The sequence below is a fragment of the Helianthus annuus genome, chromosome 14 (assembly GCF_002127325.2).
Source record: "Helianthus annuus cultivar XRQ/B chromosome 14, HanXRQr2.0-SUNRISE, whole genome shotgun sequence".
Classification (NCBI taxonomy): Eukaryota; Viridiplantae; Streptophyta; class Magnoliopsida; order Asterales; family Asteraceae; genus Helianthus; species Helianthus annuus.
The window spans coordinates 125063549-125130958 of NC_035446.2; the positions used below are offsets into that span (position 1 = coordinate 125063549).

At 36.4% G+C, this 67410-nt stretch overlaps 1 protein-coding gene, 2 long non-coding RNA genes and 5 other non-coding genes across 10 annotated transcripts; 7 read left to right on the forward strand and 1 right to left on the reverse strand.

Annotated features, from left to right (window-relative positions):
• The first annotated feature begins 37703 nt into the window (after positions 1-37703).
• On the forward strand, positions 37704-39359 carry LOC110909299. Of its 3 annotated transcripts, none has more exons than XR_004879324.1 (2): positions 37704-37876; positions 38970-39359. It is a non-coding gene; the product is annotated as an uncharacterized LOC110909299 (long non-coding RNA). The 3 variants fall into 3 exon arrangements; XR_004879323.1 differs by having other exon boundaries at positions 38993-39359; XR_004879325.1 differs by having other exon boundaries at positions 37704-37856.
• On the forward strand, positions 37934-38023 carry LOC118487081. The gene has a single exon (XR_004880247.1). It is a non-coding gene; the product is annotated as a small nucleolar RNA U31b (small nucleolar RNA).
• On the forward strand, positions 38106-38190 carry LOC118487055. The gene has a single exon (XR_004880222.1). It is a non-coding gene; the product is annotated as a small nucleolar RNA Z195/SNORD33/SNORD32 family (small nucleolar RNA).
• LOC118487056 lies at positions 38258-38344 on the forward strand. The gene has a single exon (XR_004880223.1). It is a non-coding gene; the product is annotated as a small nucleolar RNA Z196/R39/R59 family (small nucleolar RNA).
• LOC118487073 lies at positions 38366-38510 on the forward strand. The gene has a single exon (XR_004880239.1). It is a non-coding gene; the product is annotated as a small nucleolar RNA F1/F2/snoR5a (small nucleolar RNA).
• Positions 38542-38636, forward strand: LOC118487062. The gene has a single exon (XR_004880228.1). It is a non-coding gene; the product is annotated as a small nucleolar RNA Z221/R21b (small nucleolar RNA).
• Positions 39360-59788: 20429 nt separating the features above from the next.
• On the reverse strand, positions 59789-60372 carry LOC118486550. The gene is made up of 2 exons (XM_035983070.1): positions 60112-60372; positions 59789-60001 (listed from the first exon to the last, which is right to left on the reverse strand). Exons 1-2 carry the CDS (start codon positions 60307-60309, stop codon positions 59789-59791), a joined length of 411 nt encoding a protein of 136 aa, XP_035838963.1. The 5' UTR covers positions 60310-60372.
• A 4516-nt stretch (positions 60373-64888) lies between these two features.
• On the forward strand, positions 64889-67410 carry LOC110866357. The gene is made up of 5 exons (XR_004879326.1): positions 64889-65043; positions 65570-65637; positions 66588-66661; positions 66914-67005; positions 67363-67410. It is a non-coding gene; the product is annotated as an uncharacterized LOC110866357 (long non-coding RNA).

A 67410-nucleotide genomic window follows, 5' to 3' on the forward strand; every position in this document is an offset into this window, starting at 1 on the left:
CTGTAACAGAGACGTGTATTCATGATCTGCTAAAGGTAAAAGAAAAATCTTTTTTTTTTGCAGATATAAAAAAAAGTAAATTACGTTTTTGGCCCCTGTGGTTATATCACTTTTACTATATTAGCCTAAAATAAGAATTTTTAACATACCTGCCCCCATGGTCCCTATAACTAACCATTTTGTCCCCTAAGTCTAACCAAACCACCAACTCTGGTTAATTAATTCACATGTAACTTGCACCTAACGTCTAAAATTGTCATCCCCCCCCCCCCCTTTTATGGCTCCCTAGATTATTTTTTTTTGTCACTTCATCTTCTTCCTGATTTCATCTTCTTCGTAATTTCTTTCAAAATCCTAAGCCATCATGTAGGAAACAAACTGGCTTTTTCAAAGGAATTTTAGGAAATTCTTTTGGTACCCAAACAATGGAAGCTCACAAAAATATATAGGAGATGAAGTTTTAACCGATTATTAGTTTTGTGTTGCCATAAAGATGCAATGAAGTCACTTCTTTGAAGAAGAACAAGAGATGGGATTCCATTTTCTTGAAGACAAGCTACCACTGGAGAGAGAGAGAGAGAAAGAGAGAGAGATTTCTTTTTATTGTTTATTATGTGTTTTAGATTTAGATACATAAAATTTAAAGTTTCTCTATTTTATTGATAATGCGTTTTTAAAACATAAGTGTTTTATTTCTTGCTTAGGTTTTTTTATGTTTATATAATCTTAATGCTTATTTATAAACTCTTTATGATAGACATGTTATAAACTCAAAAGTTATCTGATACTAAACATAATGCTAAAAAAACCCTACTCTTTTAAACTATTCTATAACATACAAAAGTATAATCAAGAAAACAAAATGTCTAAATGCTTGCCTTATCCCACTATGCTAATTCTCTTCATATAAACTATTTACATTGTACAAAATGTCTAAACACTTAAAACGCTTATCTTATCTCATTATACTTAAATCATGTTCAAAATGTTAACAAATAATTAAAAATGTATGTCTTAAAACTTAATGTTCATTTACAAGAAAAAAAATAGAATGTTTGATTTAACAACACCCTTAATAACTTTTTTTTGAACGGTGACTTTCTTTTTGAGTGATCTAACTAGCTTAAGACCTCGTGTATTACACGGGTTGCTAAAATAAAATATCTTCATTATCACCATTGACATAAATATTATGATTTCATACATGTTAAAACACAAATGAATATATTAGAGTACAACGACAAATTAAAATACATGAATATGCAACGATCACAATTCGTTGAAAATCTCTTTATACTCATAATAGTTCTAGGAGTAATGCTAGTATGTGATTAGTATTCATTCTAACAAATCAGTTCAACACACATAAGCGATTAGTATTCAATCTAACAAACGTATCAAATCCTTTTTCAATTTGTTACATTCAAAAGATTGAAATTTTGTGCAAAAATTTGATTACCTGGTGTCTCAAAAGTTAATTGATGACGATCCTTTTTCAAATTGTTACAGTAAAAAAGGATTCATAAACATAACATAAGCGACTGAAAAAGAAAATTAATTGATGATGATACCAGCAGGTTTAGTGTTGATGATACATGATATAGCTGGCAATCCCTCCATCAATTTCCATATACAACAAACCATGCTTCTTCTTCTTTAACTAATCCACAAAGTCACGACTCTGTCTCCTGTACCCTAAACCAAAATGTAAGAGTAGAAAATCTAAACAACAAATTAAGAAATAGAGTATACTTAATTTTGGTGAGGAGTTTGAATCACATGTTCATTACTAAAAAAGCACAAACTGTGACTTACACCCTAATTTTTCTCCCACTTTGGTGTGTATTAAAAGATGTCCAGTTTCTAGCCAATGCATAAAACCAAACAAAGAGACCACCTATTGTGCCTCAGTTCTCCAATCTCCATGATATATGTTACCAGAGCATATATTATCGACAAAAAGAAGCAAAAGTAAGTCAGTCACAATAGAAAGTAATAACTTAAACACCAGTCACAAGTAGTATTTTTGGGGCGTTGATGTGTGTAAAATGCAACATATAAATTACATCAAATAAGGCATAAAACTAACCCTTTTTAAGTAATAATGTTGGAAAAAGAGTGTTTTTGTCTTCCTTTTGTATTTTCAGGATGAAATCAGCTCAAATTCACAAAAGAAGCAAAAAGACAGCTAATTCTAACATAAATACAAGGAAAGGGATAAAAGTAGACTGCCCGAACCCTCAACGGCATCCTCCCAAGTAAAGAAGAGAAAACACAAGCCTGAACACGCCCCGTGCTCAGCCAGCACGAGGTCGTGCCCAAGAAGCAGCAGAAAAGACAAACCTGTAGAAGCTTCTAGTACCCACCACGGGGCCGTGTCCAGTGAGCACGGGGGCATGGCGAAAGTACAGCAGACGCATTAATTGTAATTGCGAATTACAATTAATGAAGAAAGAGAGTGTCAGACGGGCACGGGGGCGTGTCCAGCGGACACGAGGCCGTGCCCAGCCTTCTGTTCAGCCTATAAATAGGAGTGCTTGGTTTCATTCCAACTCATCCCTTGGCACACCACCTCTCTCACACTTCATCCACCACCCACCACCACCATAACACCATCATCCACCACCATCATCCATTGTCTATCGTAGAGTGTGTGAGTCGTCTCGGGATCCAAGATTGATAGTAAGAGTTCTTGACAATCAAGGCCATGTTTGCCTAAGTCTCTTACATCACTTGGTGAAGACAAGTGTTTAGTATAATACTTTTTATTTTTAATCTTTTGCACTTTTTATTTGGTTTTGTATTAATGACTTTAATAACTAGTTGCTTATGTTGAAGGTGATCTTTCCTTATCGTTTGTCCGTGGTGTCTTGGCATTATTTTACTGTCTATATAAAATAAAAGATTTTCACCATTCATATCTCCACGGTCTATATGGAGGTATGTTGGCTACCTGGTCGGGGGTTAAGGGAACGGTTTGGTAAGGGTCTTGCCCTTGTTCAGCGTTTAGAGGTCCTGCAAGGCACCTGGGTCAAATTTAGTAGGATCTCCTTCAATGCCCATAGGTATTGGATGGCGGGGATTCAAACTCTTTGACCCCCTCATAAGTTAACTACTATTAATACTATAACCCGGCTATTTAGGACTGTATCCCTGCTGACTCAGACTACTTAGCCGAGGGTAACGTCACCGCCAAAAGCGGGGCCTACCATAATTTGCATTAATAACTTAATTCATTATCTTCCAATAATCCAACCCTTTAGGATTGTATCCTTGCTGACTCAAACTACTGGGTTGAGGGTAACGTCGCCTTCAAAAGAGGGGCCTACTACAATAACTAAGATAATCTCTTAAACAAGTGCAAAAGTGCGAAAATAATCAAAGGTTATACTAATACACGAGTCGGATCCAAGTGATTCATCTGGTCTATCTGTTTTTATTTTATTTTTATTTTTCAGCATTTAGTTAGTTTTTATTTTATTAGTTTAAAAACATTTTTCTAACTTTTTGATTTGATTAGACGTTGAGGATAAACCGGTATTAAAAGCTCTTGTGTCCTTGGACGACCTCGGTATCTTACCAACACTATACTACATCCATGATGGGTGCACTTGCCCATATGTGTGTTTAGTGTTAGTGAATATCGTGTTTTATAAATTTAAAACTTGGTTAAAGGTGTAAAAAGGGCTTAATTATATATCTAAATTATATACACACCAACACACATCAAGTTTTTGGCGCCGCTGCCAGGGACACAAGGATTTTAAGAAAGTTAGGAATCAACGGCCTAATCATACTTTTATTTTTCTTTTTAATTTTTTAGGATTTTCTTAGTTTTTCAGCTTCTGCAGAGCTCAGCACGGGCCGTGCCCGCTGAACACGCCCCCGTGCTCAATCATTGGAACTGGCAATCCTGTTTTAAGTCAGACAGTAAGTTGAACACGGGGCCGTGTCCAGCCCACTGTTTGCAGTTTCTTTAAAAATTTCTTTGTTTCGTACTAACTTTTGGTGTATTCTTTCAGATGTCAAAGTTCACAAGGTTCGATGCAAGCGAACTAGATGCTAGGGCGAGATATGAGATACTCCAAACAAGACCGGAGGAGTACCCTAGGCGAGCATGTACGGACTTGTTAACCATGGTGAACCAACTAGGCCGATTCAACAACATCGTGACAGGGCCACTAGCAGTTGCAGTGAACACTCGGCTTCGGTCGGTGCATCAATGCACAATGGAGTTTTACAGTACTTTCGCTTTCAATTCGAGGTGTGACCCGTTTGACAATGAAGGGGTCGCATTTCGGTGTGGCGGGACACAGTACTCAATCTCCATGGCACAGTTTGGATCTATAATAGGACTATACGGTGAAGAGGAATCGGGAAATGAGGAAAACACTGGGGGATTACGAGACTTGGATGAGACCGAACGTCAAGCCGCATGGGCTCAAATCAGTGAAGGAATCTACAACCCTAGCAGCACTAAGAGCACCAAACTGAGGGACCCGCTATACCGCTACATTCACAGGCTCCTCACCTACTCGCTGAACCAGCGTCACGACAGTAGTGGCGTTGTGGGGTTGAAAGATTTGGTTGTCCTTCACTGCATCCACAACCGAAAGCCTCTCGATGTTCCATATCTCCTGTTGCGAAACACATCTCAATCGCCTTGCTCGAGCTCCAACACCTATCTTCTTTGGGGGATGGGTGTACCGTCTTTTCAAGCACTTCACGAACATTCCAAGGTCCTTTGAAAGAAGTCCGTGGTCGGGACGGGTTGACTACCACATTTGCCGAGCCATGAACTTACTTTATGAGGCGGAAGACGGGACCGTGAGCTTTCAAAGAACACAAGGCTATGCATGGAACCCACAGGAGGCCCTAGTTCTTCATGCACCACCTCCCCAATACCAGTACCAACCCCATGGCGATCCGGGTCAATCCTCCTCACAAGAAGGCGGTTTTCCTAACTTTCAAAGTTTACATGATCTTTTGCAGGAAAACCTCATGTGTACCAGGAACACCTACAATCTCGCCAACAACACATACCACCAGGTCGGAGCTATTGAGCGCAACATCAACGATATACAAGATGATATCGGTAGCATCCGGGAGTATATGGCGGGGCATGGGGGTGGAGGTGAGGATAGCGATGAAGACATGGAGTAAGAGGTTTGAAGGAACAAGGAGCAGGTTGGTGGTGAGCCCACAGGTTTAAGTACCCTTTTCTACCGAACAATTTATGGCCTGCGTGCCACTTGTTGAACAATTTACTTTCCTTGACTACTTTTTATTTCCGTTTTATTTTTCTTTTACTTTATGCTTGGAGACAATTAACTATGGTAATGTAGGATGTTTTATGTTTGCTTGGTGTGGTATTGAGTGATGAAACAGGTACAAATCAAAGGTTACAGTGCTAAACCTTAGCACTTACAGGCCCAAAATGGAGAAACCGGGAGACGAAACCTGTTTTTCAGGCTCACAGATTGTCCACACGGGGACGTGTCCAGCCGACACGCCCCCGTGTTCATCTCCCAGACCTGTTGTTTGGTTACTGTCCTGCAATTATTTGCCAGACACGGGGCCGTGTCTAACCAACACGCCCCCGTGTTCACCTTCTGTAAGTTTTCGATACTGGCAGTTCACCACGGGGTCGTGTTCAGCGAACACGGGGCCGTGTCCAAACTGCCAGTAACATAAATCTTTGCTTTTTAACACCACGTTACACATCCAATCAACCTAAAAATTTATTTTTGGGACACATTGAGGACAATGTGTAATTTAAGTGTGGGGGGGAGTTAACACTTTGAAATTTTGCAAGTCCTAACAACAAGCCTTACACAAAACTCTATTGGAACCGCTAAACACCCCAAATTTTTTTCAAAATTTTTTTCATTTTTTTTACTTGTCTAAAGTTTAAGTTAGGAATCCCAAGATTAATAAGGTTATATTTTTATAAAATTTATAACCGAGAGCATCGTGATAACAAGAACCAACATAAGAAAATTATGAAACGGCATAACAAGTCTAGTTAAAATTTGATTATATATACTTGATCACATTAAAACCCATTCCCACAAAAGTGAGTTTTGAGCCTTTATTGAGCATACAAAATTACATCTTTAGACTAAATGCTCATTTTTCGTTTCTTGTGTGAATAGCCGCTTGGTTCTTACAACTCTAGAACTTGTCACGACGATTCATTCCCGGTCCTTACCAACTTATGGTTCTTACAACTCTAGAACTTGCCACGACGATTCATTCCCGGTCCTTACCAACTTAAACCCAAGTAAGTAAATGATGGAGGCATTAGGACTAACCATTTTTCTTTCTACACCATTATTTTTCAATTTTTTTTACCACCTACCCAAAATCCCCCTAGTTAACCCCTTTGAGCCTAAACCTTTCGTTTCTTTACCCTAAACCCTTTTTACCCACCAAAAACCCTTTTTATTTTTCACCCTTTATTTTAGTAACAAGCTCGGTTTTTCGCAAGCTCGTTCTTTTATGTGACTGAAAAAAAAAATGAGGATGAAGTTAAAAACAAACAAAGCTAAGCAAACAAAAGCTTGTTTGGAGAAATACTTCAAAATAAAAAGTCACTAAAAACAAAATATGTTACGAAAACCGACGCTTTTTACGCTTTTCGCCCTTTTTACTAACCACTAACCCAACCACCCACCTTTAGCCCAAGCCTAACCCTTCACCCAAAAAGTCCTCTTGATATTTACAAAGGTATAAAGTTAAAAAGGAGGAGGTTTGATTGCTTGGCAAGCCTATGGAAGGCGTAAGTTCCATGCCGCTCTCGAGTGATTCACTAAAAAAATACACATTCGGCCGAGTGTTGAGTGATTTCTCCCGTGAGGTATGTGAACTTGTATATAAATGGAATTTCAAAAAGGTATGTTATGCCCAAATAAGTAATTTATCCTATGAAACGTTCAAAATAAATCATAACGAATAAGATTGTAAATAAATAAAAATAAAACCCAAAAAGATCTTGGATTCCCGACACTCTATGACAAACCAAAAACCTTCTCTTCTACCCATTCCATTTGGGAGTGTAAGCCACATTTAAAGAGTTTTGCTTGAGGACAAGCAAAAGTTCAAGTGTGGGAGTATTTGATGTGTGTAAAATGCAACATATAAATTACATCAAATAAGGCATAAAACTAACCCTTTTTAAGTAATAATGTTGGAAAAAGAGTGTTTTTGTCTTCCTTTTGTATTTTCAGGATGAAATGAGCTCAAATTCACAAAAGAAGCAAAAAGACAGCTAATTCTAACAGAAATACAAGGAAAGGGATAAAAGTAGACTGCCCGAACCCTCAACGGCATCCTCCCAAGTAAAGAAAAGAAAACAGAAACCTGAACACGCCCCGTGCTCAGCCAGCACGCGGCCGTGCCCAAGAAGCAGCAGAAAAGACAAACCTGTAGAAGCTTCTAGTGCCCACCACGGGGCCGTGTCCAGTGAGCACGGGGGCGTGGCGAAAGTACAGCAGACGCATTAATTGTAATTGCGAATTACAATTAATGAAGAAAGAGAGTGTCAGACGGGCACGGGGGCGTGTCCAGCGGACACGGGGCCGTGCCCAGCCTTCTGTTCAGCCTATAAATAGGAGTGCTTGGTTTCATTCCAACTCATCCCTTGGCACACCACCTCTCTCACACTTCATCCACCACCCACCACCACCATAACACCATCATCCACCACCATCATCCATTGTCCATCGTAGAGTGTGTGAGTCGTCTCGGGATCCAAGATTGATAGTAAGATTTCTTGACAATCAAGGCCATGTTTGCCTAAGTCTCTTACATCACTTGGTGAAGACAAGTGTTTAGTATAATACTTTTTATTTTTAATCTTTTGCACTTTTTATTTGGTTTTGTATTAATGACTTTAATAACTAGTTGCTTATGTTGAAGGTGATCTTTCCTTATCGTTTGTCCGTGGTGTCTTGGCATTATTTTACTGTCTATATAAAATAAAAGATTTTCACCATTCATATCTCCACGGTCTATATGGAGGTATGTTGGCTACCTGGTCGGGGGGTTAAGGGAACGGTTTGGTAAGGGTCTTGCCCTTGTTCAGCGTTTAGAGGTCCTGCAAGGGACCTGGGTCAAATTTAGTAGGATCTCCTTCAATTCCCATAGGTATTGGATGGCGGGGATCCAAACTCTTTGACCCCCTCATAAGTTAACTACTATTAATACTATAACCCGGCTATTTAGGACTGTATCCCTGCTGACTCAGACTACTTAGCCGAGGGTAACGTCACCGCCAAAAGCGGGGCCTACCATAATTTGCATTAATAACTTAATTCATTATCTTCCAATAATCCAACCCTTTAGGATTGTATCCTTGCTGACTCAAACTACTGGGTTGAGGGTAACGTCGCCTTCAAAAGAGGGGCCTACTACAATAACTAAGATAATCTCTTAAACAAGTGCAAAAGTGCGAAAATAATCAAAGGTTATACTAATACACGAATCGGATCCAAGTGATTCATCTTGTCTATCTGTTTTTATTTTATTTTTATTTTTCAGCATTTAGTTAGTTTTTATTTTATTAGTTTAAAAACATTTTTCTAACTTTTTGATTTGATTAGACGTTGAGGATAAACTGGTATTAAAAGCTCTTGTGTCCTTGGACGACCTCGGTATCTTACCAACACTATACTACGTCCACGATGGGTGCACTTGCCCATATGTGTGTTTAGTGTTCGTGAATATCGTGTTTTATAAATTTAAAACTTGGCTAAAGGTGTAAAAAGGGCTTAATTATATATCTAAATTATATACACACCAACACACATCAGGCGTTCACAAACAATTTTTGCGAGTTGACTAAAAAGTTGCTTTAGTACATTAATTTGAAATCAAGATCAGTTTACAAATATGATGCTAAAAAATACGTACAATACGAAATCAGATATGCAAAATTATAGAGATCGTACCTCAGCACCAGTGGCGGATCTTGCCCGTTGAACGTGCCAGGGCCGAAAGACACGGGCACTAAAAAAAGCCCGGGCCAAACATAGTATATATAAAAATTTCGATCGAAATGTGAAAAATTAGCACTACGGCCGAAAATTTTGCCCGGGCCGTGGCCTTCTAAGAACCGCCCCTGCTCAGCACAACGAAGATAATATATCATCTTCACCTTCACAAAGCAAACTTCTCTTTATTTATCACCTGCAACAAATTAACAGATTTAGGTTATTAATTTGTTAAAAGAGACTTCAAGCCAGTTGTTTTGCTTCCAACACATTCTAAATACTTTCTTATAAACTACATTTGTCCAATGCATTCTAGTCAATCTTTGTATACAAAACTTGGCCCACTTCTTGAAGCAAAGTTATCTTCCTTTTTTTTTACAGGCCAACGAAATGCTATTGAAAATTATACAATTTTTTAAAACATCTATTTTAATAAATACTTTTTTCCCACAACACCCTTTTGGAAAATCACCCATTTAAATAAATATTTTTTCCCACATCACCCTTTTTGTACCTCAGGCCTAATCTAGTTCCATATTTCACCAATGTGACCCATAGGCGGATCAATAGAAAAAAAATAAAATTTGAGTGGTTGAGATGAGATAAAAGATTATAACCGATAATTAAGGAATATGGGTCAATTATTGTAGACAACAATCGAACACATGCATACATGAACTTAATAAGGTTGGCATCTTTCTTTACTACAAATGCAATCAATGACAATTCATGAATATTGCACACCTTAAACTCTTCTCTTAAGTCATCTAGTCAAAAGCGATGTTGTAACACCTCGAAAACTTTCGTCCAATAATGTCTTGACACGTGTCATAAGGTTCCGGTATGTGAAAACAAACTTTAGAGGGACTAAAAGTGACAAACAGTGAAAACTATGGAACGTAAGGGTCCAAAGTATCAATAATGGATAAATAGACTCTATGATAACCCTACATAATGTTCATAACCTTAAACGGATGGTTCATGGATCATACGAAGCGGAAAATGCCCAAAAGTGAGGAATTACAAACTATAGGGGCCAAAAGTGTCAACATGTTGAATTTATACCTCTGAGTGAACTTTTGGCAGACCCGAAGCTTTATAATGCTAAAATATACTCACTAGAATGTGTGGTAAAAATTTCGTGAAGTTTCGATAACGTATGAGAAAGTTATGGCCAAAACGTACTTGAGGGGTTAAAAGCGTCAACGTCGAATTTCATGGCTTTTCGGTTGAGCGCAAAGTTATCCGAGGACATTACCATGTTGGTAAATGTCCCAAGGTTCTTAAAAACCAAGTTTGGGAGTTTACGGGTCAAAATAAGTAGCCGAAACATCGCGTGCAAGAACAGGGACCAAATCTGCCAAGTGTGAAAGTTGTTTGGCTGACCAGCAGGCCAGGCGACCCGCCTGGACATGCCCAAGCGGGCCGCCTGAGACTATCAGATGCTGAATTCACGAATTATTTGCAAACTGGTCCATTTTTGAAGTGGTAAACAGCTGCCATCACCTCTCAATGCTCCAATTAAATCCCTTGCATGCCTAGGACTACTGAGAAGCTTGCTACACCTCTGAATTTCCCCTTAAATTGGATCAAAGCTCTCATTTCTTTGGCACTTGCATTGTGACCAAGAAGCTCTCAACTCTCAAGAACTCTCAAGGCACTTCTGGAGCAAATCTGAACGACAAGGCTGACTCTAGGTGTTAACTAAGCTTCAATAGGACCTTTGTAAGCTTCTATATCAGTCTCTAATTCGTTCTTGCTTTGATTATTAGTAAAAGTCAAAACCGTTGTTCTTGTAGTTTGACTTTTCGATTAAACGAGTTTAGCTCTGTCATTTCTCAAATTGAAACCACATATATGTTGGTATTTATGTGGGAAACAAACCCTCAAAAGGGTATTCTCTGATTCCCACTTTATGCATGCTAATTGTCGAGTCAAAGTTGTTTCTAAAAAGTCAACAGAAATGGTTTTTGTGAAAAATAGCTTAAATGGTAATGTAGATGACATGCAATCAGTTTGATCATCAAAAATAGCTTTATAATGAATATAAGAATGTGTTTTACCATGATCAACTCGACAATCTTTAGTATAAATACGAATCGGAACCGAAAGTTTTGTAAAACGACTTTTTCGTAGACTATCGATTCGGATCCGTGCATGCATGTTTGAGATCTGTATTAGAGCATATTTTTGACCATTTTTATTTTGGTAAAACTCTCTGGAATTTTTGTTACTTGAGTCTATACTTAGCCGATTCATTTGCATGTTTCCGATTTATGCTTAAAGTTGACTATTTTGCCCTTTTTGATATAAAACGTGATTTTTGGAAAAGTGAAAGAGTAGAAATCTTTATTTCTAATATATAAACTTGCACCGAAAATTTGAGATCAGTTGGTGGTCCAGATTTTGAGTTATAGCCAATATCGTAAAACTATATCTTAAAGTTACATAAACGGCGCATTTCGCGTATAACCTATTTCAGGCCACGTTTTGATACAAAACTTTTTACCCACTGATGTTATATAACATTTTGGGATTTTTGATGATTTTTATTTAATTTTTGGCTGATCGTATCTTAGATCGCTTAGTCGATTCGGTTAATGCCGGGTTTGACCGTTTAAGCCATAAAATGAGTTTTATACATTCTTTTGACCCGAAACCTTTTTCTACTGATTTTATATGTTAAATAAATTATTTTGAGCCTTCTGGAAAGGTAAAAATCTCAGCTTTCTTATTAAAACCCGGAAACGGCTCTAAATCGCATTTTTAGCATTTTTAACGCATAGTAAGCGTTATACTCATTTTAAACATATAAGATTCATACCTACTGATGTATTTAGTATATTTTCATATAATAACAGTAAGTATAAGTATATGAACCCAGATTTCCAGTTTTGGCATTTTTAGCCCTTGTGAAATTACTAAAATACCCCTACGGTGCATAGTTTGAATTTAAATGTTAAGTTTGGTATATGGGTCATACCCTACTGTTATAATAAGTTAAATGAAGTATATTTACTGTATAAACCAGACCCGAAACTCAGATTTCTAATATGACTCTTTTATAATCTTTTAAATGACCAAAATGCCCTTCTAAGGCATAAATTGAGTTTAAAATCGTTCGGGGCATAATAGAACATAACTTACTGATATTATATCGTATTTAAAGCATATTATCTCAGGGAACTTGCATTTGACTCTTTTGGCTACCCGTAACGCCCTTTTAGCGTTCGGTTCGGTTTACGTAACTAGTTTGCGTAAATTGACCAAAACGGGTCAAACGTTATCATTTTTATCTCAAAATCCAGAATGTATTTAGTATACCCATATGATACAAGTATTCAAACTTGTCGGGTCTAAATCACATTCTATCCGGTCTTTCGCTTAATCGTGCGCTTGTACCGTATCGTCCTTAAAACTAACCGGTCAAGCTTAGGCTTAAATAAAAGACCCGTTAGGAATCTAATAGGTTATTATAAACCTTTGTTCCAGATTAGGAGGCCCAGTAAAAGCTACCTACACTTACCATTTGTGATTCATACTTGCTCAGGTAAATACATTTTGACTTATTTTCCCTATACGGGCTTGGGGTACGGTATTTAAAATACCGCTTGATCGAGCGCACAAATCCTGCACCCTATGGGTGTACAGTCTTGAATAGTTTGTGCGACTCGTTTAAACAGTCTTGTTCTTACTTTAGGCTTTGGGGGGTTATTGACCGTGTCCTGGATATCCTTGGCATTATCTTACGAGATGGCCACGACCAGAGCACGGGGTGTAGGCGTACACCCGGCGTGTATAACTCTTTAATGTGGTGTGTCATTTAATCTTTAGCCCGGACAGCAGATCCCGGGCCACCAAATGTACGAGTAACATGTAATTCGTTCACAAGTTTATATTGCATAATTATCCCAAGTTAATAAAAATATTTATGCCTTGTGCATTTAAATCAATTTTCAATTATTTTCAAAATGAGTCAGTTGATTTGTATTTACCAGTGTAAACTGACGTATTTTCCCAAAAAGATTAAGTGCAGGTACTATACGAACTAGGCTGGCTGTTTCCTAAGAGCGTCCACTATAGTCTCGCAAGCTCGGACGACAAAATAAACTGTTGAACAAATTTTACCTTATTTTTATTTGATCCGCCTGTGGATCCGTTTCAACTGCTCATGATGTTATTATTACATTTAATTAAAGTTGAAATGTATCTATTCTGCTTCCGCTGTGCATTATTATATTGTGTTGTTTGTCTATGACGATGCCAACCACGTCACTGTACCCCACACCGGGCCCACCGGTGACACGTGGAGATCGGGGTGTGACAGGTTGGTATCAGAGCCAACGCTGAGTGAATTAAACACTAGTCCTTTGTGTTTAATCTCAGTTACACAATTGCACAATCCTCGATTTTCGAGTCTAGACAAAGAACTTAGGAAATGTTCAAAATTTCGGTTGTTTTATTATTAGCCTTGTCTTATATATTTTGTTGTGCAACTTGTTTAATTTTTGACAGGTTCATCATGCCGCCACGTATGCGAGGACGAGGAGGATTCGCCACATCACATGACCACGAGGCAGGACCCTCACACAGGCGAGCCCCATCAGCTTCGCACAACACTGCAGCCCATGATCTTTGGAGATCATTCGCCGAGCCAGCCAGGCACTCGGTATCATTGAGTACCTCGCCATCCCTACCTCACTCCTATGGGCCACACTCTGAAAATGGGCCCCATGACTCCCATGGATCTTTCATTCCATTACACCAGTCACCTCACCACTACCCAGCACCAGTTTATCAGGGCCTGTATAACCCTGATGCTTTTTTGGATGAACCAGTGGGTCATAACCCACTAGGACATGAAGACCACTTCTCTGGTGGTAACGAGATGGAGGTCGACGAGGACACTGACCCTTCCCTGCCACCGTCCGGCACGCCTAACCATCCCATTGAGATATCGGATGGGTCACCATACAGGGGATCACCATTCAATGGTGTTGACAGCTACGAGGAGAGGTTTAAACAGCATGATTGGTTTTATATCCCCATCCACCACAACTCCCCCATGCACCAGTCTTACCACGGTTCTCCCGTGCACTCTCAGCACCACTCTCAGCAGCAGCAGCTTCAGCAGCCGCCTTTGCAGCAGGACCCATCTGAGGCCTTCTGGCGCGACGTGATTACTCCGTCGCCACCACCACCACCGGTTTTGCCTCCTCCGCCTCAAAGGCCAAGGAGGAACGCGCGTATGTCTACGCGAGGAGGGATTCGCATTGCCACCCCTCGACATTCAGGTAGCGGCCGCTACTCGCCGCTCCACGAGGAGTCAGAGATGGGAGAGTCTCAGCATCCCGTCTCAGAGGTTACTTCTGCGACTATTGCGCCACTACCGCCGCAGAACTTTGGAGAGCCCATCCCTGCGTATGCTAGCGCAGCACAGTTCAACCCGTTCGAGCCGACTTTTCCTCCCGGTTATGATTATACGGGAGATCCCTATTGGTTAGCTTCAGGCTACAACCCTCTCAATCAGGAGAGTACATTTGGAGGTCCCTGGGCTACGGGACAATCAGCTTTTGGGTACGTACCACAAGGGTACCAGCAGCCGCAGCTGTCACGACCCCCGACCCCATCTAGCCGGAATCGGTGCCGTGAGCAGTCCAGTGGTACCGGTGATTATTTTAAAAACATTGCAGCGGAAATTTCATCAGGACCGTGAGTTAGGAAAAATATCAGAGTTTAGAAACACCGGATTTTATTTAAATGGATGGAATAAATTCCAAGTTTTACAAAGGTAGCTTTTAATGAAAATAATATTTCTTAATTTGAAAATAAGCCACTTCTTGAAGTCCTTTAGTGTCGGATCCAATCCTTGCTCCAATCTATTGTAATTACCTGAAACGCGTTTTAAAAAGGTTTTGTCAGCGGGAAATACTGAGTGAATTATTCTAGTTAATGAAAACGACACATTTTATGATTATTCACAGTGTTAAGATCTTTTACGCATGTTTCTGATATCAACCAATTACCCACAGTATTTGTCACTCGACCGAATCTGTGACAGTGGTCATATCACCATTGGCTGCCCCAATGAATGACGTAAATCAATTAAATTAGGTACGCCCACCTAAAATGATTTAAACTGTAATATTGTGCACAATACCCCACATACTGGCTGCAATTTGGTGATTACATCAACTTAATCACTGGTATTATAATCCCGGAAAATGAATTTGGAGTATTGTAAATTAATCACAAACTGTGATAAAAGAATTTATAAAAAGAGAATAACTCACAAATCAGCATGCAGGATTGAATTAACAAACTTCTTGATTCTACTTTTCCCGATAATTAAGCATGTACTTTGTTATTCTGGATCTTCTGATGATTTAATAGTTTGTTTGATTGTAAGGGTGTAGTTGGGAGTGTTTTTGGTGGTTTAACAGAATAGAATACGTGTTGGTGTAAAACCCAAATCAAACCTTAACGGTAGTCATGAGATTCGAATCTTAACGAATTTCACAAAAACCGGGTTAATGATCAATACAGCAGTTACGATAATTTCCCGAGATCAAATTCTCACAATGAATGACCAAGTGCAATACTTCAACTCATTTATCAAAATGACAAACGACAAAGTATAGTACTTCAACTCGTATATCGAATTATCGACAACGACAAAGTACAATGCTTCGGCTCATTTATCGGATTACCGACAAACGATAAAGCATAGCCCAATGTGGGCGGCACTTAGGCATTCTTTGGATATATTGATTGCTCGGAAAATGAATCGTAATAGCGATCGAGTTATTACCCTGTTATTGCGGCATAATTTCGAGGTGTGTGTGTTAATTGTGGTAAACAGAGCATAACTCCGTGCCTCAGACGAATTTCTTCGTCGTTCAAACGCACAGAAACCAGTCCCAACCTCTACTATTTATAGCTGGAATTTAGTCCCCCTCGCGCCACGCGAGGGGTCCCCTTGTTCCTGTCGCGTGGCGCGACAGGTCGCCTTTTGCCATAGGGTTCCCACGCTTAGGAGTAGGCTAGCTGAGTCAATAATTCGGCCAATAGTATTTAGACAACGTTTTTATGAAGATAATCGTCAACTAGGTTTTGCCCCTCTTGAGTTTTAGGGGTTCTGATCCTGATTCTGATTGCTATGAAAATTTTAGGATTTGTGCAAGTTTACTTGGGTGTCTCAACTATGGTTCCCTATTGGGTAAATAAAATAATAGGCAGGACTTTTGATGAAAGTTTGTTTATAAAATAGAACTAATAAATAAATAGTTTTGGGTACTTTATAAAAAGAGAATAAAATGGTGAGGAAAAGGAATGGACCCACTGTGTAACTTTAGGGTTCAACTAGAAGGATTCCTGGTATAAATTTTGGGTATAACTTTTAAGCTATAAAAATATATATTGCATTTGTGGTAAGTATAGTGCCCCTAAATCGATCTTGTCCCGATGTTCCGAGATAGAATCCAAACGAACTTAGTCGGGCAGAGCCTAGACATGCGTTATGGGACTCAGATCAATCGGAAAGGGTAGCGGTAATCGGGAGTTAAAACGCTTGAAACGAGGCAAAGCTTCTGAAGGATTTTAAGTGAAATACTACTAAAAATAAAAATTTAGATTATGAAAAGAAGCAGATGGGGCGATTGAAAGGGGAATGAGTGAGAAATTTCTCAAATGAATTGATCCTATTTATAGAAGTTCAAGATTTGTTGGAGTTCTTACACGTCTACAGTAGCAGCAACACGTATCCAACATTTAAATTTTAAAATTCTATTTTTCCTTGTGGTAGGACACACGTCCACTACCATTTTCTTTTCAAACATTTTAATTTTATTATTTTATATATTATAATTAATTTAACTGCTTTTATTTATTGGGTGCTTATAACTTCTAAAATATAACGTTTTATAAAATAACGAGTATGTCTTTAGAATGAGAATATTTTCGTCTACATTTTGAACCAAGTTTCATTACAAACAGAGTAGGTTCAAAACACAATATATTTTTATATTTTTAATTAGTATACGGTCACTGGGCCCGTTTAGGTACTTCATATTTCTTACAGTCAACCTACCCGTGAGTTACCTGTCTAATAGTATAATTTTTTATAGACTTTTATTTTATTAGAAAAGGTATTTATACACAAGCCAATTAATTAATAATATTTCAACCCACTATATAAAATAGTGTTTAAAACTATTTGGGTTAAATATTTATAAATAAACTAGTTACTAGTTACTAGTGGTTTAATAAATTTAACCATACTTATAATTTACATGATAAAAATTGGGATGTTACATCCTCCCCACCTGGTTTTAAATCTCGTCCTCGAGATTTGGGTTACGATATTTCTTTTAGAGTTATGTTACTTTTTGATCAAAAAGAATAATATTAAGGTAAATGATACCAAATTAAGATATCAAATTTTGTAACTATGAGTTGTACAATAGATAGGACTCAATGGCTCAACTGAATTAGTTTAAGAAATCGATGAAAAAAAACGAAATGAGATGAAATGGTATAATTTCCAAGATGATTAGGTTCAGACTAATAGATATATGATAAATAGATTTTTAAAATGAATGTGAAGAACTTTTTGGAATTAGTAAAATTATTTGTCAGAAGAAAATTTACCTTGATTGGTACTTAAGGAAGACTTAGAATTGACGGGTTCAAAAGGAAATAAAAGCATGAAAAATGTTTTGTCAAACAGTAAATTATGATTATGAGAAATTCTATGTGTTGAGATGAGTGAATTGCAAAGATACACCAAAGGACAATAGAGTTAGTGTATCATTATTTAAGTTGTTTTAAATTGTAAAATAATGTGATAGTATATTATTAATGACTATATTTTTCATACTATGTTATAGAGATGGAAATATAATAAGAACAGGTTGTTTTGGCATGACCAACTATTATATTATATTACTAAAGCAAGTGTAATAATTATTTGTTTCACATTATATGTAAATAGTTACCATTTTCAAAGAAATATTATTTTAGTATTTATTATACTATGTAAAATAACTTATACTTATTATGTAATATAGATTACAAAATACTGTAGTAAAGTTATTCCATTTACAAAATATTTTAGTATTATGAAAAAGAATCAATATTATTTATAACTTTTAAATGAAAGTTGTGAATAAAAAGGGTAAAAGTATTTGTAAAATATTTTATATAACACTGGGTCAATTCTATGTGATTACTTATTTTTTATTTTGAAACCATATAGCGTTGTAAAATGTAGTTACAAATGTTATGGTGACGATTCTTTATGTATTACAATGTTCTTCTAACCCAATGTAGTTGCTGACTACTATATTATTCTTACATGGTTATTTTTTTGCTAGAGTGTTATAGTACATGGTTATCACAAAATATGTGATACATAATTATTTGTATATTTTTATTCGTCCCTCTAATTCTGGTATTGTTTTATAAAAATATGTCTTTTCTTTTTAGTACAAAGTAAAATATTTTTATATATAATTAAAATTTATTAAATAAGTATGATGACTTAGTTAACTAGTCATTATCACGGCGGATATTGGTTAGTGCTGCCTTGTTTAAGCATAGGTGGCCAGTCCATGCCTAACTAAGGCTAGGCTATCCAATACATGCCTTTGATAATAACTCTAGTATCTAGAAAAATAATAATACCAATAATATTACTAATATTAATTATCAATAATAAATGCATAAAATGAGAGTATACTTCAAAAAATTTTATACGTAAAAATATAATTTCTTTACCTTAATGATTTTAACAAAATTTTTTAATTACAGGAATATTATATTGTAAGTTTCTATATATAATCAATTAAGTTTATACAATGTTTTTCGATTAATGAAAGGTAAGAAATATCACGAAAGGCTCGATTGGTTGTAAGGACTACGGAATTAGGACATGAAATGGTGGATCATTATCTTAGCACATAATTGTGTTAAGATTTCTTTTATAAAATGAATCAATAAAGCGGATTCTATATAAATAAATAATTAAATCTTAGATTAGCGCAATCTTCAATTTTGTGAAAATGTCATCACAAAGTGATTGTGATCAAGGAGATGATTTGATGAATTCGAAGACTAAACAAGCATATTATGGTTTTAAGAGAATTGAAGTGCTTGTTAGGATTATTTTGAATATGAGGGTTTCAATCCATCATATGGGACTTTGAATTGAGTACGTATTGCGAGCAAGTTAACTGGGTTTGGATAAAACGAGTTTTAATAAGAAAGTTCAAACATGATCACAAAGAAACCATGTATCCCTTTTAAAAGAAAATCGAGTTTTTTCAATAAATTCATTGATTCGATATTAAAGAGTCATTGCTTTGTAAAAACACGGTTTACAATGCAAAGATCAAGTATAGCGGAACGATATTTGAACTTTTGATAAAACAACAATTTGGAATGTTGCCCTCCTATGGTTTTCATAACTCAAATGAACCATATGCGCAACAAACAGTGCATGTGTAACGTGTGGATTTACCAAGAAATGAAATGGATCAATATTTGCTGCTATGAAAGAATTCTTTATGGTATGATGACCATTAAAAGAACGCGAAAGTCAACTTATTATAGGCAGAAGTTAGAATTGCAACGAAAGAAATATAAGAACTTTATCTGAAATCTCGTGTGATAACCGTTGTTACGTGACAGTACCAAGGAATGTCGAATGAAATGAAATGAAATCAGGGATTTGCAAAAATATATGACTTCTTTTGTAGTGCTAATAATTATGACTCAGGTTAGACTATGCACCGATGTTTGTGAAATATTGTTCCAACGTACCTCAGCGATATTTTGATCGTTTGTAAGATCATGTGGCAAAGTGCCGATTTTTGATTTAGGAGTTCTTTTACTGATGGAATTAGTGTAGGTATCATCGTGCCTAATTTATATTTTTCAAAGATCTTGCCTTTGGAAGTCGTGTGTGATAAACTTCGACATCTGTGGATGTATAATTTAAGTTTCATATGTTTTCTTGTGCATTAGCACAACTTGACATGTTTCTTACTTGCGTTCATAATTTATGGCGTTAATGGTAACGTTTTGGTAATTCTTATATTTTTGATGGTGTCCCAACTTAATGGGTTTCCAGTATTATTTTGTTGCACGAGTTACGAGGTAGATGATCAAACGAAAGAATGTTTGATATCAAAATTAAAGATATATGCGAAAGATTTCTGATAAAGAAATCTATATACATATGCTTGTGCTTTATTCTTAATTGACTTTTGGAATTCCTTATAGATATACATATCTATATTATATATTTCATATGTTGCAATATACATACCTTTCATAGGGTTAAATGTATATAATAGATTCATATTTCCAAAAACCAGTCAGATATTTGGTTATGATACTATTTAGGGAAATCTTGTTACTGGTTTGACATACCATTTATCTTGTCTTATCCGGTTTGTGCCGGAGTGGTAATTTCAGTATATCCGGACAAGCTAGAGAGTCTGCTACTCTATACCCAGTTTTGCCAGAGAAAATTTTCTATTTCCCATAAATAGTATCTTTTCAAAATTTTAAAAGTGCCTCTTTTATTAGGACTTTTATCCAGAATCAAGGAAATTTGTATTTCCATAATATATCTTTATTCTTGACCAAGTAATACCAATAAACAAGAATAAATAGCAATTAAATGTTATTGCCTGCTAGTCGTTATTCTTATTGAATAACAATTATACTTATATATATACTTATATAAGTAATTTTATCTTGAAGCTTATATTAAGACAAAATTCTTAAGTTCGAGTCTAAATATCATTCAAAGTGCTATTAAATAATATTAAGCTTCTAATTCTCCATTTAAACTTAGGTATTATTATAACACCTATTTGCGTAAACAAGTGGCTTAGCTTATACTAAGGCATCTTTTCTTATGTTCAAGTCTAAATACTATCAGATGTGCTACCAGTTAAGTTAATAGCAATCTCCTAACTCTTTTATTTGAGCTTAAGTATTGTCATCACAACACTTATAGGCTTAAAGCAGTGGCTTAGCTCTGATACCACCTTCTGTCACGACCCCCGACCCCATCTAGCCGGAATCGGTGCCGTGAGCAGTCCAGTGGTACCGGTGATTATTTTAAAAACATTGCAGCGGAAATTTCATCAGGACCGTGAGTTAGGAAAAATATCAGAGTTTAGAAACACCGGATTTTATTTAAATGGATGGAATAAATTCCAAGTTTTACAAAGGTAGCTTTTAATGAAAATAATATTTCTTAATTTGAAAATAAGCCACTTCTTGAAGTCCTTTAGTGTCGGATCCAATCCTTGCTCCAATCTATTGTAATTACCTGAAACGCGTTTTAAAAAGGTTTTGTCAGCGGGAAATACTGAGTGAATTATTCTAGTTAATGAAAACGACACATTTTATGATTATTCACAGTGTTAAGATCTTTTACGCATGTTTCTGATATCAACCAATTACCCACAGTATTTGTCACTCGACCGAATCTGTGACAGTGGTCATATCACCATTGGCTGCCCCAATGAATGACGTAAATCAATTAAATTAGGTACGCCCACCTAAAATGATTTAAACTGTAATATTGTGCACAATACCCCACATACTGGCTGCAATTTGGTGATTACATCAACTTAATCACTGGTATTATAATCCCGGAAAATGAATTTGGAGTATTGTAAATTAATCACAAACTGTGATAAAAGAATTTATAAAAAGAGAATAACTCACAAATCAGCATGCAGGATTGAATTAACAAACTTCTTGATTCTACTTTTCCCGATAATTAAGCATGTACTTTGTTATTCTGGATCTTCTGATGATTTAATAGTTTGTTTGATTGTAAGGGTGTAGTTGGGAGTGTTTTTGGTGGTTTAACAGAATAGAATACGTGTTGGTGTAAAACCCAAATCAAACCTTAACGGTAGTCATGAGATTCGAATCTTAACGAATTTCACAAAAACCGGGTTAATGATCAATACAGCAGTTACGATAATTTCCCGAGATCAAATTCTCACAATGAATGACCAAGTGCAATACTTCAACTCATTTATCAAAATGACAAACGACAAAGTATAGTACATCAACTCGTATATCGAATTATCGACAACGACAAAGTACAATGCTTCGGCTCATTTATCGGATTACCGACAAACGATAAAGCATAGCCCAATGTGGGCGGCACTTAGGCATTCTTTGGATATATTGATTGCTCGGAAAATGAATCGTAATAGCGATCGAGTTATTACCCTGTTATTGCGGCAGAATTTCGAGGTGTGTGTGTTAATTGTGGTAAACAGAGCATAACTCCGTGCCTCAGACGAATTTCTTCGTCGTTCAAACGCACAGAAACCAGTCCCAACCTCTACTATTTATAGCTGGAATTTAGTCCCCCTCGCGCCACGCGAGGGGTCCCCTTGTTCCTGTCGCGTGGCGCGACAGGTCGCCTTTCGCCATAGGGTTGCCACGCTTAGGAGTAGGCTAGCTGAGTCAATAATTCGGCCAATAGTATTTAGACAACGTTTTTATGAAGATAATCGTCAACTAGGTTTTGCCCCTCTTGAGTTTTAGGGGTTCTGATCCTGATTCTGATTGCTATGAAAATTTTAGGATTTGTGCAAGTTTACTTGGGTGTCTCAACTATGGTTCCCTATTGGGTAAATAAAATAATAGGCAGGACTTTTGATGAAAGTTTGTTTATAAAATAGAACTAATAAATAAATAGTTTTGGGTACTTTATAAAAAGAGAATAAAATGGTGAGGAAAAGGAATGGACCCACTGTGTAACTTTAGGGTTCAACTAGAAGGATTCCTGGTATAAATTTTGGGTATAACTTTTAAGCTATAAAAATATATATTGCATTTGTGGTAAGTATAGTGCCCCTAAATCGATCTTGTCCCGATGTTCCGAGATAGAATCCAAACGAACTTAGTCGGGCAGAGCCTAGACATGCGTTATGGGACTCAGATCAATCGGAAAGGGTAGCGGTGATCGGGAGTTAAAACGCTTGAAACGAGGCAAAGCTTCTGAAGGATTTTAAGTGAAATACTACTAAAAATAAAAATTTAGATTATGAAAAGAAGCAGATGGGGCGATTGAAAGGGGAATGAGTGAGAAATTTCTCAAATGAATTGATCCTATTTATAGAAGTTCAAGATTTGTTGGAGTTCTTACACGTCTACAGTAGCAGCAACACGTATCCAACATTTAAATTTTAAAATTCTATTTTTCCTTGTGGTAGGACACACGTCCACTACCATTTTCTTTTCAAACATTTTAATTTTATTATTTTATATATTATAATTAATTTAACTGCTTTTATTTATTGGGTGCTTATAACTTCTAAAATATAACGTTTTATAAAATAACGAGTATGTCTTTAGAATGAGAATATTTTCGTCTACATTTTGAACCAAGTTTCATTACAAACAGAGTAGGTTCAAAACACAATATATTTTTATATTTTTAATTAGTATACGGTCACTGGGCCCGTTTAGGTACTTCATATTTCTTACAGTCAACCTACCCGTGAGTTACCTGTCTAATAGTATAATTTTTTATAGACTTTTATTTTATTAGAAAAGGTATTTATACACAAGCCAATTAATTAATAATATTTCAACCCACTATATAAAATAGTGTTTAAAACTATTTGGGTTGAATATTTATAAATAAACTAGTTACTAGTTACTAGTGGTTTAATAAATTTAACCATACTTATAATTTACATGATAAAAATTGGGATGTTACAGCAGCCTCCACAGCCACAGCAGTATCAGCCACCGCCGCCGGCGCCAATGATGTCGCCACCGCAAGTCCAAGAAATCCTGCAAGGGATACACGACGTGCGACGGGAATTGCAAAATGATCGCCGACACAACCGCGGTATGTTCAAGAAGATGGTTGACTTGATTAAGGGTAAGAGTAAGAAGGATTATTAAATCCTTTGTTGTTAGCTCACCTACTCATGTCCCTGCGTGGACATTTATTCCTGTATTCTACCCCTGCGTGGGTATGTTGTTTCTGTTAACCCCTGCGTGGGTTTTGTCTGTTTGTTTGTTTTGTTGTTGTTATTTGGTTTAGCCCCTGCGTGGGCATGTCATTTGAGTAAAAGTCCCGTTTAGGGCAAAAGTTGTACTAGTTTACTTTAATTAAAATGGTTAATTTAAATTTTTCATTTTATCTTTGTGCATGAATTTAATATTCAAATAAATGGAAAATATCAATTTTTATTTTTTTGATTTGCCATTTTAATAAGAATCTTAGTAAGGTAGAACCTAGCTTGAATGTCTTATTAACAGACCTGGCCAATATGGTAAAACCTGGTTGAAAAGATTCAAATCTCTGTTAACATCTGTAAACATGTTAATATTCCTGGCTAAACGTGATCTGTAGAATCACACAAGCCACCCTTTTTAATAAATTATCTACAGATTATATCTGTACACAAGTCTGTTTATGACTTGATACCTACGGGTTATGACTATGTCATATAGTGGCAGTTGTGGTTTATGACTCCCTGCCTAGTAAAGGATTATTTGTTTAATTATACAACGCTAATCCTATAAAAATCTAAATTTATAATTTAGTAAGTTGTCCGAAGTGACTAGGCCTATTGTGCCAATATATATTTCATTCCATAATATAGTTGCTAATAAAAGCCCTGAATGAAATTAAATAAATTAACTATTATGATTCTTAATATCATGGTTAATAAATCGTCTAGAACGATAATACTGTTAGGTTTCTAAATAAGACCTTGTCCTTTTATGTAGCTTAAAGCTACATGGCCAAATCGGAGGAGACCAACAGTCATTCTGGAGAACACCCAGATGATACAAAGATTCACGTCACTGGTGCGGAACTGCAAGCACTGGTTGAGAACGTTGTTGCCAAAGCTATGGATAGGCAATTCAGGGAATCTAGCGGGACTCGGAGTAGGACCCGAACTGTAACGCATGTAAAGCCCAAGACTCATTCGGAGGCTCATAGTAAGCCACCTTCTAAAAAGAATGAGCCGAAGAAGAATGAGGAAGATAATCACTCCTCCAACCACAGCAGTATTCCTAAGCAAGAAATCAAGCTGAAGCATGATACGCACAATAAGTCCTGTACGTACAAGTATTTCGTTTCATGCAAACCCAGAGATTTTACTGGGGAAAAAGGAGCAGTTGACTGCATGACATGGATTTATGAGATGGATATAGTTGTTGACATCAGCGGGTGTGCTGATAGGGACGTTGTGAAGTACGTGTCCCAGTCATTCAAGGGAGATGCTCTAGCATGGTGGAAGTCTCTTCTACAAGCTGCCGGTAAGGCCGCTCTGTACAGCTTGACTTGGGATCAGTTTGTAGCCCTAATCAAAGAGAATTTCTGCCCGCAGCACGAGGTCGAAAGGATTGAGTCGGATTTCGTATCCCTGGTAATGAAGAACCTCGATTGTCAGGCATATCTCACTACATTCAACACCTTATCTCGTTTAGTGCCGTATTTGGTGACCCCTGAGCCGCGAAGGATCGCCCGTTTTATTGGGGGCTTGGCACCGGAGATAAAGGCGAGCATTAAGGCATCAAGGCCTACGACATTCAGGTCAGTAGCTGATCTATCCCTCTCCCTCACTCAAGATGTAGTCAGATTGAGAGCTATGAAGAGCTCAGAGGAAAACAAGAGGAAGCGTGAGGATGACACCTCACGAAGATCTTAGAAACGACACAGAGGGAACAACGACCATAGGAAAGGGTCGGGATTCAAGAAAGGTGATCAGTCGGGTGAAAAACCCAGATGCAAGACCTGCAAGAGACACCATTTTGGGAAATGTCGTTTGGAAGCGAAATCCCAGTCTCACGAAAAACGATGTGGAATCTGCAAGTCCACAGACCATAAAGCATTGGATTGCAAGAAGCTAAAGGAGGCAACCTGTTATGGTTGCAATGAGAAAGGGCACATCCGACCTAATTGCCCGAAGAATGCTAAGAAAGCCGATGAGGGAAAGAAGACCAATGCGAGAGTCTTCAGAATGGACGCCAAGGAAGCAGTCCAGGACGACAACGTCATTACAGGTACTTTTCTTGTAAATGATGTTTTTGTTAGAGTCCTATTTGATTCAGGAGCTAATAAGTCGTTTGTAGATGATAAGTTTTGTAAATTGTTGAACCTTCCTGTTAAAGCCTTAAGCGTGAAATATGAGGTGGAATTAGCCGATGGAACCATAGAAACCGCCTCGACTGTTCTAGATGGATGTGTTATATCCATTAGGAATCATTCCTTCCCGTTATCCTTGCTTCCCTTTAAGCTAGCTGGATTTGATATAGTGATAGGCATGGATTGGTTGTCGAGTAACCAAGCCCAGATTCTGTGCAACAGAAAGCAAGTAGTAGTGAAGACTCCGTCTGGTGAGTCACTCACTATTCAAGGAGATACCCAGCATGGATTGCCTGAGCAAGTGTCCATGCTCAAGGCATCCAGATGCATGCAGAAGGGATGTGTCATTTATATGGCACAAGTTACCATTGATGAGCCGAAGCCGAAGATTGAAGATATCCCTGTTATCTCAGAGTACCCTGAAGTATTTCCTGAAGAACTCCCCGGTTTGCCACCGGATAGGCAAGTGGAGTTTCGGATAGACATCATTCCAGGCGCTGCGCCTGTAGCAAGAGCACCATATAGATTGGCACCAACGGAGATGAAGGAGTTGAGGACGCAGTTGGATGATTTGTTAGCTAAAGGTTTTATTAGACCTAGCTCGTCTCCTTGGGGAGCACCAATCTTGTTCGTTAAAAAGAAGGATGGATCGATGCGTCTGTGCATCGATTACCGTGAGCTTAACAAGGTCACTATCAAGAATAGGTATCCGTTACCCAGGATCGACGATCTGTTCGATCAGTTGCAAGGAGCAAGCTATTTCTCCAAGATCGACCTGAGGTCCGGTTATCATCAGTTGAAGGTTAAGGAGGAAGACGTACACAAGACAGCATTTAGGACTCGTTATGGACATTACGAGTTCCTAGTGATGCCGTTTGGGCTCACTAACGCACCAGCCGCATTCATGGATCTCATGAATCGTGTCTGCAAGCCCTATCTAGATAAATTCGTTATCGTCTTTATTGACGACATCCTTATCTACTCGAAGAGCCGAGCTGACCATGAGAAACACCTTCGTTGTATTCTCAAACTTCTGCATCAAGAGAAACTTTATGCCAAATTTACGAAGTGTGAGTTTTGGCTTTGAGAAGTCCAATTCCTTGGACATGTCGTAAGTGAGCGTGGTATCCAAGTAGATCCCGCTAAAGTAGAAGCAGTCATGAACTGGCAGGAGCCGAAGACTCCTACCGAGATTCGCAGTTTCCTCGGATTGGCAGGATATTATAGGCGATTTATCGAGAACTTTTCAAGAATTGCTGCGCCCCTAACTTCGTTGACTCGTAAGAAGATTAAGTTTGATTGGGGCCCTAAGCAGCAGGAATCCTTCGACATCCTGAAGAAGAAGTTGAGCAACGCGCCAGTGTTGACACTGCCCGATGGCATAGAAGATTTCATAGTGTATTGCGATGCATCGCACACTGGTATGGGCTGTGTACTCATGCAGAGAGGCAAAGTCATTGCCTACGCTTCTCGACAGCTCAAGGTGCATGAGAAGAACTACACCACCCACGATTTGGAATTGGGTGCTGTTGTGTTTGCTTTGAAGCTATGGAGACATTACTTGTACGGAACCAAGTGTATAATTTATTCGGATCACAAGAGTCTTCAACACTTGTTCAATCAGAAGGAATTGAACATGCGCCAAAGGCGATGGATGGAAACTTTAAATGATTATGACTGCGAGATAAGATACCATCCAGGCAAGGCCAATGTAGTTGCCGACGCCTTAAGCAGAAAGGAAAGGGTGAAACCAATCAGAATCAATGCCAAGCGCATTGAAATAAGAAATAATTTGAATGAAAGGGTGTTAGCTGCACAGAAGGAAGCTGTGTTGGAAGCTAACTATCCTGCAGAAAAGTTAGGAGTAACTAAGGAGCAGTTATCCTACGACAAAGATGGAATGCTACGACTAAACGGACGAATATGGGTTCCAGTTTATGGAGGACTCCGGGATGTTATCCTCCAGGAAGCCCACAGCTCTAAATATTCCGTTCATCCTGGAGCTGATAAGATGTACCAGGATTTGAAAGCAAACTACTGGTGGATTGGTTTGAAAAAGTCAGTAGCTGAGCATGTAGCTAAATGTTTGACTTGTGCGCAAGTCAAGGCTGAGCATCAGAAGCCGTCAGGTTTGCTTCAGCAACCTGAAATTCCCAAGTGGAAATGGGAAATGGTGACAATGGATTTCATCACCAAGTTGCCGAAGACGAAAAAGGGAAATGATACCATATGGGTCATAGTAGATAGACTGACTAAGTCAGCTCATTTTCTACCCATCAAGGAGACGTATAGCTCCGATATGTTAGCTCAATTATACGTCGATAAGATTGTAGCGTTGCATGGTATACCTGTATCTATTATCTCCGATAGAGATACTAGATATACATCGCATTTTTGGAAGAGTTTCCAACAATCATTGGGCACTCGTTTGAATTTTAGTACGGCTTATCATCCTCAGACTGATGGTCAGAGTGAGCGTACTATTCAAACTTTGGAAGACATGCTGCGTGCATGTGCGATCGACTTGGGTGGTAGTTGGGATAAGAACCTACCACTGATTGAATTCTCCTACAACAATAGCTACCATTCCAGCATAAAAGCTGCGCCTTTTGAGGCCTTATACGGTAGGAAGTGTAGATCGCCCATCTGTTGGGCAGAAGTTGGAGAAGTCCAACTGTCAGGACCAGATATCGTCTTTGAGACGACAGACAAGATCGTTCAGATTCGCGATCGTTTGAAAGCTGCCAGGGATAGGCAGAAGAGTTATGCGGATCCTAAGCGCAAAGACTTTCACTTCGATGTAGGTGATAAAGTGTTGCTTAAAGTATCGCCCTGGAAAGGGGTGATGCGATTTGGTAAGAAAGGCAAGCTAAGCCCAAGATACATAGGACCTTACGAGATCATCGAACGTGTCGGAGCAGTTGCTTACAAGTTAAACTTGCCTGAAGAACTTAGCGCTATTCATAATGTGTTCCACATCTGTAATTTAAAGAAGTGTTTCGCTGACGAATCACTGGTTATACCGCATACAGATATACACATAGACGAAAGTTTGAAGTTCGTAGAAAAACCTTTGTCGATTGAGGATCGACAGGTGAAAAAGCTTCGAAGGAAGCACGTGCCTATTGTTAAGGTCAAATGGGATGCCCGTAGAGGTCCCGAATATACGTGGGAAGTGGAATCCACGATGCAAGAAAAATATCCTCATTTGTTTCAGTAAATCTCGAGGTCGAGATTTCTTTTAAGGGGGTGAGGATGTAACACCTCGAAAAATTTCGTCCAATAATGTCTTGACACGTGTCATAAGGTTCCGGTATGTGAAAACAAACTTTAGAGGGACTAAAAGTGACAAACAGTGAAAACTATGGAACGTAAGGGTCCAAAGTGTCAATAATGGATAAATAGACTCTATGATAACCCTACATAATGTTCATAACCTTAAACGGATGGTTCATGGATCATACGAAGCGGAAAATGCCCAAAAGTGAGGAATTACAAACTATAGGGGCCAAAAGTGTCAACATGTTGAATTTATACCTCTGAGTGAACTTTTGGCAGACCCGAAGCTTTATAATGCTAAAATATACTCACTAGAATGTGTGGTAAAAGTTTCGTGAAGTTTCGATAACGTATGAGAAAGTTATGGCCAAAACCGTACTTGAGGGGTTAAAAGCGTCAACGTCGAATTTCATGGCTTTTTGGTTGAGCGCAAAGTTATCCGAGGACATTACCATGTTGGTAAATGTCCCAAGGTTCTTAAAAACCAAGTTTGGGAGTTTACGGGTCAAAATAAGTAGCCGAAACATCGCGTGCAAGAACAGGGACCAAATCTGCCAAGTGTGAAAGTTGTTTGGCTGACCAGCAGGCCAGGCGACCCGCCTGGACATGCCCAAGCGGGCCGCCTGAGACTATCAGATGCTGAATTCACAAATTATTTGCAAACTGGTTCATTTTTGAAGTGGTAAACAGCTGCCATCACCTCTCAATGCTCCAATTAAATCCCTTGCATGCCTAGGACTACTGAGAAGCTTGCTACACCTCTGAATTTCCCCTTAAATTGGATCAAAGCTCTCATTTCTTTGGCACTTGCATTGTGACCAAGAAGCTCTCAACTCTCAAGAACTCTCAAGGCACTTCTGGAGCAAATCTAAACGACAAGGCTGACTCTAGGTGTTAACTAAGCTTCAATAGGACCTTTGTAAGCTTCTATATCAGTCTCTAATTCGTTCTTGCTTTGATTATTAGTAAAAGTCAAAACCGTTGTTCTTGTAGTTTGACTTTTCGATTAAACGAGTTTAGCTCTGTCATTTCTCAAATTGAAACCACATATATGTTGGTATTTATGTGGGAAACAAACCCTCAAAAGGGTATTCTCTGATTCCCACTTTATGCATGCTAATTGTCGAGTCAAAGTTGTTTCTAAAAAGTCAACAGAAATGGTTTTTGTGAAAAATAGCTTAAATGGTAATGTAGATGACATGCAATCAGTTTGATCATCAAAAATAGCTTTATAATGAATATAAGAATGTGTTTTACCATGATCAACTCGACAATCTTTAGTATAAATACGAATCGGAACCGAAAGTTTTGTAAAACGACTTTTTCGTAGACTATCGATTCGGATCCGTGCATGCATGTTTGAGATCTGTATTAGAGCATATTTTTGACCATTTTTATTTTGGTAAAACTCTCTGGAATTTTTGTTACTTGAGTCTATACTTAGCCGATTCATTTGCATGTTTCCGATTTATGCTTAAAGTTGACTATTTTGCCCTTTTTGATATAAAACGTGATTTTTGGAAAAGTGAAAGAGTAGAAATCTTTATTTCTAATATATAAACTTGCACCGAAAATTTGAGATCAGTTGGTGGTCCAGATTTTGAGTTATGGCCAATATCGTAAAACTATATCTTAAAGTTACATAAACGGCGCATTTCGCGTATAACCTATTTCAGGCCACGTTTTGATACAAAACTTTTTACCCACTGATGTTATATAACATTTTGGGATTTTTGATGATTTTTATTTAATTTTTGGCTGATCGTATCTTAGATCGCTTAGTCGATTCGGTTAATGCCGGGTTTGACCGTTTAAGCCATAAAATGAGTTTTATACATTCTTTTGACCCGAAACCTTTTTCTACTGATTTTATATGTTAAATAAATTATTTTGAGCCTTCTGGAAAGGTAAAAATCTCAGCTTTCTTATTAAAACCCGGAAACGGCTCTAAATCGCATTTTTAGCATTTTTAACGCATAGTAAGCGTTATACTCATTTTAAACATATAAGATTCATACCTACTGATGTATTTAGTATATTTTCATATAATAACAGTAAGTATAAGTATATGAACCCAGATTTCCAGTTTTGGCATTTTTAGCCCTTGTGAAATTACTAAAATACCCCTACGGTGCATAGTTTGAATTTAAATGTTAAGTTTGGTATATGGGTCATACCCTACTGTTATAATAAGTTAAATGAAGTATATTTACTGTATAAACCAGACCCGAAACTCAGATTTCTAATATGACTCTTTTATAATCTTTTAAATGACCAAAATGCCCTTCTAAGGCATAAATTGAGTTTAAAATCGTTCGGGGCATAATAGAACATAACTTACTGATATTATATCGTATTTAAAGCATATTATCTCAGGGAACTTGCATTTGACTCTTTTGGCTACCCGTAACGCCCTTTTAGCGTTCGGTTCGGTTTACGTAACTAGTTTGCGTAAATTGGCCGAAACGGGTCAAACGTTATCATTTTTATCTCAAAATCCAGAATGTATTTAGTATACCCATATGATACAAGTATTCAAACTTGTCGGGTCTAAATCACATTCTATCCGGTCTTTCGCTTAATCGTGCGCTTGTACCGTATCGTCCTTAAAACTAACCGGTCAAGCTTAGGCTTAAATAAAAGACCCGTTAGGAATCTAATAGGTTATTATAAACCTTTGTTCCAGATTAGGAGGCCCAGTAAAAGCTACCTACACTTACCATTTGTGATTCATACTTGCTCAGGTAAATACATTTTGACTTATTTTCCCTATACGGGCTTGGGGTACGGTATTTAAAATACCGCTTGATCGAGCGCACAAATCCTGCACCCTATGGGTGTACAGTCTTGAATAGTTTGTGCGACTCGTTTAAACAGTCTTGTTCTTACTTTAGGCTTTGGGGGGTTATTGACCGTGTCCCGGATATCCTTGGCATTATCTTACGAGATGGCCACGACCAGAGCACGGGGTGTAGGCGTACACCCGGCGTGTATAACTCTTTAATGTGGTGTGTCATTTAATCTTTAGCCCGGACAGCAGATCCCGGGCCACCAAATGTACGAGTAACATGTAATTCGTTCACAAGTTTATATTGCATAATTATCCCAAGTTAATAAAAATATTTATGCCTTGTGCATTTAAATCAATTTTCAATCATTTTCAAAATGAGTCAGTTGATTTGTATTTACCAGTGTAAACTGACATATTTTCCCAAAAAGATTAAGTGCAGGTACTATACGAACTAGGCTGGCTGTTTCCTAAGAGCGTCCACTATAGTCTCGCAAGCTCGGACGACAAAATAAACTGTTGAACAAATTTTACCTTATTTTTATTTGATCCGCCTGTGGATCCGTTTCAACTGCTCATAATGTTATTATTACATTTAATTAAAGTTGAAATGTATCTATTCTGCTTCCGCTGTGCATTATTATATTGTGTTGTTTGTCTATGACGATGCCAACCACGTCACTGTACCCCACACCGGGCCCACCGGTGACACATGGAGATCGGGGTGTGACAGATGTCTTCAAAGTCTACTTCATCTATGACAAATTCATTAGGACTAATTTTCTGAACTGGTCATGAGTTATTAACTTTTGATATGAATACTATTAACTTTTGAAGAACTTCAAAACAATAAATAGGTGTTAAATTATAATAAAAACCATATCAATTTGAATGGTGAGAATTTCTAAAGAGTTGACCTATAAAGTCAAAATAGAGAAGCAAAAAAGAGAGTATTCTTCTTACCTTATTCATTGGCACCCATTTGAACTACTGTTAGTACTATTACTACTACTAACAATAATAGCTTAAAGAGTCACATTTGGTCTTCCGCTCCAATGCTAGATATTTATAGTATTGTTTAAAAAACTCACAAATATTCAAACACCCTATGTTATACTTAGATATTTATTGTATTGTTTAAAAAACTCACAAATGTTCAAACTATCTTGTGAATAAATATATAAATCTTATGGAAAATAGCATAGAGACCTTATGAGAAAAAAAAACACAAATGCACAAATATTCTTACCTCTTTTTGCAAACTTCATGAGTCAAGTCAGTTTGCTACTAAAAACCTCTGTGATTGTTCCTGGAAGCGAGAGCCACCATCGTTGGGAGGCACCATCTCCACCGTACAAACCCACCAACATGCACGAACCTGGTTCCATAATTTGACCATTTTTGTTCATCGTTCTAAAATGAAAAGATATAAAAGTGAAACTTTAGTGGTAATTTGAGAGACTATAGAACCGGAAACCTGAAAGTAAGAATTAAAAAAGGTAGTGCTAATTGAGTTAGTGATGTTAAAAAACCATCGAAACCGACCGTAACTGCCCAAACCAAGTTAAATTAGCGAGCTCAGATGGGTCAGGAGTAATGTGGTCTGGCTTATGGTTTGTAACAGGGCGGGATGAACATACCGCCATAATATTAAAAAAAACATGTTTTTCTACGTATATGAACTTAACATTACCATATATATAGATTATTAGTTTAGCCGAATATGTGCTCTTAATTTTTTTTCTTTTTTACTTTATTCGTAAACCGTTTAATTCTTAAACATTTGGTTGGTCCGACAGTCCAGTCGATGCTGCCAACCCGACTGCTTTGGCTTAGTTTTTCCAAAAACCGTAGTTACCGGTTCCACCCAAAAACTCGTAAAAACCGGCTGAACCGGACCGTAAATATCTCTTATTTGAGATATGTAGAGTTGGCTCAAGAAGTCAAACATACGGGATGAGACTATATCTTCCACACTCGCTACTTTAATTTAAAACTCTCATATCACCCAAAGATTAGAAGTTTCTTCCAATTATTCGGCAAGATTGTTGTATAAATTGTTAATATGCAACATAAGTGAACACTAATATTGAAATAATGTAAACTTAGCTACTGAATCTCAAAAAGCCTCCCTCAAAGGACATAATTTATTAATCATCTTTCATATCTTAAAACATAGCTGAAACATTACTGTTAAGTTTTTCTTTTAAGTTCTAAATCCCCCATTTTAATTTGACTGATCCTTTTAAAATGGAGTTGGTATTCTTTTCAAAGTTATTGTTTTGTACATAAAATAAGAAGTAACTTGTATTCATTATCTGTGGAGTTATTATATGTAAACCAAAACTAACCTTTGAGGTAACCTGAACTTGCTTTGGTTAATGTTTTTCTTAAGCTGCAGCTGAAAAAAAAAGTTAAGCAAAGTGGAACCAAAATCCATTTCAAACTTATCGTATATACAATATATAGACTTTGGTTACTTCTACTAATTTGACCCATTCCACTTTCAGCTAGTTTTTTATTCATTTACCTGTTTAAAAAAAAAACACAAACCATCGCCCATTTAGCACCCATTTGGTTAGTATACAATATATGACTTTTGTGACTTCAACCCATTTGCCCCAATCCACATTCAGGTAGTTTTTTTTTTCAGTTGACCCAATTAAGGAACACAAACCAAAATTGGCCATTCCGCCCCTCATAGTCTTATGATTCCAAAAATGAAGTAAGCTAGCTTGACCCATTTGGTTAGTAACTTGGTATAAAAGGTATAAAGTCTAGTGACTTTAACCTTGTTTGACCCATACGGGATTCTAAATAAATAAATAAATATGTAGCCATAATATAATTCTTATTATTAACAAATAAGTACTGATTGAATATTAATCTTGTTAAATAAAAAAACAAATGACAATAAAGTAACTCAAGCCGAAAGGGATTAAGAACATACTCTATATACGCCACTGGTGGAAGTAACATTATCTACTGTTTTTCGAGTTCAAACTACTCTTATATATCCTTATGTGATATCTCTGCAACACTAATTGTATTATTTAACCAAACTTAATGGTGATGGAGCTACAATACTACGACAACCGGTATGGACACGTAATAATATCGATTGTGGGAATTAAGGTATTATTACAATTGATTAAAAGAACTAAAACCATATTTGAATAGAAAATGATTGAAAACTGAATATCTCTTAACAAACAGGAACAAAATTTGTCCAGAAAGTTTTTCAATAAATCAATAATAAAAACTACAACGTGATGTTAAAAGAACTTTACCGGAAAAAAATTTGTCGAGAAACTCGGAAAGAATCACAGAGCGAAAATGATTGAAAACTGAATATCTCTCAACAAACAGGAACAAAATCAAAAACCGAACAAACAAAGTATTGTAGAATCAAAAGAGTTGTAAGAGTATCTTTCTACACTGATCTCTAATTTCACAATTTATAAACTCCAAAATCCAATCTACACTTCTACACTTGGTGAATGTAACCAAATTTACCCCAAAAAATCACAATACAGTCACATGTTTCAAATCATATCATATAAATCTAATTCCAATTAAATCAATAACATATACATATGATTAACAAAAAAAATAAGCCAATAATAAACTATTATATAATCCAAAAAAACCAATAGAACATTTACCTGAGCAAAAACGATAACTTGAAAATTAACAGAGATCTGCTACCATTGAAGAAAAATCTTAGAAAATTGAAATAATTAGAAGCCAAATGTTATATAGAATCCAATCAGTGGAAACATCAAGGGAATTCGGTTCATAGCAGGGTTTTGTAGAAGTTTGAAGGTCTGAAAATCGCACATATCATAATTAGGGTTTTGTATAAACGTAAGATTATAAGACTAAAACTTAACATACCAAGAGGGTAACGATTAGGATGAATCAGAGATACATGAGAATTGCTTCACTGCAAATTAGGGTTCGTGAAATATAAATCAAGATTAAATCAAGATTAAACAAATATGAAACACGAATCAATGAAGAAAAACATATGTGGATCAGATTAAGGATCGAAAATAACTTACTGGCCTTCAATCGATGATTTGAATCCTTGCTTTAGAGATCTAGGTTTGTGATTTGCAAATAATAAGATTTAAAGGAAAGGTTGAGGAGAGAAACGTACGTGAGAAGGAGAATAGAGAAAAAGAGATTGCCGCTCATTCTCAATTATCTGCCCAAAGAGAGTGTCCACATCACCCAATTGATTGCCTAAGAAAAGGACATGTGGCATTAAGTGTATTTTTTTAGTATAATAGGTAGATGTCACACCGCTTAAACGGCGGCCCTACCTAAGATTTGCCCAGATTACATTGGTTTAACCGGGCCCGCGATGGGTTAGTCAGACTTGGTTACGGCGTTCCCCCAGAAACCGTATTGCCTCCACACGAGATACCTCACTGAAGTAACAGCCGGATGAAAACCGGGGTTCGGTTCAGGATTGAACCCCCCTCGGTGGGTTTGTCACCATCATTGCGCAATATTCACCCCAATATAACACAAGTGGGAATTGAATTTGAGTCTTTATTGGAAAACTCAAGTCTCCTACCACTAGGCCACTCGATAATACCCTTAATAACTACCTTGTGTTTTCTCACGTATCTATACGAGAATCTGGATGATGACTTATCATTTTCGTATTCACTTGGGCTTGTGTTAAAACTGTGATGTGTGCCAACATCATCTTAGTGGGCTATTGAATAAGGTCTTTTTGTTTTTGGTTTCCTTAGAATATCTTAACTTGTCAAACCTTGATTTGATTTTAGAATATCTTAACTCGTCAAACCTTAATTAATTAGAGGAGGTGGGTTTGTGTCTATTTGATTTAGTTGATATATAACTAAGTTTCTACTATAAGATTATATCACAAACGGACTACACCGTGTAACCACTTGGGGTGTCCTAGTGGTCAGTCTCACCCACCTCTTTCCAGAGGACCCGGGTTCGAATCCTGACAGGTGCAAAAACTTCAGGCTTTCACTTCCGGTTGGGTATTAACCGCCAGGCAGCTATGGGGCTAAGCTAGCTTGTGAAGTGGGATCACTCCAGCGGTTGGGAGGACCGTGCAATATCCCCCCCCCCCCCCCCCGGACTACACGGTGTGATTTAGGTGTATGAGAGCATTCACAATGGATCCTCTATATTTTTGGAAATGTAGCCTTTATATTTGTAAAAGTGGTTGTAAATTGTTATGAGTGGAGGAGAGGGAAAAAAAGTTATTGTTCATCTTTAAATTTGAAAGAGATACTATTCACTTCTATAATTTTTTAATATTTTTTTAAAAGTAGTTGTCAGTGGAATAGAGAGAAAAAATAATGATAAATGTATGAAAAAAATATTATTAGGAGAAATAAAAAGGTAATATTTTTTTAGCGTAAATGAAATAAGAGATTAAATTGTGAATAGTTGAATAAAAAAACATTTTTTTATTATTTAAGCAAACCCTAAATCGGATCGAATGGCAGCCGAATATGAGAGCCTCACATCCCCTAACCCTACTCATTTCGCTATATATATGCCGCCTCAACCTTCATCTCCCAACATGGTGCTTCAATCTCTTCTATCTAGCCACTTCAGACGATCTTCAATCTCTCTCGCTGCCGTTCGTATTTCACACCATTCGTAATCTCTCTGTTTTATTTTACCTAATTTAGTTCGTATTTTTTTCTGTTTTTCTATGAATATGATGAGAGTTATTGTCGCCCCAGTCTTACGAACTTCGTTAACGTACGTGGTTCCCTGGTGATAGACATATTTACAATCTGATTCTTTGTATTTTAAAATTTTGGTCGTCTATTTTCATTTTAGTATGAGATTTGGGGAATTTGTAGAGGTGATTTGATTTGGAAAAGATTGAAGTGATGATTTATTTTACCCAATATTGTCTGCACTATGGTATGATGATCTATAATACATGCACTACCATCTGATCAATCTTTTACTCACTCTGTTTTTTCAATATTTCCTAATTTTTTGTAAATCCCAAATTAAAAATGCATACGGTGCAATCGATGATGCAAATCTACATTTTAAACTGATGTTTTGCTGTGATTAACTTAAATTTATCACCATCTTTCGGCTGAGATTGCATTAGAAGGTGTTATTTATTTAAAATGCCCTATGGTATCTGATGCCTTGACCTAATTAATGTTTTAGGCATCTCGTTAGACGGGCAGATAGCGATGAAAACAGGTTTGCGACACAGTTTGCTGCTACATTTCTAAGCTTACTGTTACTTTTATTACTGTTCACATTTTTTAGTATTTTTGTGACACGCAATTTTTTTAGGGCAGTGATGAGAAATTAGGAAAGTCATGCACCACTCTGATACTCATTGTGATTGATAAACTTTCTCATAACCCATATTTTTGTATCTGAGCCCTTTAAAATTTTTGTTTACAAAAGTTTTGATAGAAATGGTTGATTTTGTGTTAGATTAAAATATGAGGAACCAGATGATGGGATCTCTGTTACAGAGATCAAACCATGATGCGGACCGTTATAGCTTTTATTAGCTTCTGGGGATAAATATTTGGTTTCTGATGGTTCCTCTTATCCGACTTATGTTTTATGATTATATTTTAGGTGAGAAAGGATTTAGTTGGGTGTTATAAAAGAAAAAAATTGAAAAGGATAATGTGCCAAATGTGTTATATAGTAAATATGTTTTAAGTTGTTACAAATTTGTGTTGAGCCATTCTTTTGCAATTAACAGATTTAGTCTATTTGGAGTTATAGCAGGTGAGCATTTACAATCGGTCAGTGGTTCTCTCATTTAGAGTGAAGATGGATGTACAAGCAATTGAGCCTATAAGTGATAGAATTGCCATCACAACTTTGGTGGGGTGGTAGAGGATTTGGGCCTTTTGGGTAGAGGTAAAATTTGGTGTAATTTAAGGGTAGTATTGTGTAACCTTTCCGTTCAAAAAAAGTGATAGAATTTGATGAAAAATGGAACTGGACATTATACTAAGATTTGACTACTCATAACTAAAATGTTTATTGTTTGCATATTATAGATTTGGTGTAAAAAATTTATGTCATAAATCATGTATGGTTTGTGTTTTCTTTTAAGATTTCATGTATGGTTTGTGTTTTCTCTTTAGATTTGATCTATAAAGACCTTACTGTGTGAACCAAAATGAGTTTTATTCGACATGTGAACGAGTAGTTTGGTGACGGAAAAAGGGAGCGCGCATTTGAGTAGTTTGGTGATGGAAAATGAGTATTTTGGTGATGGATAAAAAGGGAGTGTGGGAAGGGCATGGAAAACTGTGTTATTCGACATGTTAAAATTTAATAAATAAATCATAAAATAAAAAAATTACATAAGCTTTAAATTTCGTCTTTGTTAGAGTCGACACTTTCTAAATGTGCCATCTTGATTGCAAAACATTAAACGTTTTTTGATGTCTTTTTGTGTCGCCATTTGATCTCCATTAAAGTTGTGGCTTTTCGTCTAACGTTGTGCCGCCGTTTGAATTTTGAGGAGCACCCTTTGTCTTTTGTTACAGCTTCAACCACCTTTTGAACCGTCGAAATTATGTGTTGGTCCCTCGTCATCCGACTAGCATAAAATCTGTAAAAAATGGGAGAGTATATGTAGATGAGAGGAGAATAAATAGGTGATTGAGTGTGGTTTTATAAAGTTGGTGTGAAATGTGGATGTATATATAGGGGTCAAACAAGCAATAAATGAAATTGGAAGCGTTACCCATCAACAAGACTTGGTACAAACCATTTATCGTGTTTGCTGACAGTCTCACATGCATCAACATGAGTTAGGCCTGTAAATGAACCAAATAAACGCGAACATTATGTTTGTGTTCGTTCATTTAACTCTAACCAAACACAAACACATAAATGGACATTTTTTTGTTCATGTTCGTTCATAAAGAAAATAGAAGTGTTCGTGTTGTTAGTTCATGTTCGTTCGTTTAAAATCTTAACGAACACAAACAAACAAAAATAAAGAACATAAACGAACACTAATGAACAAATATAAACGAACACAAATGAACAAAAATAAACGACCGTAACGAATTATTTCTGAGATTCCAGCTAAGACTCAGTCCACTTTGTTAATAACCTGCACATGAGTATTAGAAAACATCGAGAACAATTCTTAGAAATCACAAGTAATAATAAGGATCCTTGATCCTCTGAGTCACTGCACTATCTGATAAGGATAACTGATCCAGTCAGCACCTCAGGATGTATGATCCATAATTATAAAAACATATGCCCTAACACCATATAATTTCAGAAGGAATTCCAAATCTAGTAATAATATTTCGTTTGATAAAGGATTTAACCTCCTTCTGCCTAACTTGGACAAATGCTTCTACTTCAATCCACTTGGAGAAGTAGTCGATCATAGCGACCATAAAGACTTTACCACATGGTGCCTTTGGTAATTTCCCTATTATATCCATCTCACATTTCATAAATAGCCAAGAGGAATTTATGGAATATAAAGGTGTAGGATATTGTTGTGCCTTTGGCAACCATCACACCTACATGAATAGTTAATTGTGTCTTTTTTTCATTGTGGGCCAGAAGTAACTTGTCCTAAGTACTCTAGAGAATAGTGCTCTGCCCCTGTATGATTTTCATAGTCTCCTTCATTGAAATCCTTTAACACTTCTTGAATTTCAAGATCCTCAATGGACCGTAAATAGTGACCTGCAAGAGACCTTTCATATAAAGTGTTATCTAATATAATAAACTGAGATATCTTGACTCTGAAGGCTCTAGGATTCTCTCATGTGGGGATTTCTCCATTTTAAATAAATTTCATAATCGGAAGGATCCATGATCCCGAATCTGAATGCGGATCATTGGATGTTGTTGTAGTATCCTTTGCTACCTCCATTACATCATGCTCCCCAATTGCAGAAAAGAGGATGTGAATGATAGGTATCTTTACATCTTCTGGGATTTTTTGGACTGATCCTAAATTCGCCAAAACATCTTCTCCTACATTTTCCTCTCTGGGTACCTGTGTTATGCTAAAAGAATCGAAACAATTTGCCAGTTCTTTTACTATTTCTAAATATTTGATTAGTTTCTCACCTTTTACAGTATATGAACCAATAAAGTAGTTGGTAATTAGCAATGAATCTATATAAACTTTAAGGCTGACAAATCATGTCTTATTGGGTTTAACAGGTCTCTAACCACGCATGTAACACAAGTATTAAACATGAATACAACTTGTTTAACTACTTTATATCTCATATTTATAACACAGTTTTACGTTTTATGTACCAAGAAGAAGAAATTATCGATCCTAACCTCATAACTATATTTATTTTTAAAAGTAAAAAAATCACGTTGTGTACTATTTCAGTAAACAGGTCTAATCGTGTCTTATACAGATATCTATTGTCAGCCCTAATAAACTTGAATATACCTGATCCTCATTTGTCTGGCTAATTGCAAACATGCTATTAGTGCTTCATATTCTGCTTCATTGTTGGTGGTTTGGAATTCAGAGACGATGGACTGGGGTATTATGTCCCCCATTGGCAATTTTAGTAGTATTCTTAATCCAGTTCATTTGACGTTTGAGGCTCCATCAATAAAGAGTATCCAAGGATCCATGGTTTCTCCAAGTTGTTGGACCTCCAACTCAGCTTTTTTTTTTTTTTTGTAAGTCACTGCTGAAATCCGCCACAAAGTCAGCCAGTGCTTGCGACTTGATAGCAGTTCTGGGCTCATATCTTATATCATATGCAATAAGCTTAACTGCCCATTTTGTCATCTTTCCTGACATTTCTGGTTTCCTAAAAACATTCTGAATGAGAAAATTAGTTTTCACAATAATAGTATGAGTTTTAAAATAATGTCTTTGTTTAGTGGAAGCTATGATTAATGCAAGAAATTTATTTTTCAAAATGAGAACACCTGGATTTAGCATCAAGAAGGCTTTTACTTACATAATATACAAGGTGTTGTTGGCCTTCATTAGCGTTAACTAATATTGCACTTACCACATTACCTGAAACAACCAAGTACAAGGATAATGGTTCACCGTCCACTAGTTTCATCAGATGTGGTGCGGAGAATAAGTAATCCTTAAGCACTTTAAGTGCAGCCTTATGCTTCTCGGTCCACTCAAACTTCTTGTTCTTCCTCAGGATGTCATAGAAATCGTTGCACTTTTCTGAAGACTTTGAGAAGAACCTGTGTAACACCTCGTAAAATCACGTCCAATGATGTATGGACACGTGTAATAAACCCTAATAAAGTCAAAACATTGAATTTGAAGGACTAATTTTGCGAAAAATCAAAAACTTTGATTATGGAAGGACTGGAAATGTTAACATGCTTATTATAAGCCTCTGGATAGCATTACATGGTAATCATATTCACAAATGGGCCACTTGTTGATCAAGAATAGTCGTTTGTATAATTAATTGCAAGCTTGTGCGTCGAAGGGTTAAAAGCGTCAACATGTTAATTCTTACCTCTGAGTGACGTTTTAACAAACCGAGAGCTTAATGACAATTGATTATACTCTCGGGAATGCCTAATGTTGGCCATTAAGGGCTTTTATGCCTATAAGTGAATTTACGCGCAACTTTGCAAGTTAGAGGGACTAAAATTGTCAATATGCTTAATTATACCTCTGAATGACCTTTTTACGAACCCGAAGCATTTTGATGTTTAATAATATACCCAAGAATGCCTAATATGGATTAGATAAGGCTTCAATACTATTAAACGATGATATGCGCAAGTTTGCGCATTAGAAGGACTATTTACGTTAAACTGCAAAAGTCTATCGATTCGTATGGTATCGAACCTTCTGGAATATGATCATAAGTTAAACATGCCCTAAATATCCTTTACATAGCTTAGAAATAAGCTTAGAGGTGTTTGGTACGCAAAAATAAACTTATTTGATCAAGAGGGACTAAAAGCATCAAAAAGTGCACAAGTTTGCATTTTCGCGCATATCTTACGTTCTGTATATATCCGGACATCCAAAAATTTATGTAAGCATTAAAATATTTTATTTTAGTGTGTGGCATGATAAAATTCCATTTGTCGCGTAATTTGGATCGTTTTTCGCATCCGTTCGTGTTTCGTCATAATTAGCCGAACAACGCAACCGTACGACCAACGAACCGACATCCGGCATATTTTTAAGCATGTTTCATGTTCCATATACTTTAACTTCATAGTAGAGCCTTGAAATGAGGTTAACGGGCCTTAAACATGCCAAATATGACCTTATATGCTCACAGGGACCATTTCTGCAATTTTCAAAGTTCTGTTGCTGATCTGAGTACTAGGTGGGCCGCGTAAGACTCTCTCTGAGTCTACGCGGGCCGTGTAAGCCCATCAGACCTGCAAAACTTGTTTTCTTTGATCCAGCAGCTGGGTTTCTTGTTTGCACATGGTTTTAATCAATCCTATGGGCCATTTTGGGCACCCATTTTATTGAAAAAACACGGGGTATGATGTGTACGGTCCAGATCAAGGCTCGTTTATCAAGAAACGATCTTAACGGTCCTCAAAATCCTATATATACCCTTCCCCACTTTCATTTGCAACTCACATTTTCTTCAAATCTGCTATGCTTCTGATTCTAAGAGGGTCTTGAACTTCTTGAGAACCTCCTTCAGTCCATTGGACCCTTTGTAAGTGTCCTTTCGTGACTAGTTTGTTTTATTTAGCATTTATAGCCGAAAAGTCAAGCGTTTTCGATAAACGCTTTGACTTTTAAACGGTTGAGCCATTGTTCGCAACGAACATGGCTACGTGACCGTAATTAGGTAGGTGTTAAACCCTCAAAAAGGACACCTTCTAATTACCACGTTTACTCAGTCAACTGTCGGGTCAAACTTCTTAATAAAAAGTCAAACGAGTCAGTTTTTACTAATAAATTCATAACTAATAATACAGAAGTTATGGAACATATTTTAACACTTAAATAACTTGGTAATTAATATAAGAACATGTTTAAGCATGTTCAACCTGACAATTATGAGTTTAGACTCGGTTCGCAGCCGAAAGTCGCAAAAGTTGACTTTTGCTTTGACTTTCAGTTCTGACCCGATTTAGCTTAGTTTAGATATGCCTTAGGATTCCTTTAGGACCATGTTATAGCTTAGTGTAACCCTCTGAGGTTATACAACTTGGATCCTTAGTTATCCTATTCATTTGCATGTTTCCGTTATATGCCTAATTGTTGACCATTATGCCCTTTTGACCTTAAAACGAGATTTTTGAAAACGTGAAAGGACAATAACCTTTGTTACTGATTTATAAACTTGTCCTAAAAATTTGACATCAGTTTGAGGTCTAGATTAGAAGTTATGCTCAATAGCGTAAATAAAAAGCTTTTTATTTATTAAACGACATAAATAGCATATAGCCTATCTAAACCCAAATTTTGACACCAATCTTTTTACGCACTGATATAATATAATATTTTGGGATTTTTGAAGATTTTTATTTATTTTTAGGCTGAGCATAACATAGGGTTCTTGCTTTAATTCGGTAATTGTCGGTTATACCCTTTTTGCCCATAAAATGAGTTTTACGTAACATTTTGATACCAAACTTTTTGCTACTGATTTTATATGATAAATAAAATATTTTAAGCCTTCTGGAATGATAAAAATATCAGCTTTTCTTATAAAACCCGGAAATCGCTTAAAACCGCATTTTTACGCATTTAAAACGCATAGTATGAGTTAAAACTATTTTAAACATATAAGACTTAATACCTACTGATGTTTTTAGTAAATTTTTATACTTTAACAGTAAGCAAAAGTTTTAAACTCAGATTTCCAGATTTGACCTTTAAAGCTTATGTGAAATTACCAAAATGCCCCTTCGGTGCATAGTTTGGTTATAAATAATAAATTTCACATATATGCAATACCCTACTGATATAACTTATTAAATTAAATATTTTTACTGATCAAATCAGACCTGAATACCAGGTTAATAATTAGTCCCTTTTATAATCTTTAAAATGACCAAAATACCCCTATGGGGCTTAATTTGAGTTTAAATTCGTTTTGCAATAATGGAAGGTATCTTACTGATATCACAACATATTTAAGGCATACTAACTTAGGAAACCTGTATATGACTCTTATGGTTACCCGTTATGCATTTTTCGCGTTCGGTACGGTTTAGGTAACTAGTTTGCATAAATTAACCGAAACGGGTCAAACCTTATCATTTTTATCTCAAATTCCAGAATGTGTTTAGTTTACCCATATTATACAAGTCTTCAAACTTGTCGGGTCTAAATCACATTCTATTCCGGTCTTCGCTTAATCATGCGTTTTGAACCGTATATCTTCCTTTAAAACTAACCGGTCTAAGTTTCAACTTAAATAAGACTCGTTAGGAATCTAATAGGTTAATAAAACCTTCGTTCCAGATTGAAAGCCCCAGTAGAGGTACTTGTGCTTGCTGATTAGAATATACGGCTGAGTATAAATTGCATTTTAGCTCAGGTAAATACTTTTAACTTATTTTCCCTATACGGGCTTGGGATACGGTATTATAATAATACCGTTTGGTCGGGTATTGAATGTTTAATTGGATTGTGATTGAATTATTGAGGTAACCCGTTTTAATCTGTCTTGTTTGAAATAAAAGCCTTTGGGGGTTAATGACCATGTCTCGGATATCCTTGGCATCATTATTAAGAAAATGTCCACGTCTTAAGCACGGGGTGTAGGCATACACCTGACAGTTGCGTAAGAAAAACGGTATCTCACTCTCTTGTGGGCCTATACTTGTGGTGTGTCTGTTAATCTTGACTCGGTTTCTACATCGGGCCCTGAATGTATAACGAACATGTAAATCTATATACAAGGTTATTTTTATATAATTGTCCCAAGTTATATAACGATATTTGTGCCTTGTGCATTTAAATCAATTTTCATAAATGTTTTCAAAAGAGTCAGTTAATTGTATTTACCAGTGTAAACTGACGTATTTTCCAAAAAGACTAAGTGACAGGTACTGTACGTAATTGGCTGGGAGCTCAGGGCGTTAATAGGGAATCTTGCAAGTTCTAGACGTCTCAAATCTGTTGAACAATGTTAATCTTTCTGTTTTAAGATCCGCCTGTGGATCCATCTTACAATCCAATTGTAATAATTGATGTTACTTTTGAATCGGTTTGTAATATATTTACTTTAGACTTCCGATGTGCATTGAACTGTGATTATTTGACTATGATGATATCAACTACGTCACGATACTCCCCACCGGGCCCACCGGTAATACGTGGAAATATCGGGGTGTGACAACCTGTTTAAAGTTGCGATCCTTCCTGTTAGCCTTTGGACGTCTTTTGCACTATTCCTCTTTTTGTTACCATGTAGCCCAAGAACTTTCCAGCTTTGACACCAAAGTGGCATTTCGAAGGATTCAGCTTCGTGTTGTACCGATCAAGTATGTTGAATGCAACTTCAAGATCCTTGAGATGATCCTCCACTTTCTTTGACTTGACTACCATGTCATCATTGTAGACCTCCATGGTATCACCAAGTTGGTCTTTGAACATCATGTTGACAAGTCTTTGATATGTTGCACTTGCATTTCTTAGTCTGAAAGGCATAGCAATATAACAATATATACCGGTAGGGGTCATGAATGCAGTATCCTCTTGATTAGATGGTTCCATCTGTATTTGTTGAAATCCAGATGAAGCATCCATGAAAGTGACCAATTCATGACCAGTCGTTGCATCCATCATAGAGTCAATGTGTGGCAGTGGGAAATGATACTCGGGACATGCCTTATTTAAGTCAGTAAAATCGACACGTACCCTCCACTTTCTGTTTTTCTTTTGGACTACCACTACATTGGCTAACTACGTAGGATACTTTACTTCCCTAATCATACCTGCTTTTAGGAGTTTATTTACCTCTTCTTGTATAATGACATTTCTTTCAGGTGCAAATTTCCTCCTTTCTAGTGGATAGGCCAGAAAGATTTGTCTATACCTAGTTTATGAGTAATGACATCTTTGGAAATACCTATCATGTCTTCGTGATTCCATGAAAAGGTTGATTTTCTTCTATTAAGGAAGAATATGAGATCCTCTTCAATAGGATTAAGGATCACTGATCCTATGAATATCTTGATATCAAGATCCTCAGGTTCCAATATTACTTCCTTGATATCATGTTCCCTTGCCTCCATTACCTCTCTTGGACGTTTCTGTAATTGCTATGCTCCTCTCGTCTTTGAAAAGGTGTAGCAATTTTTAGCTTTCAGTTGGTCACTATATATCTTTACTACTCCCCAAGGAGTTGGCAGTTTCACACATTGGTGATATGTTGAACTAGGTGTGAGCATTTTTAGGGTCGACCATAAAAGAACCGAGAACTGACCCGTTAAGCAACCAAACCCGACCCGGACCCTAGTATGTAGGGTAGTTTGTCGGTTCCTGTTTTTGACCTGGAATCGGGTCGGGTCGGTTCCGATTCCAAAACATAAAGAAACCCGACTCATAACTAAACATATTCAACATTAACGACCATTGAATCATTGGATAAATTGAATTCCCGTTTGAGTTACAATTGAAGATTGAAACTTCATTCAACTTATTGGTTGCATCTTCTGTGTTTCATTATTTTATTGACAAGGTACTTGCTTTAATACAAAATCAATATACAATAAAAACATGTAGAACAAATTAGATTCTTAATAATCCAATGATAATTGATGGATATATATATACAAATAAAGCAAACTGATAGTATCAAAATTTGATGGATATATATACAAATAAAGCAAACTGATAGTATCAAAATTTGCATTCTTTCACGAAATTATCATGTTTTCAACAAATTTTATTCAGTGAAGTTTTATTGTTAGTAGATAGAACTGAAATGGAGATGCAATATTGTACTTTGTTTCAAGGAAATAGAGATTGAAAATGAAATACGATGCTGGAAGATTGAATTCGACGCTGAAAAATGCCGCTGGAAGATTAAACATACCTTCACTGCAATGGGATTTTGATTACTAATTATGTTCGGGTAATGACCCGATATTTAACTAGAATTGAGTGTAAAAGGAACCGAAACCGACCCTTTATGTAGGGTATTATTTTGGGTATCGATTTATAGGGTGTTCGATTATCGGTTCGGTTCGGTTACTGATGTGTGTAAAATGCAACATATAAATCACATCAATTAAGGCATAAAACTAACCCTTTTTGAGTACTAATGTTGGAAAAATAGTGTTTTTGTCTTCCTTTTGTATTTTCAGGATTAAATGAGCTCAAAATCACAAAAGAAGCAAAAAGACAACTAATTCTACCATAAAAAGAAAAGGAACAAAAGTAGACTGCCCGGACCCTCAACGGCACCTCCCAAAGCAAAGGAGAAGAAACAGAGTCTGAACACGCCCCGTGTCCAGCGAACACGGGGGCGTGCCCAGGAAGCAGCAGAAAAGACAAACCAGTAGAAGCTTCCATTGCCCACCACGGGGCCGTGTCCAGCGGGCACGGGGGCGTGGTGAAAGTACAGCAGGTGCATTAATTGTAATTCGCAATTACAATTAATGAAGAGAGAGAATGTCAGACGGGCATGGGGCCGTGTCCAGCCTTCTGTTCAGCCTATAAATAGAGAAGCTTGGCTTCATTCTCTCTCATCCCTTGGCACACCACCTCTCTCACACTTCATCCACCACCCACCACCACCATAACACCATCATCCTCCACCATCATCCATTGTCCATCGTAGAGTGTGTGAGTCGTCTCGGGATCCAAGATTGATCGTAAGAGTTCTTGACAATCAAGGCCATGTTTGCCTAAGTCTCTTACATCACTTGGTGAAGACAAGTGTTTAGTATAATACTTTTTATTTTTAATCTTTTGCACTTTTTATTTGGTTTTGTATTAATGACTTTAATAACTAGTTACTTATGTTGAAGGTGATCTTTCCTTATCGTTTGTCCGTGGTGTCTTGGCATTATTTTACTGTCTATATAAAATAAAAGATTTTCACCATTCATATCTCCACGGTCTATATGGAGGTATGTTGGCTACCTGGTCGGGGGTTAAGGGAACGGTTTGGTAAGGGTCTTGCCCTTGTTCAGCGTTTAGAGGTCCTGCTTGGGACCTGGGTCAATTTTAGTAGGATCTCCTTCAATGCCCATAGGTATTGGATGGCGGGGATCCAAACTCTTTGAACCCCTCATAAGTTAACTACTATTAATACTATAACCCGGCTATTTAGGACTGTATCCTTGCTGACTCAGACTACTTAGCCGAGGGTAACGTCACCGCCAAAAGCGGGGCCTACCACAATTTGCATTAATAACTTAATTCATTATCTTTCAATAATCCGACCCTTTAGGATTGTATCCTTGCTGACTCAAACTACTGGGTTGAGGGTAACGTCGCCTTCAAAAGAGGGGCCTACTACAATAACTAAGATAATCTCTTAAACAAGTGCAAAAGTGCAAAAATAATCAAAGGTTATACTAATACACGTGTCGGATCCAAGTGATTCATCTTGTCTATCTGTTTTTATTTTATTTTTATTTTCAGCATTTAGTTAGTTTTTATTTTTCTTATTTTAAAACATTTTTCTAACTTTATGATTTGATAAGACGTTGAGGATAAACCGGTATTAAAAGCTCTTGTGTCCTTGGACGACCTCGGTATCTTACCAACACTATACTACGTCCACGATGGGTGCACTTGCCCATATGTGTGTTTAGTGTTAGTGAATATCGTGTTTTATAAATTTAAAACTTGACTAAAAGTGTAAAAAAGGGGCTTAAATACTCATAAAAAATATAACACACTTCACGCACATCAGTTACTCGTCGGGTCAGGTCAGGTATTAACAAATGCTGACCTCTATTTTTGTCACAACCCCCGATCCCTAGTTCCCAGGAACGGGCGGCCGTGAGCCAGTTTCGGTGGTATCACGTTTATTTATCCAATTTGGCAGCGGAAATTTTCATCAGGACCGTAGTTAGGAAATATTTAATCAGAGTAAACCACCACGTTTTATAACATTAAACACATGGGTAAAACCCAAGTTTTCAGTACACACATTTCATAGGAATAAATCCTATTTTATTTAATAAAACATCTATTTTATTCTTAGGTAACTTTATTGCCACTTTTCCAAGCCTTCAGTGCTGTCCAGCTGGCTTCTATTTGGCTTTCACATTTTGTTACCTGAAACGCGTTTTAAAAACATTTTGTCAGTGGGAAATAGTGGTGAGTGAATCCCAGTTTTATCAAGTTTAAATAAAAACCAATTTGCAGTATTGAGGGCACATCCGCAATTACATTTGTATCCAAGACATCACAATTAACATCAGTGGTACGGTCATACTCAACTTATGGGATGTTACCACGCCAGTAACCAATTTTGTATACAAAACCCCAACATACCCACTATAATTGTATTCTTTACAAATACTCAATAACTGCTTTGTATATATTTAATCTAGTGAGGTTTTGTAAAAACAGTAAACAAAAAGGTTTACAAAAAGTGGATCAACTCACAAAAATGAGTTCATAAAAAGAAGGATCACTCACATTGCTGTCTTAGGGTTTTCAGTAGTGATTTCCTGGGAATAATCTATAAATTACACAAATGCACGTGTGTTAGTATAATAACCCATTTTAACATTAGTAATACCCTCCCCGAGACGGCATTCCAATGATTACGTCGGGCAGAACCACGACAGCCGTTACGGAACCCTAGATCAATCGGGCAGCGTATCTAATACGTCTCCAGGGGTTATAATACTTACATCGTAGCAGAACCTCGCTATTTAAGGGGTATAATACCCGGCTATAATAACTTTCTACAGAAATTTGAGATTCGAGATTGAAATTGTGAACGTCGAAAACGAAACCCGATGGCCTTCTTATATAGTGCTGAAATCTGGTCTCCACGCGGCCCGCGTAAGGAACAGGCCAAGGTTACGCGGCCCGCGTCAACCTTGGTCAACCGAGTAGCTTAGCTGGGTCAGCTTGTAGACCCGCCACGATGATGACACGTGTCATCACCGGGCTACGCCACCATTTGGGACACTCGCGGCCCGCGTCAACTAACGGGAACTCTTACGCGGCCCGCCTAAACTAAAGAAATCAAAGGAATCCGGTTTACACCTTCATACGGCCCGCGTGAATGGTTGGGGTGGGTCTACGCGGCCTGCCTCAACTTAATATTTAATGTTTTTAATTTATTTTATAGGTTATGTTATATTTCGGCTCGGTTTTGACATACGGGGTGCATATAAAAACATATTGAGACATTTTAAGATATATTAGGGTGTCAGAAAAGTTATAAAGGTATCGGTTTACGTTAGGGCTGTTATATCCTCCCCACCTTGTTTTAGAGCTCGTCCTCGAGATCTACTGGAACAAGTGTGGATATTTTCGTTGTATTTCTGACTCAAGTTCCCATGTGTACTCAGGTCCTCTTTTGGAATCCCACTTCACTTTGACTAGAACTAGTCTCTTGTGCTTGAGATTTTTAATTTTCCTATCTTCAATCTGTAGAGACCTTTCTACGAATTTGAGTTGTTCATTAACCTCTATATCCTTGAGAGGTACTACGAGTGATTCATCGGCTAGACACTTTTTGTGATTAGATACATGAAATAAATCATGTATTCCTGCCATTTCTTCTGGCAGTTGTAGCTGATAGGCTACAGGTCCTATTCTTTTAATAATCTTAAAAGGTCCAATATACCTAGGACTTAGCTTTCCTCTTTTGATGAATCTTACTACTCCTTTCCAAGGAGAGACTTTTAATAATACTTTGTCACCTACTTGGAATTCTAACGGCTTCCGTCTGTTATCAGCGTAGCTCTTCTGTCGATCACGTGCTGCTTTCAGTCGTTCCTTGACGTGAATGATTTTGTCAGTTGTTTCTTGTACTATCTCGGGTCCAGATAGTTGCTTTTCCGCAATTTCTGCCCAACAGACTGGGGTTCTGCACTTTCGTCCATAAAGTGCTTCGAATGGTGCAGCATTGATACTTGTGTGATAACTGTTATTATAAGAAAATTCTATTAAGGGTAAGTGATCGTCCCAATTACCCCCGAAATCAATTACACAAGCTCTAAGCATGTCCTCCATTGTCTGAATTGTCTTTTCACTTTGTCCGTCCGTTTGAGGATGATAAGCCGTGCTTAGATTTAGCTTGGTTCCCATTGCTTTTTGGAAACTTGACCAAAAATGAGAGGTAAAACGGCTATCCCTATCAGAAACAATTGACAGAGGAATCCCATGTAATGAAACAATTTCATTTACATACAATTTGGCTAATTGTTCCATGTTAAAGTTTTCCTTCATCGGTACGAAATGAGCTGATTTGGTTAGCCTATCTACAATCACCCAGATTGTATCATTACCTTTTCTTGTTTTGGGTAATTTGGTAACAAAATCCATTGTTATCAATTCCCATTTCCAAACTGGCATCTCTAATTGCTGTAACAAACCTGAGGGTTTTTGATGTTCAGCTTTAACTTGTGAGCAAGTCAAACATTTAGAAACATAAGCTGCTATGTCCTTTTTCATTCCTATCCACCAAAAATTTTTCCTTAAATCCTGGTACATTTTATCACTTCCTGGATGCATTGTATATTTAGATTTATGAGCTTCTTCTAATATACAGTGACGTAAACTTCCTATTTTAGGTATCCACATTCTCTTTTTATGGAATCTCCAAATTCCATCTGTTCCTTGTTCTAATTCCTTAATCATTCCTTTTAATTTTTCAGTATCTTCCTTGATTACTGATTCTTGTGCTTTTCTAATTTGTTCATTTAAATCTACTTGTAGATTTAATTTAAGAGAACGTACCCTTTTTGGCTTTTCATGATACTTTCGACTTAAAGCATCTGCCACTACATTTGCTTTTCCTGCATGATACTGGATATCACAATCATAATCACTAAGCATTTTCATCCAACGTCTTTGTCTCATATTTAACTCTTTTTGCCCGAAAATATATCTTAAACTTTTATGATCTGTAAATATGGTAAACTTACTACCATAAAGATAATGTCTCCAAATCTTAAGGGCAAAAATTATAGCTCCTAATTCCAGATCATGGGTTGAATAATTTTCTTCATGACTCTTAAGCTGTCTAGATGCATAAGCTATAACCTTTTGTCGTTGCATCAATACACATCCATAACCTAACTTAGAAGCGTCACAAAAGACTACAAAGTCTTCAGTTCCTTCTGGTAACGCTAGTATGGGTGCATGGGTTAATCTTTGCTTAAGGATTCTAAAAGCTTCTTCTTGTTTTGGTCCCCATTCAAACTTAACAGATTTACAGGTTAACTTGGTTAAAGGAATGGCTATTCTAGAAAAATCTCGAATAAATCTTCTATAATAACCGGCCAATCCTAAGAAACTTCTAACCTCAGTTGGTGACTCAGGGGTTTTCCATCTGGTAATTTCCTCGATCTTTGTTGGATCCACATGAATTCCTTCATGGTTAACTAAATGTCCAAGAAATTGTACCTGTTCTAACCAAAACTCGCACTTTGAAAACTTAGCATAAAGCTTTTCCTTTCTCAATACACTTAAAAGTAAGTGCAAATGCTTTGCATGCTCCTCTTTATTTTTAGAGTAAATTAGAATATCATCTATGAAAACAATTATGAATTTATCCAAATATGGCTTACATATTCGGTTCATCATGTCCATAAATGCAGCTGGGGCATTGGTTAAACCAAATGGCATGACAGTAAATTCATAATGACCATACCTTGTTCTGAATGCGGTTTTAGGAATGTCCTATTCCTGTACCTTTAATTGATGATATCCTGATCTTAAATCGATTTTAGAGAAAAATCGAGCTCCTTGAAGTTGATCGAACAGATCATCGATCCTCGGTAATGGATACCGATTCTTAATCGTGACTTTGTTCAATTCACGGTAGTCAATGCACATACGCATTGATCCGTCCTTCTTTTTAACAAGTAATATCGGTGCTCCCCATGGCGATGAGCTTGGCTGTATGAATCCTTTTTCCAACAATTCGTCTAACTGTTTCTTCAGTTCCTGCATTTTAGCGGGTGCCAAACGGTAAGGTGCTTTGGCAATCGGTGCTGTCCCTGGTAGCAGGTGGATTCTGAATTCAACTTCCCTGTCTGGCGGTAGTCCTGGCAATTCTTCTGGAAAGACATCTGAAAACTGGGACACTACTGGAATGTCGTTTAATTCTTTTCTTTTAGTGTTAGTGATTATAGAAATCAAATACACTATAGATCCTTTTCTTATATAACTTGCGGTTTTCATCACAGAGATGAATTTAGTGGATCTAGATGGTTTATCTCCTTTAATGGTGATCTTTTCACCCCTTGGTGAATTTACTTGAATTGACTTTTGATCACATAAAATACTGGCTTTATTGGTTATTAACCAATCCATTCCTAATACGACATCAAATCCTACCAGATTCATTGGGTAAAGGTTTGCAATAAATTTTTGATTAAAAATTTCTATTCTTGCTCCCTGCAAGATTTCAGAAATCCTAACGGTTTCTCCATTTGCGGTCTCTACTAGACATTCTTGTGGTAGTTTAGTTAAAGATTGATTTAGAAGTTTGCAAAACGAAGTATTAATAAAACTTTGGTTTGCACCAGAGTCAAATAATACTTTAGCAAAAATATCATTAACTAAAAACGTACCAGCAATGACGTCCGGAATCATCCTAGCTTCATCTGCAGTTAGAACGAATGCTCTAGCATTTTTAGGATTCTTGTTGTTTGCAGCTGGAGCCAATTTCGGACAATTTGGCCTGATGTGACCTTTTTCTCCACAATTGAAGCAAAATCCATTACTGGATTTCTTCTTGCAGTTTTCTTCCTTATGTCCTGGGGCCTTGCAAAAATTACAGTAAGTAGAGCATTTTCCGGAATGCTTCTTTCTGCAGGCTTTGCAGTATGGTGCAGAGGTAGAACCTACATTCCTACGGTTAAAATTCCCCGAACTTAATTCTTGGGTAAGCCTTTGGGATAGGTTTCTTCTCTGGTCTTCTTCTTTAGTTCGTACCAGTTCATCAGTCAAGGTATTGGCTAGTTCTACAGCTTCTTCTATGGTTTGGGGTCTAGCTGCCTTGACTACATGTCTAAACTCTCCAATTAATCCCCAGATGTAACGGGAGATTAATACCGGCTCAGGTGATGCAAGGGTTGGTACTATCCTAGCATATTCAAAGAATGTGGTAGTGTAACCCTTACTATCTACCCCGGTCATTCTAAGGTTTAGAAACTTATTTGTTATCTGTTCCTTTTCATTAGGAGGGCAGAATTTCCTTTCTACCATATTTTTGAATTCCTCCCATTCCATGTTATAAATCCTATCACTTCCTCTTGACTGGAGGATAGTATCCCACCATTCTAGGGCTGCATTTTTAAACAAATTTGAAGCAAACATTATCTTATCTTCTTCAGCACACTTGCTTATTTTCAAAACAGACTCAGTTTTCTCTATCCAGCGCAGTGTTGTAAAAGTCGCTAGGCGGTCCCTAGTCGGCCGACTGGGGAGTTGGGAGTAATCGGAGTACTCGGAGAGTACTCGGGGAGCACGCGGACATGGTAAATATAAATAAAATTAATTGTTATATATTATTTATGTGTTAAAATAAGCATAATTCATGTCAACTGGGTATAATTTAAAATGAAACATGTTTAAAGTTCAAATATTCTGAATACAAGTCCGACTAGTCTGAGTACAAGGCCGAGTAGTCCGAGTACAAGGCCGAGTAGGCCGATTTTGACCGAGTTTGACCGATTAAAAGTCAACAAACCACGTTGACCGCCTAGACCGACTAGGCCGACTAGGCTCCGACTAGGCCGACTAGGCGCCGACTAGGACCGAGTACTCCCGAGGCCGACTAGTTGAGACCGCCTAGGAGGAAGTCGCCAAGGTGGAGGTCCGAGGACCGAGTACTCGCCGAGTACTCGGCCGAGGAATCCGACTTTTGCAACACTGATCCAGCGTAAAGCTGCAATGGGTCCTTCATTGCCCGAGAATTCTATGGGTTTACAGGACCAGAATTCTTTATATGAACAACCATATGGCATGGTTCTTCTTCTTTTGGGAATGGGCGCTGGAAGTATGAATCCATTGTTCATGCTGTGTTCCGGTTCAGTTGGTCGCTTACTGCTATGCTTACTTTTATTATTCGTTTCTTGAACCGTTTGAATAATAAATGGCATTGCATCTATAATTCCTTGTGCCACTATGTGTTGAACAGCACTATTATCCATTTGGTTTCCATTGTTGTTTGGATTCTCATTAACCACGTTATTGTTACTCTGGTTATCGTTATTCAGATTATCTTGATTTCCCTCGTCGGCCATCTGAATTTTAAACATTTACCAAATATTAATATCACAAAAAATATTTGAATATAGCCAATCACATGACACGCACTTTTAGTCAAAAGCGTCGAGCATTGCGACTTTTACTCTATTCATATAGTATGCATCATTACACACTAGTACTGAAATTAAAATTACAATACCAACTGAAATGTAAAGCTACAATACTAATAGTATGCATCCGTAGTTTTTTTTTTCTAACACGTACACACATATAATATTATATTATTTATTATTATTACTACTACTACCGTTTCCACCATCACATTTACTGATATGGATTCATCCAAAAATCCATATTGCGCTCGTCGTATTTCCATACGAGACGCTCTTCCACCTGTCGCATTCTCTCACTGCTTTCTAAAATTTCCTCGCCGAAAGTCCTAAGTTCTTGTACGTTTTCTGCAGTCATTGGGGGTGCAGGTTCTAGGACTGGGTTTGGAATCTGGGGTGCGGGTTCCTGGTACGGAGGGACAGGGGCCTGGTATGGGTAGGGATTCTCTAAGATCTCCCTAATGTATGCATCACTAACATAATAGGGATCTTGAGGATCTAACACTGGATAGGCTCCTAAGTTGGGTATTGGCACATTTTCCTGTATCGGGTTTTGTTGCACATAGTCCCTAACATCGTCCCACCAGGGGTCGTAATTGTTTGGGTCTAGGGGATTTGGTGCAGGTACCCTAGGTATCTCCTCCGGGTTGTAATCAGGCATTTCTATTTGGTTTTCAGGGTTTTCTAGCTCCATGGGTTGGTCAGGAATTTGTGGTTGTGGTTGGGGTGCTAGCATTTGCTCCAGGTTTGGGTCAGCTGCAGTGGTAGCTAAAATATGGATATTAGCTATTCCCCTATTGAGCATATCCTGGGCATAGACATCAGTTTCTCGTTTTGTTGCGGCTAACACTCGTTGTTCCTGCAACTTTTTCATACGTTTCCTACGCTCGTGTGCTCCCCTACTGAACCATCCCCTCTTTTTCTGAGAAAATGGCTCTTCAGATTGAGCCTTAAACACAAAGATTCCTTCTTCCGTATCAGCAGAATACCCCGAGAGGGCAGGCTGAGAAGAGGAGGTGCCTTCGCTTCTAGGCGAACCAGACAATTGACGATACGCGTCAGATGGTCCTTGGTCGCTCATACTGTAAACTAACAGATAGTCAGATAACACATAACAAGTAAATACAATTATGCACGTATTCCCGTAATTTATTTCCTAACACTTTGAATTTTGATGTCAGCGGAACACTTCTGTGGCTGAGTCAGTGGCATAGCTCTGATACCACCTTCTGTCACAACCCCCGATCCCTAGTTCCCGGGAACGGGCGGCCGTGAGCCAGTTTCGGTGGTATCACGTTTATTTATCCAATTTGGCAGCGGAAATTTTTATCAGGACCGTAGTTAGGAAATATTTAATCAGAGTAAACCACCACGTTTTATAACATTAAACACATGGGTAAAACCCAAGTTTTCAGTACACACATTTCATAGGAATAAATCCTATTTTATTTAATAAAACATCTATTTTATTCTTATGTAACTTTATTGCCACTTTTCCAAGCCTTCAGTGCTGTCCAGCTGGCTTCTATTTGGCTTTCACATTTTGTTACCTGAAACGCGTTTTAAAAACATTTTGTCAGTGGGAAATACTGGTGAGTGAATCCCAGTTTAATCAAGTTTAAATAAAAACCAATTTGCAGTATTGAGGGCACATCCGCAATTACATTTGTATCCAAGACATCACAATTAACATCAGTGGTACGGTCATACTCAACTTATGGGATGTTACCACGCCAGTAACCAATTTTGTATACAAAACCCCAACATACCCACTATAATTGTATTCTTTACAAATACTCAATAACTGCTTTGTATATATTTAATTTAGTGAGGTTTTGTAAAAACAGTAAACAAAAAGGTTTACAAAAAGTGGATCAACTCACAAAAATGAGTTCATAAAAAGAAGGATCACTCACATTGCTGTCTTAGGGTTTTCAGTAGTGATTTCCTGGGAATAATCTATAAATTACACAAATGCACGTGTGTTAGTATAATAACCCATTTTAACATTAGTAATACCCTCCCCGAGACGGCATTCCAATGATTACGTCGGGCAGAACCACGACAGCCGTTACGGAACCCTAGATCAATCGGGCAGCGTATCTAATACGTCTCCAGGGGTTATAATACTTACATCGTAGCAGAACCTCGCTATTTAAGGGGTATAATACCCGGCTATAATAACTTTCTACAGAAATTTGAGATTCGAGATTGAAATTGTGAACGTCGAAAACGAAACCCGATGGCCTTCTTATATAGTGCTGAAATCTGGTCTCCACGCGGCCCGCGTAAGGAACAGGCCAAGGTTACGCGGCCCGCGTCAACCTTGGTCAACCGAGTAGCTTAGCTGGGTCAGCTTGTAGACCCGCCATGATGATGACACGTGTCATCACCGGGCTGCGCCACCATTTGGGACACTCGCGGCCCGCGTCAACTAACGGGAACTCTTACGCGGCCCGCCTAAACTAAAGAAATCAAAGGAATCCGGTTTACACCTTCATACGGCCCGCATGAATGGTTGGGGTGGGTCTACGCGGCCCGCCTCAACTTAATATTTAATGTTTTTAATTTATTTTATAGGTTATGTTATATTTCGGCTCGGTTTTCACATACGGGATGCATATAAAAACATATTGAGACATTTTAAGATATATTAGGGTGTCGGAAAAGTTATAAAGGTATCGGTTTACGTTAGGGTTGTGATAATTTTGAACCTAGATATCCCTATGAAGATCATAGCGTCTTTTGATTTTTGAAAAAAAAAATAATAATCATTTTAATAAACTAGGAGAAATATATTAAGTTTAATTTTGACTAGGGTAAACTAGCCTAAGACCCCGCGACTTTCGCGGGTGGCTAAACACCAACTAAACACATAAAATAATTTAAACGTAGAACCGTTAAACTTTGATTGTTAAACCTAATATTTTGAGACACTTGAGCACGTCCCAAAAGTACATCGACATAATGTTTGTTACACATTAAGTTTTTGTAAACAAAACATATACAGTATTAATTGTTCCAAAACTGTTACCACACATACGATATGCTTGGTAACGATATTAGTTGTTTACTTCTGACGCTATCTGTCAATAAATACATCACTTAGGGGTTCGGATTAAGAATTCGCAACGTGTTTTGATCCCTATAATATCGTAGCAAAAACTGAGCTCCATTTTCCAACCCAGCCTGCAGCATTTTCCAACATGCCGTTTCTTGCCGGATCTCTAGTGTCATTGAAAACCCGTCTTCAGTTTGAACTACAATCTCATCAAGGACAGACATATCTACATTTGCTGCAAATGCCTTTGGGAACCGCTGCATTACAGTCCGATAAAATAAACAAATTAAAAAACTAATAAACAAAATACAAACTTGAAAGCGTTACATAATATTAAAATAAAGCATTTAGAGAATGAAAAACTTACAAAACGAAAAGATGGACACCATGTTAGTTCGTATTGGTTGGCTTGATGAACAACGGCCGGAATATGTGGAACGTCAACAAAGTCTGGTTCCAACACAGGATCCGCTACAATGACTGGCACATCATGTTCAACGTCTACAATGTCATCTTCCATATCTTGATTTTCGCCGTCTAATAACAAATCTTCACTAACATCCATTTGTTATGTGTCTTCCTCTTCTTCAACACCAACACTATTGGCAACCTCGGGAACAACAGACTATATTCCATTAGGACGGAAAACCAGAATGTTGAAAATATGTCTCGCAACCAACTCAAAAACGATTACATCACCTGATATGAGATGAAGTTCTTTGTTGATTTGTGAGAAATCTTGAATGAAGTAGTTCGATCCCCAGAGCCTATTCACTTTGACATTCCACATGTATGTACCTCCAAAACGAATTGTAAAGTTATCGTCCAAAGTGTCGGTTTTGAAATACCTGTTCATAAACTCTTTCGGCAACCACTAAATAAAGAATAAATGTAATCGTCAATAAAAAGGTCAGTTGGTTCTTCATCCTAAGTAGTAAAGTATAAATTACCAAGTTACCGTTCTCGGGAAATAACATCTCTACAAAAAAACTTGTTTTTAACACCGGAAAGACAATCAGCCTTAAAATGAGTGAACTTTAGCATCTGAGCATCAACAACATGGAAAACAATAACATCTTTATCCTCCAGACCAACATCACGAACCATAGCAGACCAACCATTCGAGAAACAATACCTAGTGGTTTCGTATAACCTTCATCAAATCACCTTTCCCGACAACATTAAACCTTATATAACGGATAAAAGATAATTTGATTATTTTCATTTTACAAACCTTCAAAAGTTGCTTGTGGCGGCCTTGTCCTAGTCATAAGTAGACAAGCTTTCAATTCTCATGGTCAAGTCCGAGACATCCATGGTTGTCACACGGAAGACGATTTGGCTCAATGTGTCATTGAGGGCTAACAAAACTTTCTCGATAACCTACAAAGAACATGAATGAAATATGTTTTACAATCTTGTTTTTCCTAAATTGACAGATGCTAGAATAAGCAAAAGATGAGTCGCTAAACCATGTGATTTGTCTCTTATCTCAAACGGATCAAATAGGTAGTTAATTACAACTATTATTGTAATAATAATAATCTTTGTTGCACCGGTTATTTAATAAAAGTTGTGTTAAGAGGACTTGTTTAACGTTTTCACCTGGTACTCAACCCCATTTGAGTTGTGGTTCATCATAACTGTGCATAAAACTCCTAAATGCATGTTATTAATGTGATAATATTGTCTTTAATTATCACACTTAGTGCATTATTTATTTACAAAAGGTTTATAAATATGGATGAAAAACTATTAGTATACAATCCCTATTTCAACTGACTCAGTTTGTTTATGTTAAAAGTTGAAGAGTCATGACTTTTTGACTCTTCACTCAAACCCATTTGGGTTGTGTTTTATATCCATTTGATAAGAACTTGGTCCTTTTTTAAACAAAACACTCCTAAATTGTAATAAATGAAGCAATGTAAGTATGAGAATGTTTTAAATGTGGGTCTATACCTTGGCAGCTTTGGTTCCGATAGGAATAATGCTGAAAAAACCGATCTTTCGCCTCTCCAGTCCTTCATAGATTAGTTGCTACTGCATAAAGCAAATATGATCAAAGGTTCAGACCACTCCAAGCAAAACAATCACAGATTTCAGTTACATTTTGTTCAGGACATGACTAAGGAAATGGAGTTTATAAGGTCACAACAATAAGAAGAATTTTTATTACTTATAGGAGAAACTGCAAATTAGTGTATTTAAGCGATTAGGAAGCCTTAAGATAAAATGATCAATTGTAACGACATTTAGAAAATATCAGGCTGCTTTTATTTCGAACTGATCATTTGTTGTAGTCAAAGATCCAAGCTTGATAAAATTTGTTAGTCTTACCTTGACTTGATTGGTCAACTCTAGTATCCTTTCCTCCAAACGCCTTTAAAATGCCTTGCCTAAGCAACTAAAATTTAATTGTTTTAGCATGTGACCCAACCTTCCACCTCTACATGCAAGTGTAGCTTGTAAATCTAAATAGAGTTGTAAAAGGACAGCATCACATATGATCCAAACCTACTACCCGTTTTGACCAACTACCCATCCCACTAATCTTGCAACCTCTAAAAGCAACTATAACTTGAAACTCTAGATGGAGTTGTAAATGTGGCAAAAAAAAAAAAATAGATAACAAACAAATAAATATGAACGTCCAGTATCAAGCTCTAGGTTATAGATTTGTTTGAATATATACAATATATATATGTTATCACTTATTAGTAAAGTTGCTCATAAGAGGAACCATTAGTAAAGAAAACTCGATACGATTTAATAATTTAAAAAGAGCTGGTCATTCTAAAAGTACTTAAAATAATATAGGTCTTTTGAAGCCATCAACATGCTCAAATAAAAATGTTCCGATAATTAAACATTATCTTTTATTGAATCTATAATCACGCTTGAGAAGAAAGTGGAGAGGCATATTGAAAGAAAAAGGAGCTTTGACGAACATGAACAACTTTGAAGGGCCTAAAAATTTGCAAAGCTTCAATATAGTTTTAATTCAGTCTGTTTCCATAAAATACATGGTTTTTATCATGCAAATATCTAACTCATCAAAAGAAAACCTGCATAAGATTCAGATCCAACGCCTTTTGATACCAGTGTCCTGATAATCTGTTCAAAGATTTCATGGAAGACATGTTTGGATGTGTTAAAGAAAATGAAAAGTTGCAAAAGATGAAAGACAACACAATGACAATTCTTAAAATTAAAAAATAAATGATGAAACCTATAAAGTTTATGATTATCTTAACAAAGGAACGACAAAGAAAAACTCAAAAATGTTTCACATTATCTTGAACTAGAATAAGGGCTTGCAAGTAAAAACTCAAAAGATAGAAAACTAAAAAAAATACATATCCAAAATTCTGTGAAGGAACGACGACACACCCAAAATTGCACAATCACTTGATGGCGTCAAGGGTTCGTTCACAATATTGCGTCATGGCAAAGCATATCCGAGTCGGTAAGCATTCGGCATGCTTTAATGTTTCATTCATTACGGTTACAGCCCTGCATATTATAGATTTATAGAAGGAAAAATAAAAGTAGAACCTGGAACTAAAAACAAACAAACCTCAAAAAACCATACTACTCAAATAAGCTTCACTTAGATGACAAATGATAATACCTCATGGCTACCCGTTTAAAAGCCATAAAATCAAGAATTGCAGATAATAGTATCAAAGGTTATATAGATTTTATGTTTGGGTTGTGATTCATGTTATGTTTTCTCTATAAGTGGGTCAAACAGATAATATAAATACTCAAAACATGCCAAAACATCATAGATCATTTTATTCAAGCAAATGAAAATACTACTAAATTAAAAATGATTTGGGTCAACCGAATCGAAAGCCTGAATCCATATTGACTTTTTACCCAACTACTTTGATCCATAAACTCCTAAAAACGAATTAACATATTTCAAAAACCAAGATTTCCCCTAATTAAAAACACACAAATAAGAATTTAATCACTAACATGTCTAGGTACATTGAACCAAATTAAAAAGGAAATTCAATTAATGTTATTAACTCCAAATCGTTTACTTCTATATTATCCTCCAAATCAAATTTTTAAATTTAAAATCAAGTTATTATATATCCTCTAAATAAGGAATTATGAGCCAAAAATACTAAAAACACATTTTTGACGTTTTTTAAGAGTATTAATATATTCTTAAAACAGACTTCTAATAATTAAAACGATATTAGAAAACATACAAATGCTAGCATCTTGAGGGACATAATCATCTAAAATACACTGAAAGTTCAAAAGTCAATTCCGCATCCATTATTTTAATGATTTAAAGCATATATGGTAAAAACCAATAAATGTTTATAATATGATTGTTGAATAATTTGAATCTAATTAGTTACATAGAAACCAATAATTGTTGATTAGAGGTTATTCAAAATTAGGATAATTAACAATAATAAAAAATGAATGTAGTCAACTTCTATTTTAGGTAACTTTATTTAAAAATAAGTCAAATATAATTAAATTTAAAATCTATATATATATCTATATATATATATATAAATGAGATGGATTTAGGCGTGTCCTTTGTCTTTGGCCATCTAGGCTGATGTGGCAATTTGGTTTAGGAGGGAAATCCCAATTTGCTTTATACAATCACGATTCCAAGGAAAAAAGGCGGGATCCGAATTGAGTTGGGTCGGGTTTTTCGAATTCGGGTCATAGTATATATTTCCTTTTTTTTCTCATTCTTCTTGCACAAACTTTACAAACCCTAAAAAACTAAGTTGCATCCTCTCTCCTATCACCACCACCAATATCCTCAATTCTAAACCATAGCCAAATCTCTGCAACATCATCTTCTTCACACAAATCAATCCTAATAACCAATCAAAGGTATGTTTCTATGTTTTTGATTTTATTGTTTCTGATTTCTTTGTTTTACGATTGTAATCTACACAATCGATCCTAAATCTACTTTATTTACGTTATTCAATTCTATAGAAACTTGATTTTATAAAGATTGTGTCGAATGCTATTAACTTCTTCTTTGTCCTAAACTTTGTAGATCTGATCATAAAAATTGAAGGTATGTTGTTTTAATTTGTTGTTTATCTATTGCGTATCTTTAATCTAGCGATTGAACATTTATCTTTCTGTTTTTTTTTTTTTTTTGCAAACAAAATCAAGATCAGAGGTTTTATTATCATCATCTACATATATCCAAGTTACTGATTTTTGTTGATTTTGTTTTTCATGTGGAACCCTAAATCTTGGATAAAATCGGACTCCGATCATTCGTGAAACAACAGAGGTTAGTTAAATGTTATAGCTGTTTTCTTTTTTTTTTAAGTTTGTGTAGGTTTGATTTTATCCTTTCTGTTCGGTATTTCTTTTTTTTTTTCGTTGTTTGTTGGTTGTTTGTTGATGATGATTTTGCATTATCCGATTCCAATCATATGAAATGATATTTTGTTGATGTTTTGATTTTGTTCTCATGTTACTCATATTTTTATTTACAGTCTTTTAGTTTGTTGTTGATGATGATATGTTTTGATTGTGTCCGATGTTTTTTGATTGTGTTGATGAAGATTTACAGTGGTCTGATATTTTTTCATCCGGTATAATGTTTTTGTCTTCGGAATATTGATTTTGGTTCTAAAAAATAAATATTTTTTATTTTTTTTAAACCGTTTCTTTTTATTTTTGAATTTGGAAGTTTCTCAATTGATTAAATTATCTTTTAAAGCTTATTGATTGTTGATTTAGGAATATTGATTGTTTTTCTATAAATACTTTACCGTTTTATTTTTTTAAAAACCTTCATATATATTTTTCAGATATGCATCCCTTGCACAACAGTCCTTCATTTTTAAAGCTTATTGATGAAGATGACCCGATATTTTTGGTACGTTTATGTGTATTCTAATTACTAATCATATTTTAAGTAAACTGATATTTATCTTTTTTTATTTTGTTTTAAACTTATAGCAAATAAATGGTGATTTATATTTAGTATGATAATTTATGGCATTGGATGTTAGTGATATAATTTTCAGAATTCAAATTTTAAATTTTAAATTTTGAGGTTTCTAATTTAAATTTTAAATTGAAAATTTTGAGCAATTTTAAATTTCGTTAGTGATTTATTTTTAGTATGATAATTTTGCGGAATTAAGGTTTCTGTTTCTATAAATAAATGGTTTTACGTTTTTTGAAACCTCAAATTTAAAATTTTAAGGTTTCTATTTATATTTCCGGAATTTAAATTTTAAATTTAAAATTTTGATCAATTTTAAATTTCGTTAGTGAATTATTTTTAGTATGATTATTTTCTGGAATTAGGGTTTCTATTTCCGGAATTCAAATTTTAAATTTATATTTTTGAGCAATTTTAAATTTTGTTAATGATTTTTTTTAAAACCTCAAATTTAAATTTTAGGGATTTATTTTTAGTATGATAATTTTTCCGGAATTAAGGTTTCTATTTAAATTTTAAATTTAAAAGTTTTCCATTAATGTGTTTCATTTTAAATTTCGAATCTGTAAATTGAATTTAAATTTGAAAGGTTAGATTTTCCTAATAAATTTGCTTGATTTACGGGATTGGATATTAGTGATTTGATTTTCAGATTTTAAATTTTAAATTTTGAAGTCAATCATTATTTTAAATTTAAATTTTGAAGTAAACCATTATTGTGTTTGATTTTAAATTTTGTATGCTTTGAAATCTTGATGTTTTTTTATGAGATGCTTTGACTATATTATTTGTAATTTTAGGGATGCTTCGAGTCTTTGACTATTGTTTTTGTACTCGAGTTGCATATCTCACAAACTTTTTGTGTTTTGTAATTTTAGGTGAAGAGCTTCTTTCAGACTCCTTCCCCTACAAGGAACTATTGAATGGGTTCCTATGAGAAGTTGAAGAAAAGGTATATCTTGCACTGTTTTGTGAGTTATAATTTTTTGTATTTTAGTCATAATTGTTGTATTTAATTAGTATTTAATTCTTTAAAGATGTCTTTAATTTCTTTTTAAATCTGTTTTTGTTTCTATAAATAGATTAGTGTTGTTAAAGATGATTTTTGTATTCGAAATTATGATTCGGTTTCTGTAAATAGACTTTGTTTCTATAAATAGATTACCGTTATATTTTTTTAAAACAATGGTTACTTCCTTTGCAGTTATGGATAATGAAAACAATGCTCCTTCGTTATTAAAGTCGATTGAGGACTATGATCCTATATTTTTCGAATTGTTCGTCGACCAAAAACAGGTTAGTTCAGTTTTGTTGGTGTTGTTTGTTTTTTGATATGTATAGTCTTTCTTTTTTATTTTTGTCTTTAGGTGTTAATTTGAAATTTTATGTGATTATCTTTTGAAGTTCTTATGGTTTGTTTTGTGAGTTATAATTTTTTGTATTTAGTTATGATTTTTGTACTTAGTTAATTGTTAATTCTTTAATGATGTCTTTAATTTCTTTTTAGAGTTGTTTTTGTTTCTATAAATAGATTAGTGTTGTTAAAGATGATTTTTGTATTCGAAATTATGATTCGGTTTATGTAAATAGACTTTGTTTCTATAAATAGATTACCGTTATATTTTTTTTAAACAGTGGTTACTTCCATTGCAGTTATGGATCATGAAAACAACGCTCCTTCGTTGTTAAAGTTGATTGAGA

Bases quoted from the DNA above. Each gene is read 5' to 3' on its own strand.
- LOC118486550 (XM_035983070.1), bottom strand. From the start codon at position 60,309: ATGGATGTTAGTGAAGATTTGTTATTAGACGGCGAAAATCAAGATATG. The intron at 60,002-60,111 runs GTAAGTTTTTCA...ACTGTAATGCAG, and splicing joins GGTGTCCATCTTTTCGTTTT to CGGTTCCCAAAGGCATTTGC.